Below are 72,089 nucleotides of genomic sequence, written 5' to 3'. Positions count from 1 at the left end.
ATTGACCTTCCAGGTCAATGTTCCAAAAGTCGGAATATCGGGACCTGATAGAACTACGTAAAGTGAAGCTGTTATCGGGTTTTTCGGGGTGCTGATCACGAATATCATGTTAATTTTGATCACAGATGATTTCTTCATGCATTTAGGCCAGATCGGGTCAGGTCAGGTCAGGTCAACCATTGGGCGTCCTACCGGCTATCCATAGTAGGTGTCAACTACCACTGACGGCGTCGTAGCATGTTACGAAGGCACTAAAAGTACTTCGTAAACGTTCGAATGGATGCTAAATTCGAAATCAGCCCGAAAAAAACTACCTTAGAAACATGTAATACTCGAAAAAGTGAACCGAGGTCATCAAAGGTCAATGACCTGACCTGACCTTCAGGTGACCTTCACACACACCGTGATGCATGCGACGAACATCATTTCACGTGTTTGGACGCCTACAATCACAAAAAGACTGGAAACGCGCGGATAATGTGAGCTGGCATACGCCAAATCGCGATTCCGGCCGAACATTGTCTCGAGAATCAGGTCACAGGTCAAAGGTCTTTTGAGTCAGGGTCATGAAATTTTCAGAGTAGGTGTAAAACTGATCAACTCGGGGGTGCTTAAAGTTTCGTCGCGATCGGCCGCTTTTTGCGCGAGTTATTTGCGAAAAACCATGGGGGGCTCATCTGAACCCCCTACACATGCGAGGGAATCAATGCCTCCAAATGCACTTATCGGTCGGTACCTTTTCGACATTACACTATGAGGTGGCAAAAGATGAAAATTTTGGGAACTAGACTCGAACCAGACCCGGCTGGACATTTCTGGAACCAGTCGGACCCGGTCTTAGTTGGAACCGGAACCAGTTGCTTTTGTGAAACGGGTTTAGGCTAACTTTTCGTTAGCCTAAACCCGATTTTCAATTTATTTTAATTTACCCTAACTTTTTGGATAGCATAAATTAAAACTAGTGTATTTTGATAGGAACAGCCCAGATCCGAGTTTATACTAACTTTGGAGCATGTTAGCCTAAACCAGATTTACCCTAACCTGGCCAATTAAACGATTCTGCTAGTTCATATTTTATCCACCAGAGTTTGCTTCGTACTCAAAGGCCTTCCTCGTCCAGTAAAAGATCTGGCAGCGATGTGCTACGTCGATTTGGAAGCACGACTGAGATACAATTTCGGCGCAGCTGTTTGCACGCCGGAATATCTTTGAGCGTTATTGTTGTTGCACGTGCAGTTTCAAGGATGGTGGTCGTTGTGTGCCAGTCTGCAAAACGTGGCAGGGTTCGACGAGATCTCGTCGGGGCAGACACAGTTGGGCGGGGGCAGATATCGGGGCAGCTTTTGAGAAATCGGGGCAGAGTTCGGCAATTCCGGGGCAGACCGTTTGCAGTCGGGGCGGACCGGGGCGGGGTGCACGCTACCGGTGGAAAATAATAAAGAAGCAGAGCATTGTTGAAACGCGCTAGAAAAAGTGAGCTGCGCCACAAACGTCGCTGAAGCGCAGAAATTGTCATTTGTAACTGTTACCATATTCGAGTTTTCCCTTCATCGGGGCTATGAATGTTTTACGCGCCGTGTTTCGTATTAGCAACCAAGGAAAGGCGCTACCCGGAGATACTCCTTTCTAGCCTCACCAAACCAAATCAAACCAAACCGAACCAGACCAAACCTGACCTAATCGAACACTAAATGTGCTGTATAGCCCTCACGATGATTGCCGTCCCCGTCCGGCCAAATGATATCCTCATTTCCACTTAGAAACGAACGCGTGCTAAAACGCGTAACTGACCGGCTGCGAACCCGCGACCTACAGATGAGACGAGCGTACTCTGCACACTTAAAATTAAGCCACCAATTAGCTGATCATCACCGAGACGAGGTGTAATATCAGTTTTTCAATGATGCATTGGGGTATTGTCCGAGAAGCGCCTCTCTTTGGTTGCAAAAACGAAATGCGCCCCTCGCTGCCGATTGATTCGACGTTGCCATGGCAACATGAGGCAGTTTTGCACCCCAACTGCGTCATCACCACGTTTTAACCGGAACACTAGCCGCTCTATATAATATAACCTTGACCAATGATCAGATCCTTTCGTTTAAAAATTGTTCGAGTCTCATTACCGCGACAGACTAAAATTTGCGCGGGTGATGTATTGATATGAAGTTTTTATGCTATATATAGTACATTTAGGGCATAATCTAACCTGCCCCAATTAGATGCCCCATGTGGGGCAGAAATTCGACTGCCCGGGAGGCTAACTGCCCCATTTGGGGCAGGATTCCGGCTGCCCCAAACACCTCGTCGAGCTGGCTGCCACGTTTTGCAGACTGGGTTGTGTGCCTACAACAGGTAAGCTAAATATTGTTCTCCCTAATATATGATAGATCAGGTTAAGTAAACAGCCAGAAGAACTCCACCCACCCATATTGTTGTCACTTGTCTCCTTGTTTTGTTTTGTTTTAACACCTACCTTCTTGCAAAAATTGCCTGTAGGTAGCTTGTGCCTGCCATGACATGACTAGAGTCCATACCGGTATCCCTTTTTGCTTTATCTTGGCGGCTGTATAGTTGTGTGAAGATGGTGGATACTAGGCTCATGTGCTGTTAATGGTTACATCACATTTCATTTTGAATTGATGGAGCAGGGCATCCTTACAATTGTAAAACTAACCATACTTTGTTGGAAGCCGTTCTGTTAGGTTGTGCATCAGTTGGGTAAAGGACGAGGCTCAAATCCAAATATTGATTGACCAATGAAAGGTTGGAGTGGGCAGGGCCATGACCATGTAACGAAAAAATGGACGTGATTTTGTGCATCCTAGCTTTCAAGTGAAAAATAAGACATTAGCAAGTTGTGATTCACACAAGGCCTGTACTCACTCAGCGCACAATTAACTGGCGGTCCTATTGAAGTAAGTTGTGACTCAAGGCCAACCGACGTTTGACTGCAATTGCTGATCGAAAGAAGCGTGCCAGAAAAAGTGAGTAATTAAGAGATGGTAAATAGTTATTTGTATTAATTTGTTTACAATATTGTCAATTATAGCAAAATTAATTATTATTCAATAGTTACTATTTTGTATTTATTGTTTTAAAAATAAATTTCTAAAGTTTTTCATAGTGCCGATCCATTTATGGAATGGCCAGCTGATTGTCTGGCAAAGTGGACGCCCAGAACCTGCAAAAAATATCGTCATTTTCGGGTGAATGTGCGTACTTTCGTCAAGTATTACTCGTTAACTATCATTCCTTTGGTAAATGGAAGCTTTTTCTCTTCAGTGGGTGTACTCAATACCGCAAGTATTGTCCCGTTACACTGAATGCACCCCGTCATAGGGCATAAATGCAGCCCCCGTCATAGCGGGGGCTGCATTTATGCCCATATATGGTCATAGGTACAAGATCCATTTATTGATCGATCAATGTTTTTATTTCTGCTTCATAGTTTCCCCAATTGGCATGCTTCTTGTAAAACACTGATTGGCAGTGCTGCTAGCAGGTGGCAAAGAAAAATGATGAAGCTAACCACACACACAAAAAATACAGCCAAAATAATGACTGTTTTTTATGCAAAGCATGCTAAAAGGCAATCAGGAAATTGATTTTTTATGGAGGCAATCTGGTGTCAAAATCAAACTATTGATTCCACACACATTAGTTTGTGTTTTGTTTTTGATAGTTTGGCTATTAACAAAATTGCATAGGCATAGGAACAAGAGGGGCCAGGTGGGCAAGTGCCCACCTACTTTTTGAGGTGGGGGGGGCCGGGGGCTACAGGGCCTCCTGTAAGGGATTTTCACGGGGGGGGGGGGGGGGCAGAGGCTCAAGGAGCCAAACCTAGGGTTCCCTCAAAGCCTGTTTTCTCATCGGATTTAGGCCACTTATTTTTAGTCATAGCCCTGACACAATGATCTTTTCTTAACTAAGAAAAATAAAAATAGTAGCCTATCTTATCCATGCTTTGATATTTATTTGTAACCCTTTCACATTGCCCGACCAGGTGGTTACAAAAATGAAATACAAAGGAAATACAAACCTCCCAATTTTAACCCTCGCCCGCACATGGGGGGGGGGGTGGTTGCCACCCCCCCCAGGTAGTCTTTCTGCTCTGCACTCAACCTTTTTAGAGCTAGAAGGCTGATTTTTCGTATAGCTGCTCCTCTATCCGTTCTTGATGTCCACTGAAAATTTCAAGGATCTGTGATTTTTGGTTTCGGAGATATGACCTTGTTTTTCAGGTCATGTCATGACCCAAATGGACAATTCTCAACATCTTGCGTTGGCTATGGGCCTTGTGAGCTTTTGACACCTTGATTTCGGCTTTTTTGCCAGTCTTACCTCCCACCTATCATGGAACATGTTGTTCGACGATGTACAGGTGTCAAGGTCAGGGTCAAGGTCAACCTAGGTCATCTAAGATAATTGCGTTTTAGGCAAGCTGAATTTACTTTTTGTGAAGTTTTTTTGACTGCATTTTTGGTAAAAGTTTCTCAGATCATGATTTCATGTAATATGGACACAAAAAAAAATCGGTGCACACATCAGAATACACACAGACACACAAACACATATAATTGACCTTGACCTAACTTGACCTGAAATGACTTCAGCAGCAAAAATCTGGTCGGGTAGTGTGACAAGGAGGTTCTAGCTGGCTTGGCACCAGAAAACAGCATCGTCATCGGTATATGATAAGCAGCGCACTTGATATCCAACGGTGACCCAAAACAGCAACATTTTTTAGTTTGACCTGACCTGGAAGGTCAATGACTGACCTGAGAAGTTAAAACTGGGTATCATTGGATTCGTCTCTTCCCAAAGAATCTTTTTGGTCTTTACCGCTAAGCTCTATCTCCAACAGGAACGAAATGGCGCGGGGGGGGGGGGGTGGCAACCCCCCCCCCCATGTGCGTTCTAGGATGGGAAAATGGCATGTGCGGGCGAGGGTGCTATCTTGCTCAAAATTTTGCGCTGAACCTGAATCCCCTTTCAGCATTTGGGGCCTGGGGGTAGGTCTGGTCAGGTAAGCTCAGGTCAACCAGTGTCCAGTAGCCAGCCTAGGTGTCATGCCAGGTAGCCAAAGTAGGTGTCAATCACCACTGAAAGGGAGCTTCGTAACATGGGAAGCTTCGTAACATATTTTTTTGGCACCAAACCCTCTCCTGAAAATGGATCCTAAATTCGACATCTGCAAAAAGGACACTAATATATGTTGAAACTTGAAAAGGTGAAGCAAGGTCATCTAAGCTCAGTAACCTTGACCACCTGACCCTAATGCGACCCTTACACCTACCATAAGGCATGGTATTACAATCATCCCACAAGTTGGCGCGTTTTTTTTTAAGACACAAATAGTCTGAAAACGCGTCGATAATGTGCGGTAACACGCAGAATCGCGATTCTGCCATGCCATGGTCTCTAGAAACACGCCATAGGTCAAGGGTCATGGGGTTCGGGGTCATATAATTGTCATGATGTGTGTAATTTTGATTAGCTCGTGAATGCGAAAAGTTTCGCCGCGATCGGCCACCTTTTACGAGTTTTTTCTTAACTGAGTGTCATGGGTGGGTCTATCCGACCTCCCAATAAGCGCGACGTTCAATTTCTCTCAAACACTCAGGGTATATTTTAACAAACTGACTGCGTCCCATTTGGGGACGCAGCCCCCTGCCTTTGGGACGTAGCCCTCGCGAAATTTGAACCACTGCGTCCCACACTGGAATGACAGGGTGTCAGCGGAAAAGTGCTAGCAAAAATAAGTAACATGCCTCGGTCTTTTACTGTGTAACAGATGTTGCTTTTCGATTGCTTTGTGCCCTGATTTACTATGTACCTAAGCACAAACATGCCCTCTCCATTCCTTGTGCCTTGCCCTATCCTGAAGACGTACACCTTGTTATATCCTCCCCTACTATACCCCTAGGGTATGTGCCCTGCCCAGTGTCCTGTCCTTACGTCTTGTACCTTGCCCTGCCCTTCCTTCAGGCCCTGTGCCCCGCCCTGTCCTGCCCTCAAATCCGATACCTTACGAGTATGTACTCTGCCTTGAAGTTGTATGCGCTGTCTTCCCATCTTTACGCCCGTGCCCTACCCTAGTTTGAGGCCCTGTGCCCTTCTCTGCCCTCAAGCCTTGTACACTTGTCCTGCCATCAGACCCCGTGCCCTGCCTTGCCCTCAGGTGCTGTGCCCTGTCCTGCCATCAGGTCTTGTGCCTTCCCATGCCCTCATGCCCCGGCCCAGCGTCCTTCCTCAAGCCTGATGCCTTGCCCTGCCTCAGGCCCTGTCCTGTCATGTTTTGCTACCAGGCCCCATGTGCATGCCCTGCCCTCAGACCCTGTCCTATTCTGCCATTAACCCGCGCCCAGATGGGGTCTGCCGAGCAACGCGGTCTGATGGGGGGGGGCCATTTTGGCCCCCCCCTCAGATCTCGAGAACCACGCAACATAGCGACAAGCGGTAAACGGTGTTGGATAGCCCCAACGGGGAACTACCTTGTGACCCAATTTCATTGACCTCGGTCAAACCGATGACGTCACAGGTCAGGTCAAAGGTCGAATTTTCACCGTTAACAGGCATTTCAAGAAATGCGTTGTAAAATCGAGTAAAATGCATTTCATTGAAAATCATCGATGGGGAAATGTTCTTCAAACACATAGTTTGCTATTTGAGGTCACTGATACCAGGTCAGGTCACAGAGGTCAGGTCACTGGGGGGTCACAATATGAAAGTGTCGTGTGATACATGTTTTATGGTCCATTTTACATGACAAATGCGATTATGTGGGTCAGACAGACTTTAGGGCCAGCTTAGGTCACGTTTTGGTCAAGGTCAGGTCAAGGTCAGGTCAAATTAGGTCAAATTTCAAAGTTGATATTTTTGCATAAAATGGGTATCGATTCGATGCAGCTCGTCACGGGGAGTTCAATGGTGGTCTCCGTTTTGCGCTACGAGGTCTAGAATTGCTAAAAATTGAGTTCAAAAATTTGACGTCATCAATTTTTAACAGTTTTTTCACTATAACTTGGCCAAAAAAAGAGGCATCGATCTAAAATTTGGTATGTATATCGAAGAGCGCACGGACTATCACATATATTCCGGTTTTTTCGAAATTCGAAAATTTTTTGGAAATTTTTTGAGTTTTTTTTTTTTTAAATCAATTTTTTTTGATTTTTGGGGGTCAAAATCCCAAAATTTCGAAAATCCGAGATAGCAGTTTTGTAGCGCCGTCTTTTCTCTACACAACCACATAAAGAACTTTAAAATTGCTTGTTAACTGTAGAATTTGTGAGCGTTTAAAGATGTCATGTTTTTTGCTCATTTTTACTCGAACATGACCTCAGTTTGACCTCAATAACTCCTGACCTGAGGTGACCTGTGACTTGAAATTTTGTGTGAAGGTGTCAAATTGATGCCCGGTAAGGTACCCAAAATTTGGCGGCGCTGCGCGCCGCCGTTTTCCTCGCTATTTAAGAAAAACCACAGGGGGGGGGCCAAAATGGCCCCCCCCATCAGGGCGCGGGTTAAGCCTTGTGCATTGTCTTGCCCTCAGACCCCGCCCTCGCACTAAGCTGCTGTGCTCTGCCCTGTCATCAGGCCTTGTGCTGTCCCATGCCATCAGCCCTGTGTCCTACTCTGCCCTCAAGCCTTGCACACTGCATTTCCCTAAGGTCTCGTGTCCCACTGCTCTTAGGCGCTGTGCCCTGCCCTGCTATCAGGCCTTGTGGTGTCCCCCGTCCTCAGGTCCCGTGCCGTTTCCCGTCCTCATGCCCTTACCTGTCCTCACAACCTGTGCTTTGTTCTGCCCTCATGCCCTGAGCCTTGTCTTGCCCTCAGGCCCTATACCCTGTCTTGTCATACATTCAGGCCTTGTGCCCTACCTGTGTCCTTATATCTTGCTCTGCCCTTAGGTACTGTTTCTCGCCCTGCTCTAAGATCCTGTGTGTGTGTGTGTGTGTGTTGCCCTGCCATCAGGTGTGGTGTTCATCAGGTGTTCTAAGGCCCTGAATCTTGCACTGCTCTCCAGCCTTGTGTAATGAGCCTTGCCTTGCCCTCGGACCCTGCAACCTACCCAGTCCTCACGTGCCTAATGTGTCTTATCTTAGCCTCATGGCCAGTGTCTGCCCTGTCCTTAAGGCTCAGACTCTGTGTCCTGCCCTTCCCCGAGGTCCTGTTTAGAGATGTCAAGGTCGAGCCCGCAGGCCCGGCGGCCAACCAGGGGGCCCTGGGGGCAATCATATGTTTTGCCGCCCCCCGCCCCCATACACTTTTTACTCGGGACCCTCTCGTCTCGAGTTGAGAGGACGTTGTAACCTTCCAGAATAAACAAACTCAGTAAAAATAAGTTCCACGTATCTCCACGCACGGACTCCAAGGGACCCTTGTCGATCCAAGGAGGCCCTCTATCCATACTCGTCAGCGGAGGCTCCTGAGACTGATGGCCTGAGAGGCGCTAGTGGATCTGAGGAGGCCGGAGGCCCCAATATCCAAACTGGTCTGGAAAGGCCCCTGACACTGGCGGTCTGAGAGGCCCGTCTATCCACACTAGTCAGAGGATGTCCCTGAGACTGGTGGTCTGGGAGGCCTCTCAATTTACATTAGTCAGAATAGGCCCCTGACACTGGCGGTCTGGGAGGCCATTTACCCTCACTGGTCAGAGAAGGTCCCTCTATCCTCAATAGTCAGAAGAGGCCTCTGAGACTGATGGTCAGAGAGGTCCTAGTGAATCTGGGGAGGCCCCTCTCCACATTGTTCTAGGGAGGCCCCCGAGACTGATGGTCTGAGGGGCCCTTTTATTTATACTGACCACAGGAGCCCCCTGAGATTATTGGTCTCAGAGGCTCTCCTGTTTATACTCACCAGAGGAGGCCCCTGGGATTGATAGTCTAACAGGCCCTTCTATTTATACTAGCCAGAGGAGGCACCTGAGACTGGTGGTTGGAGAGGTCCTACTGTTCGTAATAGGTAGAGGAGGCCCCTGAAATTCAGGATATCAGAGCCATTCCTATGCATACTAGCCAAGAGAAGACCCTGAAATTAATTATCTGAGAGGCTGATCTATTCATACTAGCCAGAGAAAGCCCCTGGGATTAACCCTCGCCCGCACATGCCATCTTCCCATCCTAGAACGCACATGGGGGGTTGCCACCCCCCGCGCCATTTCGTTCTTGTTGCAGATAGAGCTTTGCGGTAAAGACTAAAAAGATTCTTTGGGAAAAGACGAATCCAATGATGCCCAGTTTTACCTTCTCAGGTCAGTCATTGACCTTCCAGGTCAGGTCAAACTAAAAAAAATGTTACTGTTTTGGGTCACCGTTGGATATCGAGTGCGCTGCTGATCATATACCGATGACGATGCCGTATTGTGGTGCCAAGCCAGCTAGAACCTCTATGTCACACTATCCGACCAGGTTTTTGCTGGTGAGGTCATCTCAGGTCAAGTTAGGTCAATGTCAATGATATGTGTTTGTATGTCTGTGTGTGTCTGTCTGTATACTGATGTGTGCACCGATTGTTTATGTGTCCATATTACATGAGATCATGAAATGAGAAACTTTTACTAAAAATGCAGTCAAAGAAACTTCACAAAAAGTAAATTCCGCTTGCCTAAAACGCAATGTTTCCAGATGACCTAGGTTGACCTTGACCCTAACCTTGGCATCTGTATATCGTCGAACAACATGTTCACTGATAGTGGAGGTAAGACTGGAAAAAAGGCCGAAATCAAGGTGTCAAAAGCTCACAAGACCCATGGCCAACGCAAGATATTGGGTATTTGTCATTTGGGTCATGACATGACCTGATGAACAAGGTCATATCTCCGAAACCCAAAATCACAGAGACTTGACATTTTCAGTGGACATCGAGAAAGGATAGAGGAGCAGCTATACGAAAAATCAGGCATCTAGCTTCAAAAATGTTGAGTGCAGAACAGAAAAAAAAACTACCTGGGGTGACAACTATCCCCCCCCCCCATGTGCGGGCGAGGGTTAATGATCTGAGAGGCCCTTCTATCTGAACCTACTTGCCAAAGGAGGCCCCTGAGACTGATGGTGGCCAGAAGAGGCCTTCGAGACTGATGGTCTGAGAGGACCTTCTATTCAAACTATGCAGAGGAGGTCCCTGAGAATAAAAGTCCTAAGAGCCCTGCGGCGGCAACTGGCCGTTAAAAAAAAAATCTGGCCATATTTCGGCTCGGTAGGGCCCCACAGAGCTCGTGAGAGCACCTCGAGGGCTGCTAAGTAGACACGCTTATCTCCATAAGGGTGCCACACCAGCTTCTGAAGGCTCCTTGTAGGCACCTAAGGGCCCCTTCAGGCCTCTAACGGCTCCACCCGCCTGTAATGGCTCCACACCAGTGTTTATGAGCGCCACACACCGGCGCCTTTGAAGGTCATACCTACCAGTGTCTCTTAAAGGAAATAGTCCACTTTTCACATGTTTTTTTATAACTGGAATAGCAGTTTTGTACTTTGTAGCTTGAGCTGAGACTAGCACAAAGATGATTGGCTCTTTGTGGCTTTTACGGCTCAACAATCACCCTAGACGAAGATATTCCATTTCTCATTCCAAAAAGAGTGCCTTTCAGAGGAATGCGCGCCTTGCAGAGGAATGCAGTCACCTCATCGTCAGCCAATCAGCATAGGTATGTTTGAACTACACAATATGATTAGTCAACGCGTTGTAAGGTTCCGCGATAAACATAATTTTATATAGAATATAGTTCTTCCTAGATTAAAATATGGAAAATAATCCTTCATACAAAAAGGTTTTATTTTATTTTCTGATAATTATGATCATGAATCATTAATCTGTAGTAAAATACAAATTTCAGGAAAATGAACCATTTCCTTCAAGGCCCTATACCTATCTGTGGCTCTGAGGGCCCCACACCGGCGCCTCTGGGGCCCACACACGTGTGCATCTCAACTCTCAAGGCTCTATAGGTGCATCTGAAGGACCCACACCGACACCTCTGAGGGCCCCACACCAGTATCTCTGAGCTCTAAATGCCCCACACCGGTGACTGAGGAGTGAGGACACACCGGCGCCAGAGAACACTAACGGCTCCACAAGGCCACTGAAGGCACCACACAAGCTCTCACTGAGCTCTAATATCCCATACCGGCCTCTGAGGGATACCGGCCTCTGAGGGTCTGAGAGGCCCGTCTATCCACAGTCCACACTAGTCAGAGGAGGTATCTGAGACTTCGGACTATTATTCTCAGGGGCCTCCCATGCCTAGTTTGAATAGAAGGGCCTCTCAGACCATCAGTCTCAAAGGCCATTTCTGGCTACCGTCAGTCTCAGGGGCCTCCTTTGGCAACTATAGATAGAAGGGCCTCTTAGATCATCAATCCCAGGGGTTTTCTCTGGCTGGTATGAATAGAAGAGCCTCGCAGATAATTAATTTCAGGGTCGTCTCTTGGTTAGTATGAATATGAGGGGCTCTCATACCCTTAAGTTCATGGGCCTCCTCTGCCTTTTATGAATAGTAGGTCCTCACAAACCACCAGTCTCAATTGCCTAGTCCTCTGGCCAGTGTGAATAGAAGGGTCTCTCAGACCATCAGTCTCATTGGCCTTCTTCCGGCCAGTATAAACATAAGGGCCTGTTAGACCATCAATCCCAGGGGCGCCTTAGGTTAGTATAAATAGAAGAGTCTCTCAGACCATTTATCTCAGGGGGCTCCTGTGCAGCTGTGGCTAGTATAAATAAAAGGGTCTCTCAGACCATCAGTCTCGGGGCCTCCCTAGGACAGTGTGGATAGAGGGGCCTCCTCAGATTCACTAGGACCTCTCTGACTATCAGTCTCAGAGGCCTCTTCTGACTATTGAGGATAGAGGGGCCTCTTCTGACTAGTGAGGGTAGGGGGATCCCAGACCACCAATGTCAGGGGCCAATTCTGACTAGTGTGGATGGAGGGGCCTCCCAGACCACCAGTCTCAGGGACCTCCTCTAACTAGTGTGGATAGACGCCAGACGGGCCTCTCAGACCGCCAGTGTCAGGGGCCTCCCCAGACCAGTGTGGATATTGGGGCCTCCTCAGATCCACTAGCGCATCTCAGGGCATCAGTTCCAGGGGCCTCCGCTGACGAGTATGGATAGAGGGCCTCCTTGGATCAACAAGGGTCCCTTGTACTCTGTGCGTGGGGATTCGTGGAACTTATTTTTACCGAGTTTGTTTATTCTGGAAGGTGACCACGTCCTAGACGAGAGGGCCTCGAGTAAAAAGTGTGTGTGTGTGTGTGAGGGGGGGGGGCAAAACACATGGTTGGCCCCCAGGACTTCCTCTGAGATGCTAGGGGGGGGGGCATAGCCCCCCGCAGTGATGCCGCTGGCCCCCCAGTGAAGCTGAAAAGAAAAATAGGTCCTCTCGGCATCACTTATCATTCTGCTAGGGACTTCATGGTGGTGCGCCGCCCCGCATGAAAACTGCGCGGCTTGAATCAGGCATCAGTACACGTTCAGAAACTGAGCCCACCTGTGCAGCCTGGTTGAGTGGCTCTAACCAATCGCTAGCCAGGATGTTGCGCCGGTAATACTTATCACTGATAGTGGTTTTCTGTGGCGTCATGAACGGCTTGAATATTACACAGCAGCTGAACATGCTTCAGGTCTAGATTTTGGCCGGATGTTTGACGCCGGGCGACGCCGTTCGAGCTGCTGGCAGCCCACACATGGTCAATTTGACGGCTCAACGGATATCGCAGCTCGAACGGCTTCCCATCCGACCAGGCCACCTCATTCATCTCTTCCTTCGACCAGTGGAAACGCCCTGGCCTGAGTCCAAAGGTGGTGGACTGGTTGTTGTCCCGTCAATTTCATTGTCTTTTTCAGTTTGAAGGGCAGCAAAACCAAGCTAAAGGGCGGGTAATGGTGAATCATGATGTGGGACCTCTTATTATCTGCCTTGGTAAGAATTCGAGTCTGTTTGCGTTTCCCAGTCGCTATCTTGACAACTCTTCTCACCACTTGGCAAAGGGCGCCTTTTGCGATCGACGCCGGACTGAGTCTGCCACCAAGTCCCAGTCTGTTACGCCTCAGGCAGATGTGCTACTGGCTGCTGCTGATGTCCAGCTGCTGACAGACCAGCTCCTGGCTCATGCCACCATGCCACTAACACTTAGCCTTACTACGAAACGAGAGACTGTACTCCCTTCTCTCCACTTCCTTGAACGAAAACTCTCAAATGAAACCGTTGGCGACTCGACTCTTACTAAGAGCAAGAGTCATTTCGCAAGGTCAGGTCACTGCTGAGTTGAGAGCAGATACCAGAGATATGTCTCATGGAGCTGAGCTGGCGGCCGCCGCGCCGGTGCACGCGTACTTGCGCTCGTGACATCCGTGCTGGGGGCACTCGTATGTGAACCGTGGTGGCGTTGCCTCTGTGACCCGGGGGCTACCTGGCCGGCTCGAATACGCGGCGATGGCGGGCAGGGCGCCCGAGTTCGATGCGGACGTTGAGTGCTTCGGTGCTTATACGCGGCGGTTAAATCAGTACTTTGTGGCGCAAGATATCGGGAGTGATCAAGAAGCAAAGAAGCGGGCCGTGCTGCTTTGTGCGATCGGCGCAAAAACGTTCGGTCTGCTGGAAGATCTTATTGCTCCAGCCACTGTAAGGCAGAAAACATACGATCAGCTGGTCAGCGTTTTGCAAAGTCACTTCGAGCCGGATAAATCTGAAATAGTGGCCAGATTCCGGTTTCATTCGTGCTCCAGGAATGACGGTGAGACAGTTGCTAATTTTCTAGCGCGGCTTCGTAAGCTGGCTAAAGACTGTTCGTTCGCACCTAATGTCCTTAATGAAATGCTGCGTGACCGTTTGGTCTGTGGCATACGGAACGAGTTGCTGCAACCTTGCTTCTCAGTGAGCCGGGGCTGACGCTCCAGTCGGCGGAGCAGCTGGCTCAGGCACACGAGTCGGCGGCAGCGAGTGCGGCTGAGCTCAGCGGCGGTGCTGAGCAGCGAGCAGATGGAGCCTCCGTTCATCGGCTGACTGGTGCCCGGGGTCCGCTGCGGCTGCGTAGCAGTTCTAGGGGTGCCGGTGCTGCCCGCGCTCCTGCCGGCTACAGGGACGGCGGTGGCGGCGCAGCGGACTCCAGAGCTGGTGGTCGGCTGCGCTCTCAGCGTGACAGGACGACGCCCGGGCCAGGTGACAGCACGGCGGCGAGCTGTTTTAGGTGCCTGAGGTATCATCAGCCGGCCAAGTGCCCGTTCATCGATAAGGTGTGCTACAGCTGTGGCCTCAGGGGTCACGTCCGAGTACCTCCGCCATGTCTCGGCTGATGGCGACGCGTTACAAGGGTCGGACGCGCAGGAGGGTAGCAGAGAGGACGGCACTATTAGAGTTGCAAAGTTTCCCCCAAAGGCTGCTACCGGCACCGCCCCGCCCCACATTTTTTTTTGGGGGGGGGGGGGATACCGGCATGCTACCACGCCCAAAGCAAAAACACCACCAAATTACCGGCATACTAAAAAACCTGCATTGTTGATTCCAGTTTACCCCTACAAGAGATGCCACATTTTCCTCTTAGTGTCCAAAGTTTGAATCATATGCTAATATTTTTTTTTTTGTGCAAAACCAAAAATACCGGCATGCTACCGGCAAGACATGCCAGATACCACAAAAAAACCTGCGGTAATGAAAAATTACCGGCATGCCGGTAATGCGGTAGGGAAACTTTGCAACTCTAGGCACTATGCAACCGAGGAGTTCTAGTCCCGGGACCGGTGAGGAGGTGTACATACAGCATTTTCACCGTCCGGACCGGCCTCGGTGTCAGGCGACCGCCGCTGATGGTGCCGGTAGCGCTCGACGGTCAGAAGGTCGAGATGGAGCTGGACACCGGGGCGACTCTGTCGGTCTGCTCTGACGCCGGGTTTCGGCAGCTCTGGCCCTGTGGCGGGCCGAAGCTGGAACCGTGTTCGGTGAAGCTGAAGACCTACAGCGGTGAGCAGCTGCCAGTCATGGGCTGCAGTGAACGTTCAGTACGGCGGACAGGCTCCGCGACTACCTCTCATCGTAGTCGAAGGTGGCGGGCCCTGGCTGTTCGGCAGGAACTGGCTGGGACACATCAGGCTCGACTGGCCCTCCATCTGTTGAGTGACTGCGGAGACCCGTTTGCAGCCCATCCTGGACGAGTTCGCTGACGTTTCAAGGAGGAGCTGGGCTGCTATCGAGGCGGGGAAGTCGGCATCGACGTAGACCCGGACGTCCAGCCTCGTTTCTTCAAGCCTCGCACCGTACCGCTGGCCTTCAGGGAAGCTGTGGACACCGAGCTGGAGGACCAGATCCGTGGCGGACTCTGGGAACAGGTATGGCACAGCAAATGGGTGGCTCCCTTGGTGGTTGTCCCAAGGCTGGGGGTCAGTCAATACGGGTGTGTGGGGACTACCGCTTGACCGTCAACAGGGCTGCTAAGGCAGAGCAGTATCCCTTGCCGCGTGTGGAGGAACTGTACTCAAAACTGTCGGGATGTACCATATTTTCAAAGATCGACTTGAAAAACGCGTATAATCAGCTTCCGCTAGATGAAAAGGCCCGCGAGTATTTCACGGTAAACACCCCGAGGGGTCTTCTTCGACCCCTTCGGTTGACCTTCGCCTATTCGAGTGCAGTGTCGCTGTTCCAGCGGACGCTGGAAACTGTCCTGGCTGGTATCTCTGGCGTTGGGGTCTTCTTGGACGACATTGTAGTCGCGGGTGTCGATGCCGCTGCGCATGACGAGGCCCTCCGGCAGGTTCTTAGACGGCTGGAGGAAGCGGGTTTTAGGCTCAACAAGGCCAAGTGTAGCTTCAGCGTCAGCAGCGTGACCTATCTGGGGCTTAAGATAAGCAGCCGTGGTGTGGAGACCACCGACGAGAAAACGGCCACGATTGTCCGTGCCCCGGAACCGCGGGATGGTAAGGAACTGCGTAAGTGGCTAGTAATCAACTACTATGGGAAATTCCTTGAGAACCTGGCCCTGGCGAGTGTCTTGGCTCCGCTCTATCGTCTTCTAAAGGCAGATCAGCCCTGGCAGTGGGCTGAGGCAGAGAAGTCTGCTTTTCGGAAAGCCAAAGAGATGCTAGTTAGCCCTCCTGTACTAGCCCATTTTGATCCCGCCCTTCCGGTGGTTCTCGCCTGTGACGCGGGACCGGTCGGCATTGGCTGTGTGTTGAGTCAGCGGACATCACAGGGCGAGCGACCTGTGGCCTACTATTCGCGCACGTTGAATGACACCGAAACTAGATACTCACAGACTGATAAAGAGGCATTAGCTGTAGTGACCGGCGTTAAGAAATTTCACTATTACCTAGCGGGGCGAACTTTCACTATACAGTCAGATCATAAGCCTCTCATAGGCCTCATAGGAGAGCAGAAACCTTTGCCCGTGATGGCGTCACCTAGGATGGTCCGCTGGGCTCTGATGCTTGGGGCCTACGATTACCACCTTGAGTACCGGCAAGGATCTAAGCAAGGCCACTGTGACGCGCTTAGCAGGCTGCCTTCGTGCGAGAAGGCTTGTTCGAGCGTTCCAATTCCGGCTGAGACTGTCCATTTACTTGAGTTCATCGACTCATCCCCAGTGAATGTGTCCCAGATACAGCGGTGGACCGCTCTGGATCCCGTGTTGTCAGCGGTACATCGATATGTCAGAGATGGCTGGTCGGATGTCAATAGTGTTTCCCTCAGCCCTGATTTTCAGCCGTACAGGTCCCGTATAGGTGAACTGAGTGTGCAGGATGGCTGTGTTTTGTGGGGGTCACGAGTCCCGCCGCAGGGACGGGGTGCCATGTTAAAGTTATTACATGAAGGTCATGCTGGCGAGTGTAGAACCAAAATGTTGGCTAAAATGTATGTTTGGTGGCCAAAAATCGATGACGACATTCGTGATATCGTGAAGTGTTGTGTGAAGTGTCAGGAACTGAAGGGCAGGGCCCCTGACGCTCCACTGCATCCTTGGCAGTGGCCGACTCGACCCGGCAGCGAGTCCATGTAGACTATTGCTCGGCTAACGGATAGATGTTTCTGGTAGTCGACGCCCACTCCAAATGGATGGACGTCTACCCAACTCGTTCCTCCGACTCACTGATCACGATTGAAAAATTACGAGCGTCGTTTGCGTGCTGGGGAGTGCCAACAGTGCTAGTGACAGACTACGCCCAGTGTTTTGTATCACAGCAATTCAAAACGTTTTGCAGTGTAAATGGGATCAGGCACTTAACGACACCCAGCCTATCACCCAAATCAAACGGCTTAGCCGAAAGAAGCGTGCAAAGCTTCAAAAACGGGCTGTACAAACAGATCTCGGGGTCCATTGAGACCAAGGTCTCTCGATTTCTGTTTAGGTACCGCACAACACCGCATACTACGACCTCATGTACGCCCGCCGAATTATTTCTGGGTCGTGTGCCACGCACTCATTTAGATGGTGTGCTACCAGATAGGCAGGAGCGTATACGGAGACAGCAGGAGGCTCAAAAGACGTACCGTGATCGAAATGCCCGTGAACGATGTCTGAACCCGGGTGACCCTGTGTATGTGCCTGCTGTCGATAGATTGCAGGGATTGGAGCGTTGTCGGTGGGCGCCCGGTCGTGTAGTGTTCGTAGAGGGTTAAGGTCACTGTGGAGCTAAATGACGGAAGGGTGATTGTGCGGCACGCCGACCAGGTTCGTGAGCGATATTCAGCTGTTCCGCATGTCGCTAACGATCCTCTCCGTTCCAGAGTGACACCGATACCTGCTCCTGATCCGGTCACGGAGAGCGCCGCTGCATCTGCACGGCATGCTCCCGTTCCCGGACAACTGGCCTCCACTCCCGACCGGCTGCCGGCTCCTGATCGAGCGCCTGCTCCTGGCCGGCCGCCTGTTCCGGCGCCGCCCGGGCTGACCGGAGCGGTGCCCGCGCCGGGTGTGACCACCGTCCCGCCGTCCGCACCCTCTCCCAGCGCGCCGCGGTACCGGCTGAGAGACCGGTCCACCCTGCAGCCCCCAGACCGATACGTGGCGAGCTATGAGTAGGCGTTTTGTTTCAGTTGTTATTTGTTCTGTGAGGTACATATTTATTTGTTTGTCCATGCTGTGCAAGTATTCGGGGTGGAGGAGTGTCATGGAGCTGAGCTGGCGGCCGCCGCGCCGGTGCACGCGTACTTGCGCTCGTGACATGCGCTCATGACACTCGTATGTGAACCGTGGTGGCGTTGCCTCTGTGACCCGGGGGCTACCTGGCCGGCTCGAATACAGTTTGGACCGAGACACCGTCTGTGATAATATGCATTCATCCAATTTTCCAGCTTCCACATTAAACAAGAAACTGTGCGAGCAGATATGGCGAAAAAAATAGATGTCCGGATAATTTCGTTACACCCTGTATGTTCTAGTGCAAACGAATGCTATGATGCTAGGGGAGCGGCTGCAGGCTGGCGTAGCGCGTGCGGCCTTACGGTGGTTGGGTGAACGTGCCGCCTTCTGCTGTGGGGTGGGTGGGTTGGGGGAGGTCCTCCTTGACCCCGTGCCGGCCCCGCCACCTGTGCTGCGCCATCTTTGGGCTGGCGACGGTGTGGAAGCGCGTACCTTCCGTCAGTTTTCCAGGCATCTGAAGTCTGAACTCGGCGCTGGCCCTGTCGTCGATGTCTGCGCGTGAGCCGTGGCGGGTGCCACAGCCTGCTGGCACCGGCGGGTACGTGCCGTGCACATGTGGTGCGGACTGCGGCACCGACTTGAACCACTCGAAGCCAACGGAGACCAGCCACCCTCATTCGCTCAGATTTATGTGAACGACCCACGAGCCGAAATACTGATGCCGAGGACCACGCACGCATTGTGGCATCACATAGAGAACACCTATTACATCCGGGAACGACTCCGAACGGCATTTTCGGGAAATTTACCGTCCGCGGTGAATATTCCTGCAGGAATATGCTCTGAACGTATCAACCGAATTTGATGTTAGTGCCGGACCCGTGGACTCAGAACTGCGTCACTAATGCCTGTTCATAAATGTAGCGCGGCGTGAGCCATCCATGGACTGCGTGTTTCTTTTTTCCAACCAAAGGTAGGCACTATACCTGAAGATGCTTCTTTGTAACCAAACCAAACAAAAACTAACAACCTAACCTAACCTAACTTGATCTAACCTACAGCCTACAAACCTACAACGCGCTAAAAAATTCAGCCGCCGGCGGGATTCGAACGGAACGGGATTCGGTCCTCTGAACACGGGGCGAGTGCACTAACCAACCACTACACCTCGCAGACAGCTAACCGGATAAAGGTGTTGTAAGTCACTTGACAATGACGCACTGGGATATACTCCGTATAGCGCCTTCCTTTGATTGGAAAAAAGAATTACGCCCGTGGACTAGCATCTTCAACTCCGTAGCAGTGTCTCCCAATCTGCGGAAAGCTCAGCTGGTCGCATGATAACCGTGGCGAAGTTTTCTGGCTCTGCTTCAACGGCTCCTTCATATTCCCTTCATATCAGCATAAGCCAGATTTAGGCTAACTTGCAATTAAACGATCAAAAATGTTAGCTTAAGTTTCGTTAGGGTAAATTAAACGGTGTTTTATTTGGTTAGGCTAAGCCCGAAAAACGCGTATATATGGTGTGCTTTTATTATGAATCCAGTGAAGTTTCGGCTCGTGTTATATGTGCAGAAACGAAAGGCGGTTCGTCCCTCCCAGATGGCTTTAAAAGATACTCGTTCTGGCTGCGTATGTGTGTGGGGTAGGATAGCAAAGATCATACGGCCAGTTTTTTTTTTTTTTTTACCGGATACCGCTTCAGAGCATATCGGCTGCACAAAGTCAATCTCTATCGGCTGCATAAAGTCAATCTCTAACACATATTTCCTATGCTTTACACTTAGTTTTAAGTTTATGGCTATAGTGAATCCGAGACAATTTCAATATAAAGCCCTTTTTACGACGGGCTCGGGGCTACTTGGGCTATTTGGTGCTATTTGGTCCTATCAAATTAATCCTCGCCGGACCTATTGGTTTTCTATTGGACCTATTGGCCGAGGGGGGCGGGTACGACCCCCCTCGCCGTTTCGCCCCTGGTGGAGCTAGCGCGTCGCGGAAAACGAGCGTGTGCGCCGTTACGAGACGCAAAGATTGATACCCGATTTTGAGGTCCTTGGTCAACCGGTGACCTCTGAGGTCAGGTCAAGTGCCCCAAGGTACGATTCCGTTTTTGGTGAATAACTTCGCAGAAAACGGTCGCAGAGCCGAGATTTTGGCAGCATCTTGTTCGCCTGGCCCAGGCGCGTCGAATGATATACTTTTTATTTGGGTGAGGTCAACATCGGGTGTTGACCTCAGGTCACGGTCAGGTCAGCACCCCCAGGTCACGAAATCGGTCGAAGTAGGTCATGTCGCATATCATTCGATTCGGCAGGTCTTCCTGAGTCCATTGGTGGCTTTCCCGACTCGCTAGCTCAATTTGATCAAGAGTTATTGACGAAAAACTAATATGACCTTGATGACGTCACAAATGACGTCACGCAAGGTCAACATTGCAAAAGTGACGCATCTAACCTTGCAAGAAGTGCACCAAATCACGATTCTGTGTGATTGAGATAGTTGGAGATCGTTCCCGGCGCCAGAATAGCAGTTTTCATTTTCCCCATCGACTTATAATGGTGAGATCACGAAAATGACCTGACCTCATATGACCTTTAGGAAAAATCCGAGATATACAAGTTGTGAGACTAGTAATGGATATTAGATCTTGCAAGTTTCATTTCCCTGTGAAAGCTTCTCTGGCAGTGAGGGCGTTGCGAAGTTGCGCCATCTGAAGACCGTGCAGAGATTCACTTATGACGTCATAGGTCAGTGACCTGACCTGACCCGAAAATGCGGTTGGTGTCAAAAGATCCGGCTTGAATCATAGGTCAGGTATGCCAAGTTTCAGCTCTCTATCGCTGGCGTGTTCGGAGCTATCGCGAAAAAAACAATGGGGGGCGACACCCGCCCCCCCCCCCCGCTCGGCCGGCGAGGGTTAACCCGCGCGGGGCTGGGGTCTCCAGCCGAACTGGGCTCGGGGGGTAAATTTTACCCCCCCCCCCCCTGTTATCTCCCGAACTAATGGTCCGATTTAGAAAATTCAAACGCCAATCGAAAGATCTCATCACGAACAACTAAAAACATGTACTTAATTTAAAGTTTGAGGTCAAGGTCAAGGTCAGGTCAAGGGTAGGTACAAATTGCAAGTTTCTATATAGTATCGGCCTTGCACCGTAGTTGCCGAAAAATGGAGTCATGGACTGAGACTGATTGCCCAAAACGTGTTCTTAGGCTACCAAGACAATATTCCTTGCATACAATATCATTCAGAGGTCAAGGTCAAGGTCAGGTCAGGTCAGGTCACCAAAAACAAAATATAGAAAAGGGCATGTGCGACACATGTTTTATGGGTCATTTTATTCATAGAATTCAATAGGCACACTCAATAGGTGATATGGTCCACATCTGGATAAATTTCAGGTCGAGGTCAGGTCAAGGTCAGGTCAAGTGAGGTCAAATTTTGAAGTTGGTTGTTAAGGCCTAAAAAGGTGTCTATCTGATGCAGTTTTTCACGGCGAATCGAATGGTGCTATTTTTGTTTCCGTACAAGGTCTAGAACTTCCAAAAAATTCATTTTCAAAAAAAAATTGTTTGTCGTGAGGTCATAAAATTTTGAATAACTCCCACATTTTTGAACCGATTCTTCTAAAAAATTATATGTAGGTGCACATGGACCACTTCTCTGACATATATTCCGTTTTTTCGATACACGCAAAATTTTGGATTTTGTTATTATTTTCCCCAAAAAAGTCATTTTTTACAAAAAAAAAAATTGGGCCAAAATCAAAAATTTCAAAAACCGAGATAGCCATTTGATAGACAAAGTAGAATCACGTATAACCTTTTTTGTTACGTCTTGATTCCCTTAGAAATGAAAATGTTAGCGGCGTTTGAAATTTTGCCGTTTTTTAGGCGAAAATGGCGAACATGACCTCACTAAAACGTCATTTTCTAAAAAAAAAAAATCCGAAGGATTTCGCTCAAATTTTCAGGGAACGTGTCAATCGATGTAAGAAAAGGTACTGGAAGTTTGGCGGCGCTGCGCTTCGCCGTTTTTTGAGATATTGCAAAAATTCGCGAGGGGGGGAATAAAATTTACCACCCCAGCCCCGCGAGGGTTAACCCGCGCCGGGCCGGTGCTCTGAAATTCCGCGCCGGGCCGCGGGGGGGGGGGGGTGTTTGAACACCCCCCTTCTAACTCGGCTCCTGGGCCACGTAGCGACACGCGGTAAGCGGCAATCGAAAGAACGTCAAAAATAAGGACGAAAACACTTCGGTCATTTTTTGGGTCAGGTCAAAGGTCAGGTCACCAGAGGTCACCAAAGGTAAAATGTTGACTATTTCAACATTTTGGAAACTGCCAACGGCTATCTCGGGAACCAATAGAGCTACAGCGCCGCAAAAAAGCGCATTCGATAGCCCTTTTACAGATCTTTCTGAGTAATGTTCTCAGATTTGACCTCAGGTCAACGGTTCAGCCTCCAGAGGGCAAAAACTCCAAAAATAGCCGTTTTTACGAAAAACGTTTTTTCGGCAATAACTTTTGACTCAAAAGAGCTATGACATTACTTTTGCCAGCATCGTGTTCCTCTCGTCGAGACGCGTCGAATGAACTATAATTTGACCTTGAAAGGTTAACTTGAAAATTTGACCTCAGGTCAAGGTCATGACCCGACCGGAAAAGGTCATGTTGCATATCAGTCGATCCGCAACGTCGCGCCAAACACATCTAAGGCGTTTTCAGCGCTCTAGCACGCCTCTATCAGAAGTTATCATCGAAAAACTGTTAGATTCTGTTCGTGACCTGAGATGACCTCGGGGACATAACGAGGGGTCAAAGTTGCCATTTTCTGGTTCAGTGTGTCTATTTTACCTACATCTCGGTGTTTGAGAGTGTCTAGAATAGCGTTCGTGCAAAACAGGCGTTTTTCAACTTTCTCCCATTGACTTATAATGGAGAGGCCGCAAAATTGACCTGACCTTAGGTCACCGATATCAAAATTCCGAGATATACATTTTATAGATAGTGTTGCTCTAATCAATCGCTGAAAGTTTCAAGGCAATCGTTCAGTCGGTGTAGCTATGACGAGCATTCCTATTTTTTCTGAGGTGAGGTCACTTGGCGTGACCTGGTGACCTGACCTAAGGTGACCTGGGTCTGAAATTTTCACAACGTGTGCGGAAAAGATGCACGAACAGGTGTGCCAAAAACGGCGGCGCTCCGCGCCGCCGTTTTTGAGATATCTGCGAAAAACCGCAAGGGGGGGGGTGTTCAAACACCCCCGGCCCGGCGCGGGTTAAAGGTAGTGTGTCAGCTTTCCTGGACCGTATGGAGTTAATGGCCCAGATAAGGAGAACCGGATTTTTAGAACTTATCCATACCTTCAAAACTCATGGAAACGTCTTAAATTCTTCAAATTTTGAGTACCCCAGTGCGAAATTCGCCCCGACGGGTTGTCGGTCGTACCCCAACCACATTTCACATCACTATGAACAATAAATGCACACACTGAAATCGCTATTACCGATAGGCTCATCCAATCAAGTTTCGATAAACCCGTTCATCATCATCTCCTGCGGTTTCGAACACGCCTGTTAGGTGGTGCGGTAGACCGCGCCCAAAGCCAGGGCCCCGGTAACGTGAGGTAGCCGAGTCGGGGCGGCGTGCGCTGACCCAAGCCGGGGCCGCGCGTCCTCCCGGTGTCATGTGATAGCCCGGGGCTGCCCGCGGGGATGCGGTAGACCGCGCCCAAAGCCGCGGCCCCGGCTTGGGTCAGCGCACGCTGCCCCGACTCGGCTACCTCACGTTACCGGGGCCCTGGCTTTGGGCGCGGTGGTGGTGCGTCGGGCCGCGCGCTCTGACTTCGGCCAAGAAAAATGCGTCAGCTGATCATTGTCATTTCTGCCACTTTCATGTGGTGAGATGGGGTCATAACTTTAGAGACGGCTGTTTCATATCAATTATTTTACATAAACTAATATTTCAAACCATAAATTAGGGGAAGCGGGGGTAACACCGCCCCCCTAAGCTTTTCGCCAAAATGAGAGAATATGTGTGAAGTCTCTTGGTAGTTATTGTTTTGGTTACAATATTTAAACATTTTCTCGCGTGTTTTAGGTACTTATTTTGCATGCTCCTAAAAGGTTTTCATGAATCACGACTTTTAACCCTCGCCCATGTAGGGGGGGGGTGGTGCAACCCCCCCCCCCTGAGGTTTTTCGGAAATAGTGCAAAAACGCGCCGCCAAATTTTGGGTACCTTATGGGGCAAACCTTGCGCATCTTTTGATAAAAAAAATTTGACCGGGTCATGTCAGGTCACGGAGTTATGACGTCACAAAGGGAACAGCCTCCGGCCGGATTTTCACAAACTGAGTGCCAACGCCCGAGGTTTCCTGCCGGTGGTACGGACATCGGTTGATGGATCGTGATGAAACTTCCCATGCATGTTGGGGCAAGTATTGGCTATCATATGGTATAAGAAACTTGACCGGGTCAGGTCAGGTCACGGAGCTATGACGTCACAAGAGGAACAGCGTCCGGTACTATTTTTGAAAAGCGCCCGAACCACTATTTTGCTAATTCTTGTCACCTCAATGGGAATATGCAGCAATATTAGCTTCTATAGGGAGCAAATGGACCTTCCAAATCCAAAAATTCAATCAGATTTCAAAAATTTAAATTTTGATTTTTCGAATTTCTGCCGCCGACTGTGACCTTGCCGAGTTCCGGCGCTCCCAACGCGCCATTTTTAGAGCTAGGGAAACGAAATACATACCAAACGATAGAGAATTGATCAAGGAACACGATAGTGAAGGTTTCAAGTCGATATCTTCCACCGTTTTGCCGCAATCGCCGCGGAAAGTTGAAAAAAGTCTATTTTTCCGAAAATTTGACCTTTGACCGGTCAAAAGTAGGTCAAATGTTGACCTAGGACCATAAAATATACCACCAATCGCGAGATCTCGGCGAGAGCAATCCGTTGGTCTTTTCCGCTAAGCTCTACGACGCTCCGTTTTCAAACGCCAAGGGGGGGGGGGGTCGCACCAACCCCCCCCCCCTGCATGGGCGAAGGTGGCAGATCGCCGTTTACGGGCGAGGGTTAAAAATACCTTGCATATTTGCTGCCTACAAATTGTGTGGGTAACCCCGCCACCGGTGTTGATGTTAACCCAACCCATTCCTACGAAAACTTTTAAGTGTTCAGAGATCGTGTGCGATGAGTTTCCTGTTGGTAAGTGGTAATTTTCGCAAATGATCGGTAATGGACACCTAAATAGGTATAGGTTCATCAGCTGTTTGCCAGTTTTATATCAGCTGGCAAGTGCTTGGTCGGGATGCATGAAAAATATAAAGTAAAAAATCAAATAAGCTGCTTATTCCCGACTTAGGAACATCTACGAACATAAATAAAGCGTGTCTTTGGAGTTTCATCACTTTCACGCTACAAACAGGAAACACCGCAACCTCAATTGGGGTAACACCGCCACGGGGTGGTGGTGTTCCCCAATAAGTGATCACAAGCAAAAATCGCCAGCGGTAAGAATGTACTACACGGTTCAAGCAAACTTATCTTACTGGACAAAGCCGATCAGTTATTTTTCGATGTAATCAAGTAAATCAAAATGAGTCTCTACTTAAAGACATTCAAAAGTGCTCCCAACTCATCGAATTTTTATAAGAGAATGTGCATTTTTCTTTAAATGCCCACATTGAGCTTCGATTACACTGAAACACCGGAACACAAATCAGAAGACGCTTACCTTCGTGCGGTCAATAGGAAATAAAGGATTTTTACACTTCACATTTCATACTTTCGCCGCCAGACGGGGTGGCGGTGTTTCCCACAGTGGCGGTGTTACCCCCGCTTCCCCTAATGTTCGACAGCCAAATTAAAGAAACAATACCAATACAGGCTTACAGTTTAAATTCGACATTGTGTTGTCCGTGTTGTCTACGATTAGACAGCTGATAACTCATTCCCGTACGTCGTAACTCTATAATGACCTTTGCTTATTGTCACATGTGCGCCGCATTCGTGATTGTTGCCGACGCCTGTTTGCAGGTCAGCCCACTACAGTTGTTATACATATCGAAAAACCGATAAGCTGTTAGGCGAAAAAAGCACTATTTTAGGCCCATTTTTTATTTTTTTTTGCGATATTAGGTAAAAACAGAAGCTTCTTATCCTAGGAAAAATAAAATGGGAAATCATTCAAAGGTGGCACACTACCTTTAAGTCACATCAGGTGCAAAGAAGATGCTGATCGTTTCTTTCATGGGTAGTAGTTTTCCGGTTGTCAAGAGCTGTCGATTGTTTTGTGTACTGAAGTTTTTACAGAATGCGATTATTTAGAAAAATTCCAATGTTTGTTCAGTATCCTACATAAATTTACGTCGGTCCTAAGAATGGCAGCTATGCTCTCTTACACAAATTGTAGAGATAATGACGCATTGGTTCAAGCATTTCAAATTTAAAGAGAATCAGATTCAGAACTTGCTCTTCTTCCCTGGGCATTGCATTTAGTGCTTGTAACAATAAAAGCAAGACTTTCTTGCGCAATTAGTTATTCCATGCAGAATGCAGATTGTGTTAGGTATGTTAATCTATGTCACCCAAATTGATAGGTATAATAGGTAATTGATGCCGCTTACTCATGTGGAAGCCTATTAACCCGCGCCCTGCTGGGGGGGGGGGGGGTGTTTGAACACCCCCCCCCCCTTGTGGTTTTTCGCGAATATCTCAAAAACGCGCCGCCGTTTTTGGTACACCTTATCATACATCAATTCTACACATGTTGTGAAAATTTCAGACCAAGGTCATTCAAGGTCAGGTCACCAGGTCACTTGAAGTGATCTCACCTCATAAAAACTTTCAATGTCTGTCATAGCTACACCGAGTGACCGATCGCTTTGAAACTCTCAGCGATTGCTAAGGGCAATAGCATGTACAAAATGTATATCTCAGAATTTTGATATCGATGACCTAAGGTCAGGTCAATTTTGCGACCTCCCCATTATAAGTCAATGGGAGAAAATTGAAATGAGCCTCTTTTGGATGAAAGACATTATAAACACTTCCAAACACCGAATTACAAGTGTTTTAAACACACTGAACTTGAAAATGGTGTCCGTGACCCTTGTTTATGCCCTGAGGTCATCTCAGGTCACGAATGGTATCTAACAGTTTTTCGCAAATAACTTTTGATAGAGGCATTCTAGAGCGATGAAAACGCCTTAGATGTGTTCAGCTCGACAATACGGATCGACTGATATGCAACATGACCCTTTCCGGTCAGGTCATGACCTTGACCTGAGGTCAAATTTTCAAGTTGACCCTTCAAGGTCAAGTTATAGTTCATTCGATGCGTCTTGACGAGAGGAACACGATGGCGGTAAAAGTAAGCTCGTACAAGGCTTGGGCCAAAAGTTATTGCAGAAAAACTGTTTTCGAAAAAATCGGCTATTTTTGCAGTTTTTGCCCCCTGCAGGCAAAACCGTTGACGTTAGGTCAAATCTGAGAGAATTACTCAGAAAGGGCGTTAATAGGGCTGTCGAATGCGCTTTTCCGCGGCGCTGTAGCTCTATTGGTTCCCGAGTTATGCGTTGGCTTCTTGGAAATTTTCGACATTCGACCTGGAAATCGGCGAAATTTTGCCTTCAATGACCTCTGGTGACCTGACCTTTGCCCTGACCAAAAAATTGACCGAAGTGATTTCGTCATTATTTTTGACGCTCTTTCGAACGCCGCCTTCCGCGTATCGCTACGTGGCCCAGGAGCCGAGTTAGAAGGGGGGGTGTTCAAACACCCCCCCCCCCCCCAGCAGGGCGTGGAAATCCAGGACCCCCAGCAGGGCGCGGGTTAAATGAGCGTGCATTTCCAGTCAGGTCTAATAAAATATGATAACCAGTAAAACGCCTTATAGGGCGACAAAAGGAGCGAGCGAGAGGGTGAACCTTGCACGTGCAGAATTGTGAGGGCAGAGGGGGTACCTCCAACTGACTTGTGTACGGCACCCTTCTAACCGGTCTCGAGCAATGTGCCAAATTTGAGCGCAATCGGCCTAGCCGTTCTCAAGATCTGAAAGCGGCACCTTGCACGTGCGCACATGCAAAATGGGTCCTAACTGGCTTTTGCACGGCACACTACTAACCGGTCCCTAACCATGTACCAAATTTCAGCGCAATCGGTTCAGCCGTTCTCGAGATCTGGAATCGACCCCTGCACGTGCGCACGTGCATCAGCACCCCAACTGTTGCATCTGGATATGCACTGGCTAGTGGGTGCCTACCTACATGCCAACTTTCAGCGCAATCGGCCCAGTAGTTACCGAGATATTGCAATTGTTACAGAATTGAACTCTTCGTTTTGCACGTGGCACGTGCATAAGGCGTCACCCACATGCATCAGGAGTAGTCCAATACTTGGTAGAATGAATGAAGCTGCCCTGTAAAAATTACCGCATGTAAATCGGTCAAGTGGTTGCTAAGATAGGTGTACGGCACCCTTCTAAGTTGCTAAGATTAAGCCTCGCAAAAGTGTTACAGGCCGGGCCGGGCCGGGCCGCTCACACTGATATTTTTCCGTTATATGGGAAAGACTACGCTCGCTTCGCTCGCTCCGTAATAATCTCCAACACGTATGTAAGTACCCAGCGGCCTGCGACCCTTTCCGTTCCGCTCTGATGGGAGTAGTGTGTCACCGTGTGGTGTGTAGCCGCCCAGTTAATCGTCCTCCCGCCCCGCTCCCCGGGGGCCGCCGTGGGGAGCGCGCCCCTCTCCCTGGTACCGGCGATTACCGGTCTGGACACAGCGCGATGACACCCCCGACAGACGGCGCAAAACCAATAACCCGACTGACAAAACGGCCCGGCGACAACAGCCCGCCCCGCAGAGGCCACTCACAAAACAGCAGCGCCCCGGCCACCATATGGTAACCGGCTATTGGCCGCGCTAAATGGTCTGCTCAGAGCGCGAAGAAAAAACATCGTGTTGTTATTAGGAATTGATTGAGCAATAGCTGCCCTTCACCTAGCTGTGAGGTGTCAGCGGTTCTAAAAGTGAAGGCGATGAGGCATGAGTGATAAATGAATACCTTTGTAATCTGGTTGTCATGAGAGGATATTAGGGTGGGATAGGTATTGCATTTTTTAAGCTGCATAGAATATAGCAGTATTCTCTAGAAAGTAACATGTTTAGGTATATGGTAACGAATTGGACCAGCAATACTTGTTAATATAATGATATAAACTCCAGAGAATCTTATCATTGTAAACATTGTCAAAGAATCTAATCCAACACATCGACGCCAATAGTTTCCAATAGATTTCTATAAGATCCAATAGATTTCCAGTGACCTTTTCAGTTTTCCGCGATAATTGTTGAAAGTGCGATGAAAGGTAAATACTATCCATTTTCACGGCGGTTATCTGGCACATGTTTGGTTTAGATTTGGCACTATTCGGTCAAATTAGGCTTTTATAGTTGATTCTTTGTAGTTTTTCAACTCAGGCTGCACTAGTTGCGTAGTTGCCTCGCTTGATTTTTCAAATAACCAGTATAACGCTTTTTTGGGCAACTAACTGAGCGAGCGAGAGGGTGAGCCTTGCGCGTGCGAAATTTCGAGGGGGTACCTCCAGCTGACTTGTGCACGGCACCCTACTAACCGGTCTCTAGCGATGTACCAAATTTGAGCGCCATCGGTCCAGCCGTTTTCGAGATCTGGAATCGACCCCTGCACGTGCGCACGTGCAGCAACACCCCAACTCTGGCATATGGAATATGGATATGCAGTGCCTAGTGGATGCCTACCTACATGCCAACTTTCAGCGCAATCGGCCAAGTAGTTACCGAGATACTGCAACAATTACAAAAGTGACACCTCTTCGTTTTGCACGTGGCACGTGCATAAGGGGTCACCCACATGCATCGAGAATAGTCCAATACTTGGTAGAAGGAATGAAGCTGCCCAACAAAAATTACCGCGTGTAAATCGGTCAAGTGGTTGCTGAGATATAAGCGTCGCAGAATCGTGACCACGGCCGGCCGGCCGTCCGGCCGCTCATACTCAGAAATTCCCGTTAATCTGAGGAAAGACTACGCTCGCTTCGCTCGCTCCGTAATCAAACATTTCTTTCGGTTATAACAATGAAATAAATTTGGGCACCCGAATTGATTTTGCGCATTATCGTTATGGTTACACTTCACATCCAGAAGTGTAACCATCTGAGAGACAGACAGACAGACAGACAGACGTTTATTCGGAGTCTCCATACAATGGGTTTTGTGACTTCCACGTCATATATAATGCGAAATAAAAATATAGAATATCTAGTTAAAACCACATAGCAAAAGTACAAGCACACTAAAAACCACTAAACACCATTCCTTTCCTTACTAGCACGAAAAAGAAAGCCACGGCGGGCGAGCTCGGTTTTAACACGAGGCAGATTCAATAGTCCATTCTCGGTCGCACGAGTACATCTGGTAGACTCGTCAGATCTTAAGACCAGCTTATTACGCAAGATCTCAGGGGCGTTAGCTGAGGTCAGCAGATGTCGTACAATGGTGAGATCATGATCGCAAATCAGGTCGTCAACACATTTCCAGGCTAGCTCCTGCAGTGCTGGGGTTACATGTTCGCGCCGGCCCAGGCCACACGCTATGCGAGCACCGAAGTTGATTATTTTCTGAATGCGCTTTTTCTGGGTAACGTTGCAGCTTCCCCAAACACTGATACAGTATTGTATATGCGGGAATACAAGCGCTTCTATGAGCATGCGCTTCGTGGATTTAGGGACTCTGTTGCGCAGCCGAGCGAGACTGATCAATATCAGGTTGCAGCGTTGGACGATGGCGGTGACATGTTTCTCCCAGGTCAGGTGGGAGTCGACGGTGACGCCCAGGACCTTGACGCTTGAAGACGGTGAAATTTCGTCATTACCAAAGTAGGCCGAAAAACTGGTATCCATACCCTGGCGGATGGATTTGAGAATGATCATTTCAGTTTTTGATGGGTTTATTCAGGGGCGTCGCCGACGGGGGGGTCGGGGGGGTCGTGACCCCCCCACTCTTGAAAACTGGGGGTGTCGACCCCCCCCACTTTTTGCGATGCTGAGTATGCTTTTTTAGCTTTTATGTCAGTGAACCAGGCGTCAGCAACACCAACAAATAGGTACATCAGATTCAGAATCGCTTCAAGAGCTCCCTAAAGCCAATTAGCCAATTACCTAAAGTTCAATTAGCTGTGGGGGGGGGACACCAGCAAACAATAATTTTAAGTAGCCACCATTCCAGTACCTTTTTATCCCTCAAAGGATTGGACGGGCCAAAACTGCCCCGAGCCGTTCGTCTGATCGTTAAAAAAAAAATGGTCGCAGTCGATTCGTCGGATCAGTGCCTAACTACAAAACTACAAACTAGCCTCAGCCCCATGGCTACCGTCACAACTAGCTGTACAGTGCACATGTAGGGGAAAGGGAGTTAGATGAAACCGTCTCGGACTTTCGCAAAGAAGTCTCGCAAAAAGGAGCCGATTGCAACGAAACTTCCGGTGCGCTCGAGTTAATCACCTACTTAAAAATAAATCGATATCCCTGATTCAAATAAAGATGACCTTGGTTCACTTTTTCATAACATGCTTTTAATTTAGGTATAGGATAGTTTTTGGAGCTGACTTTGAACTTAGCGCCCATCTGAACATTTAAGAAGTAGTTGTGTTGCTTATGCATATAACATGTTAGGAAGCAATCGGTGGTGGTCATCCACTATTAGGTACTGGTCGATCTGACCTGACCTGATGTACCCCAAATGCATGGAGTCATCATCTTCGTTCAAAACTAAGATAACATTCGTAATCAGAACCTCGAAAAACCATCACAACTTACATTCGCAAAGTTATAGCAGGTCCCGAGTTTCCCTACTTATTGGCGATGACGTGAGTCCTGAGATGACCCGAAACATTGTAAATGGGTATCATCGGCTTTCTCTCGTCACGGGCAGCATGCTCTTTTTCCGCAAACCTCTAGATCGATCAGGGGTCGAAAGCATACCTCAGCGTTACTTTAGTATACGTTATACGTTAGCGACTGGGAACCCACCAATAGAAGAGCTACAGTGAAGCAGAAAACATATTCGATAGCTCTTTCAACGCTCTTTCGCTAGCTTCGCGTCAGATTTCATCTCAGGTCTATGTTTTGCCCATAGAAGGCAAACAGCTAATTGGACAGATTCTGCCGAAACATTTGCTTTGCAATAACTTTAGATTCCGTGAATTTGTATGGTATTTACATATGTTGTCTTGTCACCACCGTGTTTATCTCTTTGAGACGCGTCACATGAGTTAAAATTTGACCATTCAGAATTAACGTTAAAACGACCTCAGGTCAACGTTATGTCCTGATCGAAAAAGGACCTCCTGCTGCATATGAATGGATCCGTGTTGTTGAGCTGAACAGTGAACACCTTCCAGGTGCTGTCATCGCTCTACCGCGTCTTCGTCAAAAGTTGTAGAAAAAAATGCTGGTGGCCATCGATGGACATTTCCACTAATGACCTTTCGAGTAATCACTCGCCATAAGTTGCACCCTGTCCCTGGAAATGATAAGCTGATTTGTCATGGCTCCAAAGATATTTTGCATTTCTGACGAACCAAAGCAGGAGGCATTCGTGCTTTTTTCTAATTTCTCATTATTTTCTCAATGATGAGGTCACGTATTTGACCTGCCTCCAGATAATAGATGTAAATCCTCAGAATCATGAATTGCTGACACGTATAACCCCATACATTAGGTATACAGTATACCAAATTTCGAAGTTATGGGAGAAAAGCTACAAGAATGGCGAGAGGGGAAAGTTTGATAGAGGTGTACCGTATAACTGAACTTGACATGGCGACCTGACCTTAACCCGCGCCCTGCTGGGCCTTGTGGTTTTTCGCGAATATCTCAAAAAAACGGCGGCGCGGAGCGCCGCCGTTTTTGGTACACCTTATCATACATCAATTCTACACATGTTGTGAAAATTTCAGACCAAGGTCATTCAAGGTCAGGTCACCAGGTCACTTGAAGTGACCTCACCTCATAATAAGTTTCAATGTCTGTCATAGCTACACCGAGTGACCGATCGCTTTGAAACTTTCAGCGATTGCTAAGAGCAACAGCATGTACAAAACGTATATCTCAGAATTTTGATATCGATGACCTAAGGTCAGGTCAATTTTGCGACCTCCCATTATAAGTCAATGGGAGAAAATTGAAATGCGCCTCTTTTGGACAAAAGACATTATAAACACTCCCAAACACCGAATTACAAGTGGTTTAGACACACTGAACATGAAAATGGTGTCCGTGACCCTTGTTTATGCCCTGAGGTCATCTTAGGTCACGAATGGTATCTAACAGTTTTTTGCAAATAACTTTTGATAGAGGCATGCTAGAGCGATAAAAACGCCTTGGATGTGTTCAGCTCGACGATACGGATCGACTGATATGCAACATGACCCTTTCCGGTCAGGTCATGACCTTGACCTGAGGTCAAATTTTCAGTTGATTCGATGCGTCTTGACGAGAGGAACACAATGCCGGTAAAAGTAAGCTCGTACAAGGCTTGGGTCAAAAGTTATTGTAGAAAAACTGTTTCCGAAAAAATCGGCTATTTTTGCAGTTTTTGCCCCCTGCAGGCAAAACCGTTGACGTTAGGTCAAATCTGAGAGAATTACTCAGAAAGGGCTTTAATAGGGCTATCGAATGCGCTTTTCCGCGGCGCTGTAGCTCTATTGGTTCTCGAGTTATGCGTTGGCTTCTTGGAAATTTTCGACATTCAACCTGGAAATCGGCGAAATTTTGCCTTCAATGACCTCTGGTGACCTGACCTTTGACCTGACCAAAAAATTGACCGAAGTGATTTCGTCATTATTTGTGACGCTCATTCGAACGCCGCCTTCCGCGTATCGCTACGTGGCCCAGGAGCCGAGTTACAAGGGGGGGGGGTGTTCAAACACCCCCCCCCCCCCAGCAGGGCGTGAAAATCCAGGACCCCCAGCCGGGCGCGGGTTAAGTGACCAGTGATAATTTTTACGCAAGTGATGTAGGTAGGTATACCTACCTAATAGGTTATACCAAATTTCGCGGCGCTGCGCGCCGATTTGTTACAAGCGCACACACACACATACGCACGCACAAAACTGGGAAGTGCGGCAAAAAAAAAAACACCCCTACCCATCGGGTGAAGACTAGAAACCCGACCCCCCCACTCAAAAATCCGTGGCGACGCCCCTGGGTTTATTTTTAGCCTGTTTTGAGTAAACCATTTCATTGCCAGAGAGAGATTGCATTCGACTCGGGATTTAAGGGCCTGAACGTTGATAGGAGAGTCAGCGTCAAGGAACTGAACGTCATCAGCGTACATAACCACCTTGCCGTGGGTCATATGCTGTACAAAGTCGTTAGTGAAGAGGAGGAACAAGACAGGACCCAAGACGGATCCCTGAATGACGCCGTACGTCACCTTCACCGCGCTTGAGGACCCTATAGTTTGTGCGCGGCCCCGTAACCACTCAGCGAACCAATCCGGTCGGATACCATACCAACCCAGCTTGTCGAGGAGACGGCCATGCTCGACGCTGTCGAAGGCTTTGGATGTGTCAGCTGTCAACAGTGACGTCACGAAGCCTCTGTCGATGTTGTGAGTGGCGAATGTGACCGCGTCGAGCATAGCCGCCTCCGTCGACATGCCGGGTCGGGACGGAAACCGTACTGCTGTGGGCATAATGCATGGTGACTCACAAGATATTCCATCAGCTGGGAGCAAACTACTCGTTCACACAGTTTTGCTACAACCGGAATGATGGAGATTGGTCTGTAATTACTAGGGTCCAATTTGTCACCTTTCTTATGCAGGGGCACAACAGCAGCACACTTCCATTCGCTAGGCATGTCACACTTTGTGATGCACGTGTTTATCAAATGTAAGATATGGGGACCAGTTACAGCAAACGTCAGCCTCAGCATCTCGATGGTGATGCCGTCTGGACCGCAGGCTCGGGAAGATCCCATCCTCTGCAGGGCTGCCGACAGTTCCGGCAGCGTGGCAGGTCGCGGCGAGAACGCACCGCTGCATACGCGTGGAGGGCGTGGCGGGAGCGGCTGGCCGCTGTCGACAGCCGCCAGAGAGGACGCCACCTCACCTCCCACCGACGCGAAGAACGCATTCAGCCGGTCCGTCCACTCGGGGTCGTGCTCCGGTGAGATGTTGGGTCTGGGAGTCGCTTTGCTGGACGAAACCAGAAACTGACGGATGTCTCTCCACGTCTTGGACCTCGAGTTCCTGTATGACGTCTCGAAGTGGGATGCACAAGCCCGATTTAGCGCCATCTTGACTGCGTTCCGTCGTAATCGGAACACCGCTCTCGTGGCGTCACAAGGGGTGAGCTCACGATCGATTCGCGCCTTGTCCCGTGCCTCCATCTGCCCGACTGGGATGGAACGCATATTATGAGATAGATATTTGTTTCAGATTTGGTCAAATTTGGTGCATTTGACAGATATGCGGTCGCTAAAACAGCCATTACAAACAAATATACCTAATATTTACCTTTTACCGCAACTTCAACAATTACCGAGGGAAATCATTCGAAATCATCAAACTATTGACACAAGCAGCTCCTCCAGTGTATGAGAATCGAATCCATATAGATTATACGATTTATTCATATTTTATTGAGACTTATTGAACGCCTTCTTGATGCTACAGATCAGGAGCCTTTTTATGCTCTTGCAGCACATCACTTTATAATTAAAATTTAAAACAGTCCACCCATACAATATAAACTAATCAAATAACTTTGTAAGCTTTAATTTACCAACGATGTTCATGTCAAACGCCTTCTATCGTGCATTTGTTACAATCCAAGCACGTAAATATGGCAGTAATGCCCTGTTTGATTGCTTGCTCAGCCGAACAACCCCATTTACCGGCGCTCATCGGATATGCAGCGTGAAGCGCCGAAACTTCTCCTGCCTGTTAGGGTAATTTAGTTCGTTAGGCGCGCCTCCCGCGGGAGGATGGTCGCCGGCGCGGGCCGTCCCCGCCGCACCGGCCCGCCCGCAGATAATATTTGCATGCTCGCGCTCCGACGCCTGCGGCCGCTTGCAGATTTCCGGCCGAATAACGCGCCGCCAATCGGATTCGGCCGCTCGTGAATACGCTCTCGCGTAGATATGTGGCCGCGGCCGGCGGGCACAATTCTGCAGCAGAGAACTGTTTGATGTGGTTGTCGGTGTGGGAGTTGCCGGGCTCTCTGGTAGAACCGGAGAAATACATTTTTCACATCGTTTTTGATGTTTTCTTACGCAAAGTTATATTGCACTGTGCAAGAAAAATGTCATACCTACATCACCCCAATTTCCCCTTCAAAACACAAATTAAGAAATAATCAGGATGTTTATATGTTTATTTTATACATTTAGGTATAGTCATAAAGATTGTCCTTCCTTCGAATGTTTCCAGAGGTAATCGGCCGTTACATATGCTTTCCCGGATGCATAGGTGTATTGCGGCGCAGTCTATCAGTAACACCATGCGTATATCACCAGACATGCAGTCTCCTCTTCTCGCAAGGCGTTCATTTTGCACAGGACTCAGCCTGCCTGCTATGACCGAGGCGAGTGGCGACACTGACCTGTGATATTCTTGTGTTAGCGCACTTAGTCACTACATTGTGAGCTACTATGTGTGAATATGAAGAACTACGCACGTGAATCACATGATAACTCAGCCACTGCGATGCGAGGAAGAATAAGTCGGGTTTACAAGCGGCACACAACACCAATGAAGTGTGCTGTGCTTGTTGATAAATGACTTTTTTTGTTATTTTCAATTTTATGGCCCCTCTCAAAGAACCAGACCACGAAATTCCACCCTGGCAATTCACATTGATTTCATCACTTGTGCGCTAAATGTAGAAAACATTTAATGTTCTGCCCGGAACGCGAAGGATATCCAATGAAAGCGTCAGTGCGTTCTTACAAGACAATCGCGTGCCCCTATTAGGAATCGAGCATCGGTAGCTCGTCTTCGGAACCACGCCAGCGGTGATTCCGACAGTCGGTCCCGGGCGATCGAAGCCCAATCACGCGGCGTCCGGCGGCGGCCGTCACCGTAATCCGTTCCGGTCGTCACGATCGGCCCGTGCCGTGTCACGGCGGCACGCGCCGAGCGGCGCTCTCCAGTGGCTCCGGCGGCCCAATCTCCGGGGCACGCCGCCCGGACATATCGGCCGCCCCCGCCCCCGCCCCCGCTTGGCCCGTCGAGACGCCGCCACGACCACGGCCAATTGGTCACGGAAGCGGGCCGAGCACAAAAGCGGCGTTCTCGGGCAAATACGGCGCGCGGCGGCGGAATGTGGCGCGGCCGCGCCGTCTCACGCCGCGCCTGTTTGTTTTTCGACATTGTTGGGCGCGCCGGTCCGAAGCGCGCGGGGCGCGAATATTTGAGCGGGCGGCGCGCAGCGGCCGGGCGCGCGCAATTGGCCGTCATCGACAGCTCTCTTCTGAGAGGCCGCGCCGCCATCGTAGAGCAGGCCGCCGGCGCGCCGCGCCTTTTACCCGACCAACGAAAGCCAATTACATCGCACATTTCACAAAAGCGCTCTGAAAATATTTTCGAAACTGTTGAGCGCCGATGAAAGGCTGCCGTGTGGAAGCGGGGCGCGGTGTCGCCGCCGCCGGCCGCCTCGCTAATGGTGCGCGCGGGGGCGGTGTCGCCGCGGTGCCGCCGGCGCCGGGGTCCGCCGCCGCTGATCATAGAGCGGCGCGGCGCGGCGTCTGGGGAGCCGGGCGCGGCGAGTCGCGCCACTGCTCTCCAGAGGTGCCGCCGACCGATCATTAGCCGTCGCCAGATCTGATCAGCGCAGATCACAGATGGCGGCGGCCGGCCCGTTCTAAAAGCGCGCCGACGCCAACCGAATAACATTAGATTACATGCTCGGGCATCGTATTAATTTGATGCCATCGGCTTGCAAAGAAGGCGAACATGGAGCTGATTGATCTCAGCTGATATTGAATCATTGCCTTTGGAACACGGTAACATCAGTCGAGACCATAGATCAACGGGTCGGAGCATGTGCCAAGAAATGAGCTTTCGTGTTATGCAACTCTCAAAGTGACATGGAACTTGAAATAAATCTGCATAGCTGTCAAAAGTAGGTACATTTTCAAGTTACAAAACATAAGCGTTTTTACGAATGTGAAGCATCTAAACCAGAAGACGCCTTTTTGGGGCCAAAGGCAGCGCGCGTGTGAGGCTCACACTCGCATGCATTCGCGTATCGCATCTAGGATGTCTTACTATGTACCAAGTATGTACCAAATCAACTATTTAGTTTCTCGACGTCCCGGACTGAGAACACCTGAGAACGGAGAACGAACTGGTCCATTCAGTCACCGCTTCACCGATGTGCCGTTTTAAGTGTTCGAGAGACATTTAGATAAGAGTCAGGTGAACATATGTGACGAAATGAACTGTCAACAGATGTCATCGGCAATATGTCGGGCGCATCTTCCAAGCGTTAGACTTGGATAATTATATACCAATGCGGGTTTTCCCACTGCCGTTGGACTCGAAACACACGTATGGTGCTGAACACCCATTCTCGAAATTCGTATATGCATGGACGGAAGTAAAGTCCGTGTTTACAGGGACGTCCACGTTTTTCGGTGTCACGCCGTTGCCGTTGAATTTTCGACGATGCCCTCTTGACATGACAACCAGCGAAGTTGCCCGCTTGTTACTAGCCCGATTCTGTGCCGAAATTGACGTGTTTAAGGGTAGAGAATTCGACCGACATACATGGACCAAAAAAAAGACGTGATAAGGGTGTTTGCATGGACAGTGGGCGGAGCCTAATTTCTCTATGAGTTATTTTCATATATCCATGGACTTGTGGGCGGAGCTTAACACAGTCCATGTAAGCACGGTTTTATTCGCTTACTCGATTCGAAAGCATGAACCCGTCCTAGTATCACCTTTAATCGTGTTTTATCGCCATTAGATTGTATGTCATGCGCGTAATTTAACCCTCGCCAGACCTATTGTTTTTCTACATACCGTTGGTACGACCCCCTCACCTTTTCGGCCCGAATAAATAACCTGAACTCATGTGACCTTTAGGAAAAATCCGAGATGTACAAGGTGTGAGGCCTCTAGATGATATTAGCCATTAGGCACTGTAAGTTTCATCTCCCTTTGAAAGCTCCTCTGGCACTGAGAGCGTTGCGAAGTTGCGACATTTTAGGACCGTGCAGATGCTCACTTATGTCGTAGGTCATTGACTTGACCTGACCTGAAAATGCGGATGATGTCACAAGATTCGGGTTGAATCAAATGTCAGGTATGCTAAGGTCCAGCTCTCTATCTTCAGCGTGTCCCGAGCTATCGTAAAAAAAAAACAAATATAAAAGGCGCGGCGCTCCCCCCCCCTCCCTACCATTCGGCCGGCGAGCGTTAGTTAAACCGCGCCTGACAGGGAGGAGGGCTATTTAGAGCCCCTCCCCCTCCCTACACACTATACACAAACATATAAACACTAAAATGTGTGTGCAAATTTTATATAAAAAATGTGTGGAGATCTGATGATTGTTCGGAATGATGAACTCGAGTGAAGCGTGAATTGTCGGCACAGATCACCCCGTCAAAGAGCAAGAAAGTAGCTGCTAAAGAGTTAAATGAGGTCATATCACATGGGCATGAATACACTTACTATCGACTGTTCGAATTATTCAAACGTATTGCTTAAGTCTCGCTCAGCTTCCAAATTCTGCAGAACAGAAAAGACTCGGTTGATTATTGTTGCGAGATACACAGATGAGTTTTGAAATAAGAAAAAAATGGAACGCTTCACACTATATATTATCAAATACCAGCCACGCAAGTCAGCATGAATGATCAAAGAATGATATTACCTGGCGAACTGAGGGCAAACAATTGTATAATTTTAAGCCAGCTGATAATGATTTTCTTCGTGGTGAAAAGTAATCCGCCTATGTGATTGCGTCATACCGCCGCTCGTCAGGTCCGCATGAACAGGGCCAGGTCATTCGTTCGCGCGCCACCAGCGCGAGCGGACGGCGAATGCCGAGCGCATCAGTTTACATAACAACTTTGCACATGTTGAGGCGGAACAAGCAAATCCGCTGCCACAGACGAGGCATCTTTGTCACCACGCACCTTCATGAACGTAGACAATTAACATGAGTATATGCCTAAACCTTGAACATGAATCTCGAGCCGCAGTCAACGGCGGCAGAACGCATATTCTGGGCGGGCACGCAGACGCGGCGGCTGCCGACCGTGCGCGCGCGTGGGGCGGTGGCACCAGTGGACGGGCGTCTAGCGTGCGCGTGGCGGCATCGGCGCCGGTAGACGGCCGTCTTGGCGCGCGCGCGCGGCGGCGGCGGCGGCTGTCTTGGCACGCACTCGTCGGCCAGCTGGACGGAGTCAGAGCAGCCAGATTCCCAACCAGAACTGACGGTCTTCCGACGCAGCGTCTTCAGTACGGCCAGAGACAGACTCGTTGTCCAGCGCCTCAGTCTCCTCCGTCTGGCATCACACAGGGGTGGGGCTGGGTTAATAAAGGCTGACACGGGGAGTAGTTAGGTTTAATACCGATCTGGCAAGAGAGAGGGTAATGGGTCAAACACTGAGCTGACACAGGAGGAACGGCTGGGTCGAACACCGAGCTGACAAGGGGTGGGGGCTGGGTCAAATACCGATCTGACACGGGGAGGGGTCTGGGTAAGACATCAGGCTGACACAGAAGAGAGGTTAGATCGAACACCGAGCTAGCACGTGGGAGTAGTTAGGTCTAATACCGACCTGACACGATGGAGGGGGCCTGGTCAAACACCGAACAAACACGGGGAGAGGGCTGGGCGAACACCGAGCTTTCAACGCATAGGCGGTTACTCGACAGGCCGAAAAGGGAATGTCAGAGTGTAAGTCACCACAGGAGCTAATGCAAAAGGTAGCTGATATTAGGAAAGATAATTACTGACAGCACGGACACGGAAAAAGGCCAAGCTAGTAGTACGAGACACTATAAAGTATCACAAATTACCAAGAACACGTCGCTGGCGGTTCATGGTACGGCACATAGTTGCCGCACAACTGCTATACGAGGCTCGGGAGACCAATGCCCCGCTGACCCTGCAGATGCACTATCAGCCAAGCCATTTCAACAGCCATATCAGAGCGACCATGACGTACATAGCTTCCATCGGTACCCCCCCCCCCCCCCCCACCTAGTATTCACCTGTTCAGTATAATCAGCTGAGATGTAGATCAGCGGCCGCCCTGCCCGCAGGTGCGCATCTCTGGGGCCGCGGCCGCCGTCAGCTGTTGTGGTGTCCCCAAACTAGCTGCCGCCGTAGCCAAAACAAGGCTCTTGTGGGCCTCGTAGCCGGCGACCAAGATCGCCACCATGTCGTCGCGTTCGACATCGTGGGCCGCGCCGACGATGTTTCACCGCGCACGGAGCCGGAGGCCGTAAAAGCACGGATACTCCAGCAACACGTGCGCCTAATTGTCTGCTGCTTCGCCGCAGACCAGGCAGCGGCCTGTTGGACATTCGATGTCACTGCTGACTGCACTGGGCGCACTCGGACGTTGGCCTTCTTTCAATCCGGTGGAGATGCTGCCCCGATCATCCCCAGTGGCCCGACCAGCGCTGATAAGTGTAACAGCCTTCTCCCTGGTAGCAGCTCGGACCGGGGCGGGGGGCGCCGTGAGCTCCGCGCGCGCACTGGAGCAGAAGCGGCCCGCCGGGACCCATATGTCCCAGTCGTCTCCATCTGGTAGCGGCTTGGACCGGGGCGGGGGCGCGGTGAGCTCCGCGCGCGCACTGGAGCAGAAGCGGCCCACCGGAACCCGTATAACCCAGTCGTCTCCATCTGGTAAGCGGAGCAGGGAGCCACCGCCGCCAAACCATCCTCCGCCGGCCCGTCCGAACAGATCCAGACGGCCTCATCCGGCAGCTCCCGGATGCATTCCTCCGCGCAGCACGGCCACTACAGATGCTGCGAGGCTGGCCCGCGGGCCGACTGCCGTCTGGACGCGCGCGCGCAACGGCAGCGCCAGCGAGCTGCTGTGTAGGCACTCGCCCGTCGGCCAGCTGGACGGAGTCAGAGCAGCCAGATTCACCAACCGGAACTGACGGTCTTCCGACGCAGCGTCTTCGGCACGGCAAGAGACAGGCTCGTCCAGCGCCTCACTCTCCTCCGTCTGGCATCACACAGGGGTGGAGCTGGGTTAATACAGGCTGACACGGGGAGTAGTTAGGTTTAATACCGATCTGACAAGAGACAGGGTACTGGGTCAAACACTGAGCTGACACAGGAGGAACGGCTGGGTCGAACACCGAGCTGACAAGGGGTGGGGGCTGGGTCAAATACCGATCTGACACGGGGAGGGGTCTGGGTAAGACATCAGGCTGACACAGAAGAGAGGTTAGATCGAACACCGAGCTGGCACGTGGGAGTAGTTAGGTCAAATACCGACCTGACACGGGGATTGGACTGGGTCAAAGTTTAGACGTTTCTGTCACTGGCGGTGGACCTGCGCGTCGCCCTCCCCGTCGGCGCCCACCTTCGGGACCACGGCCGTAGCCAGCTTGGCCAGCTCCAGGTCACCCTTGACATTCTATAGCTTAATCTGAACACCAGAACACACAGGTCAGGTCAATTATCAGTATTTTGAGTAAATTAATAACATTTTACCAGTTTCCCACGCATTTACTTTGATGCACCATAAGAAGCGGCGGTTGCTGTGCACTAACGTTTTCCCTGTAACTACCCCCCCCCCCCCACACACACAGGCCTGTACCTTCCTGCTGTCCTCTCTTTAGTTCTTGTGTGCGGGTTCCCTCGTCCGCAGCAAGCCCCCCCCCCCCCCAGACCCGACACACCTGTATCCGATGGGCGTCCGAGCGCGAGACTGTTGGTGATGGCGACGGCGTCGCCTGTATGAGCGCGCGCGAACAGTTTTTCTCTGGAATCCCTTGTGCACTGAAGGTTCATTTTTCTGGAGGTCGCATCCTGCAACGAGGAAAAAAATGTTAAAGAATAGCAGAATCCCAAGGGATGATGCATTACTTACCTATATGGCGGGCATCACCATACAGTTATGAAAATGCCATCAACATTTAACTGTCAAAAATGGAAATATGGCTTATGTGGCCTGCATCACTATGTTGTCATGAAAATGCCATCAAAATTCAAACATGACCATTGACCTTGAGTCTGAGTAGGTATCTTTGTACCGGGCATGAGCTGAGATTCTGCTTAGCCTGAATACTCTGAAACTGGGCTTCAGCCTCTTGGGCTCGGCTGGGCTCTTTGACAAAAGCTTATCACATGAGCAAGTCTCTGACTGAACCGGTCAGCGGTCTCTTCAACTCAATGTGCTATAAATTGAAAATTTTGATGGAAAACAACATGCAGTTCCATTGATATTTCACTTTTTTGGATCATTTACCTTTCTGTTCTCACAAACCGGAGCTGAGTTTTACATAGGCGTGGGGACAGGGGGAAAGGGGGCGACCGGAGGGCCATGCCCCCCCCCCCCCCACTTTCGGAGGTGGGGGGGGGGGGGCAGCAATGTTAGCTCCCCCCATTTTTTGATGAACTTTTGCGCCTGTTTATACCACTCGGCACCCTGAACAGTGAACACCAAAACTTGACGATTCTTCAGGTTCGGCTTCCCCTCGAAATTCGATGAATATTTCCTTTTTGTATCTACAGCGTTAAAGTTAATGAGCGCAAATTTCCTTCACTCAATGTAGGAAACCATATCAGAAGCAACAAAAGAGAGGTCTGTTGGCAGTATTACGTTGAATACGAGGCGAGGCGTATGATAGCAGTGAAAGAAAAGATTAGACAACAGTGGCCAGAAGACCGAAAAAAGCCATGCTTTGCTGCAAATAAAATAAAAATAAAATCTGCTTTGCTGAGCCGAACGCATTGAAAATTGCAGATGCTTTCATCACACTGTCATCATCATGTCTCCATCAAAAGTTACTGTCAAAAACTTATGGTGAGCATTGGTGAGATTTCTGGTGACCTCTAGGATCTACAGTCTACAGGCTTCTGCACACACTGCTAGGGGCCATGCTGGTCACTGAGGAGCCACGCTTGTCAGTGCCCTTACGCCGGTCTCTAAGAGCTCCAAGTGGTCGATCTCTGAGGATCCCACGCAGTCTTTGGAGGCTTCACGTTGGCCCCCTGGTTCTTAGGTCATTAAGGACTAAGCTGGTCCATTTTAAGCCTCAGCAGTCAGCATAGGTCTAAGAGCCTCAGGTCGCCCTAACGGAGCCAATATCGATCTCTTAGGGGCCCTTTGCTGGTTGAGAGCTGATGCCCTAAGCTTTAAGAGGTCCCAACTCGAGTTATGACACCTGCTCTGGCCCCTGATGGCTCCATGTCGTCCTCAGAGGCCTGACTCCGACCTCTGAGGTCTCATGCTGGCCTTTGAAGGCCCCATACGAACAAATGAACCCACGCTGGACTCAGGGCCCTACGAACGATGGCCTTAAGGGGCCCCTGCTGACCTCATGGAACCCAGGGAACATCTAGAAGCCTATACCGGCCTTTGAAGGCCTCGTGCCGGCCTCTAAGGGTCTTCTCCGAGGGCCCAGTTCTGCATAAGGACTTAAAACGGCTGGCGAGGTCCTCGAGATGGCCTCTGATGGTTTCTGAGGGCTTAGCCGTCGGAGGACCGAGGAGAGCAATTAGATGCATCGAGAGTATTCCGATAGGGTTTTGGTAGAAGGGATGCAACTACCTGACATAATGACATAAATGACCGTGAATTGATCGACCTAGCGGCTGCGGAGATCTCTAAAAATAAGCCTCCAGGCTCTAAACAAGCCTAAAAATACATCACTTGAGCGGATCAACATTGACACCCATGACTTTCCACGTGGCACGGCAAGGGCCGGGCCGGAAGTTGCGGGGTTACCAAAATAGGTGGAGCGGTGTGTTCGAGACTGGCGGGTGCCAGCGAGGGCCGGGCAGCGGAGCAGCACGTGCTCCAGGACATAAAACTCTTCTCGGCACACGGCGCAGAGCGCCGCGGGGCACCGCTTGTCCAGGCACTGTTGGCCTGCCGCGGAGGGGAGACGGCCGATTTGGTGTACGTACTGGAGCGAGCGGCCCCAGTGGCCTGCCCTCATGTGGTGCACCGAAACGGCGTCCCCCCCGATCCTCTCAGAGGATGGGGACTGCTGCGTGCTCCCGAAGAGTGGCTTGAATAGTGACTCGGACCAGTTGCTGCACCATTGACACGAGGCCTCCCGGCGTCCCAGAAGACCCTGCTAGGAGCCGCCATCTGGACCGAACTAGCGGCCCTGGCCGGTCCGTCCCGCCGGATCCACCTGCAGTGGGTGCCGTCCCATTGCGGCGTCGACGGTAACGAGCGCGCCGACCAGATCGCCAAGGAGGCGGCCGCGCTCCCCCAGGCGGCGGTCCCGGTGGACGTCGCTACCGCCCACCGTGCGGCCGTCAGAATGGCCCGCGACCGCACCACCGCCGTCTGGCCGGAGGGCTGGTACCGGACCCTGATGGGGAACCGGCTGCCGCTACTGGTCGCGACGGGGGACAGATCGTCGGCCGTCGACGTCCATCAACTCCGCGCGGGCCACTGGTCACGATCCCGCCAATACCTTCACCGGATTGGACGGAACTCTTCCGAAGATTGCCGCCAGTGCCCTGACTGTGCCCTGACTGTGCGGCGGGCCGGTGCACCGTGTGCCGGGAGGAGGCCGACACGCCCCGGCACCTCTTCTTCCGGTGCCCGGCCCTCATGGGCTGGCGTCTCCGGAGGTACGGGACGATTTTCCCGAGCCCGGAAGACGTCCGCGACGACGGAGAGGTGGCGGCCCTGGCGGCCGCCGTGAGGGACCTCCAGAGCCGCACGGCTACACCGCGGTAACGCGGCTGGAGGGAACAACAACAACAACAACAACAAGGCCGCACAATGAACCGCCCGGGTAGCGAGCGGGCGTCCGAGGGCGGGGCGACCGCTTGTTTCGCCACGTCGTTCGTGCTCTCATTCCCCTCGATCCTGCAGTGGGCAGGAGCCTGGAACCCACTGCAGGATTACTTCACGACGCTCGGCCATGTTTAACAAGGTCTTCCATGCCTATCTCCGCGCCGAGGGTGGAGGCCTCACCTGGGCGGAAGCTCCTCCCCTGAATAGACTCAGGGCGGCTCGCAAGTCGAAGCACACGACGACGGGGGACGTCCCATCCCAAACCCTCTCCAGAGCCGCCCGCAGGTGAATCTGCTGCTAGACTGACAAGCGTGGCGAAAAATTCGGTGACCGCCATTCGCCGAAAAAATTCTGCGGCCGCCCTGCTCCGAAAACTTAGCGGCCGCCATGCGCTGAATTCGACGCATGCGAAGTTACGCCGGAGCTGAAATTTTCGGCGCAATCCCCGCCACCACGCCGGACATATTCGGCATCACGTGTATTGTTTTCCAGTCTGGCAACAGGAACGGAAAAATTATAGTCATTTGATGTTTCAACTGGATGAATTGCTTTGAAATGTCCAAGGAAGTGGCCCTTGAAAGCCGCTCTTCTGTAAAACTAACTGGCGCAGTTAAGAAGCTACTTGACAGTTGCCACAGCCAAGTTGATTTCAATTTTCAAACTCAAGGAAGACTTTAAAAATCCCAAATTTCATTCCACAGGTTCCACTTCATTTTAATTTTCAAATTTGCGGAATTTTAGCTCAAAATTAGGTAGGTAGATGTGGTAGGTATAGATTAATATTTGTGGTTCTCATTGCAATGTCAACCTGCAGATTTTACAGCATTAAGTGTTTCTGCTTTTTATGACACAGATGCTGGGTGAAGATGAGTAAATTCACAAAAGAGAGGAAACACTTTGACCAGAGCATGGCCATGGACATTCACCTAAGTTGCAAGCTTGTATTTCATACAAGGTTATTGTGCCTTTTCAGTAACAGCAGCAGGTCGGCAAACTCATCCACCAACTGTGCCCCTGCAACTGGGGCAAGCAGGGAAATGAAGTGTGACTAATGGTTGTTGACAAAGCCTATCTATTCATCTGAGTCTGTCTCAGCTGAGTCTTCATGGGTGGAAGCACTAATAGTTATGCAATGTCTGTAATTGTTATGAGGTAAAACAGTAGCTGCAATGTTGGATTATATACATAATACATACCTATGAGGCAGAATAAAAGAAATCTGCCAAGTTAAATGCAAATAATTTTATAAAAATGTAAATATTATCAACCATGGTGATCAACCATGTCTATGAATATAGAAAATTGACAGAAGTCAAAGCAAGGTTGTCAAACAGCACAGCTGCCACATACCACAAATATTCTATTAATTCAGATTTAAAAATGGATACACCCATAAATGATCACATTGATACATGCTTATGCAATCTCCAAATTAACATTTCCATACAATGTCCAGCAAAAATCCACAGCATAGGTACCTATCAAAATTAGGTGCCGGGGACCCCAAAAGCCTTAAAACTATCAATTGACACCACAGGCAAAATTTTAGGATTTTATAATTTATAAAACAATGCATGATTTTTCCCCTTTATCATAAAGACCACAGGCCAGCCAATGACCATGCACAACAACACAATTGGACAGTGATGAAATTTAACTATATATACCTCTGGGAAAAAAATCACATTTTCATTGCTCTAATCTACTCTGGATATTACCTTTAAAAAAATTGAGCCAAGATGGTCTAGAACCCTACCAACCAGGACTTCGGAAATGGCATTCGGAATTATGTAGGAATTATGTCGGAATTATGTGTAGGTACTACACATGGCTACAGTTTATTATTTCTTGACAATAAAATGGCTAATAACATTTTCTTTTGTAATCAGATAATCAGCACCACTGATAGGCAATATAACATCTATATATAAAAGTAAAGGAACACTCAGTAGCTGGCAACGCTGCAGACCTGTGCCGTCTACAGTGTTTAACTTTGTGACTCTGCGTAAGAGGTTGGTAAATTGATTGATTTTCCCCAAATATTCCAAACTGACTTTGGAGCATAAGCAAGATAATGCTGTTCTTGCAACGAAACTAGATTTTAAGGATTCATAACTGTGACTGTGACTGTCTTGAGCAGGCTCAGCTCAACAGCCCTTATTTGTGTACAAATATAGAACAGCATGTCAATATATTGACAGTGGTAGTCTATTTATTATTAGGAAAAGGTCATCTCATTCATTCAAGCACAGGAAAATCAAGCTTGACAAACATGGCATGCCTAAATCTAATGCTGTGGCCATGCTCTTGGGCTTAGAAAAGTGGGGCAACAATACAAAATACAAAAATACATAGTAGTATGCCATACAGCCGAATGCTTACCTTTCTATTTCCACCCATCGTTATCCACTCTCCTAGGCCCAATCTTATAAAGGTTGTGCTACCAAATGGCGTACTATCATTCCACCCCACTCTATTTACGGCACCCTATTCACGCAATCTTATAAAGAGAATAGTATGGTAATTCTATTCACGCCATTTTGCCCACAGTACAAATCAACGCCAGCAGGAAACACGCAACGTGATTGGTCAATGTCTTGTCGCCGTCGCTATTGGAAATTATGCGTACAGTTTGCGAACAGCAAAAGTTATGTGTTTTAATTTTTATGGGGCATTTATTTCTTTTAGAGACACACATATGTATAATGAATAAGTTATTTATGGAAAACGTGATAGCAAACTATGGAAAACACAAACATGCTTGAAGAATTCTCCTGAAAAGTGGATTGCCAACCAAATAAATTTCAGCGAGGGCATTCTCGCGCTCAGAAATTCGAGTGAATAAAGTGTTTCTTCTACTTATCATTTGCATTTATTTGCTGTTAAGGCATTGCAATAAATTTGTTAAAGAATTATTTAAATAGTCATTTAATTATAGCTCGGCTACTGTTTCAGTAATTTAAGTAATGCCGTTGACAATGAAGCTCCTACAATTTGAGCATCAGGATACGTACATTAACTGGATCAATTCAACTTATTTTCCTTCTTGTCATAAGCTCTTGACATTTTCCTTCTTGAAGATAAACTACTAAAATTCGAAGACTACGTACATGAACTGAATTAGGTCAAGTTACAGCTTATTTTCCTTCTTATTCAAGCATAGGTACCTGTTACCTAACCTAAAGCTAAAAAGCAATTCCTCAAAAGATTGAAGAACCCAGTCTACATATCAAAACATATCAAGAAAAATACTCGGTTCAGAAGTCAGATCGAGATGCAGGAAGAGAAGAAACAACACATTGATCCGTAACTGTGCCAGACAGAAAGTGAGGAGATACGAATAGTGAGTAGGAATTAACAATTCTTTGACAAACTAAGGTATATCATCATTAATTTAAATATCTAATCAGAAGCCATGAAGTGCCCGTTATTTGTGTCATACGTGAGACGTGAGAATAGGCTAAAGACCCATACCGATTCTATAATGCAGTGGCTGCCGAAAATCTATGATGGTTACTGGTGCTAAAATCCTCTTAAAAATCCCCTTTTAATTTGAAAAATAAATCCATATGACGATGAACACTCGTTTTTATGTGTTTAGTGTGCATTTAGTTCCTGAAAATACGTATTTTGAAATTGATCGTTGTCTGTATAACCAGTATAACGCCTTTTGGGGCGACTAACGGAGCGAGCGAGAGGGTGGGCCTTGCACGTGCGAAATTTCGAGACGGTACCTCCAACTGGCTTGTGCACTGCGCCCTACTCACCGGTCTTTAGCGATGTGCCAAATTTGAGCACAATCGGCCCAGCCGTTCTCGAGATCTGGGAGCGCCCCCTGCACGTGCACACGTGCTGTAGCACCCCAACCTTAACACATGCAGATGAATTATCTGATGGAGACCTAACTGTGTACCGAGTTTCAATTCAATCGGCCCAACCGTTGTGCCGTTATTGAGGTTGCAATTTTGGGGGTTCTTAAAAAATGTCCAACTTTACCACGCGCCACGTGCGGTGGTTGGCAAGAACGCATGGTGGCCATCACACCACAGAACTTTTACGTCCAAGTGACATTCAGTAAAGAAGACCGCTTGTCAATCGGATGCCCCGTTCCTAAGATATTAGCTTTTGAAGAGCGTCCCCACGGCCGGCCGGCCGGCCGGCCGCTCATACTCAGGATTTTCCCTTAATTCAGTATGAGACTCCGCTCGCTTCGCTCGCTCCGTAATAAGCATCATTATAATGAACCTCACTCCTCAGTTAATATGTGGAGGATGTTTTAATCTTAAAAATATCATAAACGTAAAATATTGCATACTTATATCATAAAAACATTGAATTTATCTTAAATGAATTAAACTGTCTGAGAAGCTCGTCAAAGTACGCCACAAATTCTGGCGTGAAATAGGTGCCGACGATGCCGCAATCAGCTGATTATTGTTTGTGTTTTGAGATGTGCACAGCTGCTCACGGCTGAAATCATTCTACGGCACATCCAAAACTGGCGGTTACCAAAACCGTAAAGAGCGTGCCGTGTTTTCGATTTCACAGAGCTTTATAAGATTGCGTACTATATATCCAGCCTTAGAGTGCTGCCATATCCATTTCACGGCGTTTATAAGATTGGGCCCTAGAGCACAATCCAAACGCCAACCAAACGCGACACGACTCTTCCAACACAGAAAAACGCACATGGAAATTGCCGCGAGAACTTTCTCGGCGCCGCCGATGTTGCTTACCAACGGCTTCAAGCCTTGCAACAGCTGACGATTAGTGAGAACTGACTTCTTTTCATGGACGACCAATCAGAACCGGTCTTACAAAAATGCCAACCAATCAAAATGTCGCTCTAAAAGGGCGATGCTATCGCCACGTGGTGGTGAAAAAACACACTAATCTAGGATAGCATTTTACATAGGAGTATTCTCAAGGACGAACGGGCGCGTCCATGCATTTCGGATGATTGGTATATCGCTTCATCGTCCATGATAGGGGAGAGTGGGGTGGGTTGTATCAGTTTTTACTCCGAGACCCACAACCTCGTAACTATCCGTGATAAACTCATTATTTCCATACTATCCCCTTCCCTGATTCTTCTGCTTTTTTGTGCAAAGTAACTTTTCCGCTACCTCTACCTGTTTTTCTTCTACGGTCTCCCGAATAGAACAATGTTTTTGATACAACTTGCCCTATGGCTTGGGTGAGTTGTATCACATGGTGGGGTAATTTGTATCACTATTTCACGTTTCAGGGAGTGTGCTTGCTACTGGTTTTGAACATAACAACAACATTGAATGGGGTTAATACAATGTATAGGTACGCTCAAAGGCTTCACTTTATTAGACCAAACTTAGGTCAATGCAATCCGAACGAAACATCATGAGACTAGACGCAAAAGTGGCCCGTTAAGGCAAAAAAGCCAACACATTGTGCCGAAATGTAACGAGCATTGACTAGCTACCTACAAACGCGAGCCAGGGCTTAGCTTTCGCGATCAAAAGCAACATACCCATACATACATACATACATACATGTTACAACATACCCCACCCGGCTCTGATACAACATGTACCTAGCCGCCATCTTGGAAAAAAACATCCTTGTGCTCAAAAAACAGCGGACAGCTGGAGAAATCCGTTTTCATTCACGCAGCCTTAGAACCTACCCTCACCACCGCTACGGAGATCTTTCAAATTCGTGCACATCTAAATGCCCAGAACACACATTTTCTTGCAACTTATTTTTTTAGAATGACATTAAAAAAACATAAAATCGGCTCTCACCTCGAGACGCGTCCACTCAGCCACAAGACAGAACAGGGAAAGATAGCGCCCGGAAAACCTCGTGGGCTGGTCGTGTCGCGAGCGCCATCCATTGGATAAGTTTGGCACAATTCGCCCTGATACAACTTGGACATGATACAACTCACCCCGCTCTCCCCTAATGCCCGAAACTGCTATTAGGAATTCATGGACAGCGAGACGTCCATGCAATCCCAGCCGTCCACGTTAATACCCTAAAAACCGCAAATTGTCCATGGGTTTACAACATTTCAAGCACTGGACCTTGGCTAAACTGTGCGAGACACTGCCACTTGTCAAAATGGCCATAATCAGACAGCTGTTGGCACCTTTGTAAAAGAACGGATATGAACGGCTACGGCGCTAAACAGCTATAACCGAAAGTCTTTGTTTAATCGCTGAAAACGCTTTTGTGCCAGAAGTGCGCTTTTTCAATAAAACCTGACTTGAACTTTCAGACTATTTAACACCAGTATAACGCCTTTTGGGGCGACTAACGGAGCGAGCGAGAGGGTGAGCCTTGCACGTGCGGAATTTCGAGGGGGTACCTCCAACTGACTTGTGCACTGCACCCTACTAACCGGTCTCTAGCGATGTGCCAAATTTGGGCACAATCGGCCCAGCCGTTCTCGAGATCTGGAAGCGGCACCCTGCACGTGCGCACGTGCAAAATGGGTCCCAACTGACTTGTGCACGGCACCCTACTAACCGATCCCTAACTGTGTACCAAATTTGAGCGCAATCGGTCGAGCCGTTCTCGAGATCTGAAAACGACCCCTGCACGTGCGCACGTGCAGCAGCACCCCAACTCTGGCACATGGATGTGCAGTGCCTAGTGGGTGCCTACCTACATGCCAACTTTGAGCGCAATCGGCCAAGTAGTTACCGAGATATTGCAACAATTGCAAAACTGACACCTCTTCGTTTTGCACGTGGCACGTGCATAAGGGGTCACCCACATGCATCGGGAATAGTCCAATACTTGGTAGAAGGAATGAAGCTACCCTACAAAAATTACCGCATGTAAATCGGTCAAGTGGTTGCTGAGATATAAGCCTCGCAAAAGCGTCCGCACGGCCGGCCGGCAATTTCCGTTAATCTAAGTAAAGATTCCGCTCGCTTCGCTCGCTCCGTAAAAAGTAATCGAATGCTGTTAGTGCACACTGCACACTACTTAAAGCAATTGTGAAATCAAATGTTCAGTTTGTATCATTTTACGCCAAATATTTACCTAGTTCATGCAGTGTGGATAAATAGCATGTTTTTTTGTAGTGTTTGTATCCCAATAAACTAGTTTCATTCAATTCGATGTGGGCACGGATTGACTTTCCGACGTGTCAGCATAGTACTCTGCTTGTAGGTTCATTGCCGGCGCCAGATGCGTCACTATTGACGATTTTTATATATAAATATTTTGCCTTCTTGCCGGGTACTTGCACCCCCGCGCTGTTTACTTCGAGCGCTGAAACGGAGCACAGGCTATCAGTTGACCCTGCAGACTCAGAGGCGTCGCGGCAACCAGCGTGCAACGGCAACTAAACACGGTAGGTGTGACGGGAAGCTGTAACTAAAGGATCTTGATATATGATCTATAAAGATCTTTATGCAAGGTCTTTTTTAATCGAAGCTAGAGTTTCTTTTTTGGAAATCGTTCCGTTTTCTCATTCGGTCGATGTAGTTTCGGGACCTGTATCAACCGACAAACGCTACCCAACCCGTAATGCTGTTTTTCGTCAATAATATTCCTCGTGCCAGTTGAGCGACACATCACTGGTAATTGAGTCATCCATCGAGGGCGCTACCACCAATCTGTTCCAGCTGAGCCGTGTGCCACTCGGTGCTCAATGCGGCGCACTGACGGCAGTAACGGCCGCCACCATTGTGGTGCAGACGCGGCAGACACGCCGCAGCGCCGTAATCTGGTGCGGCGGCAGGTGGCGCGGTCGCGGCGACAATGGCGCAACGCGACACCGGCCAATTTGTGGCGCGGGAAGCCGCAATAAAACACACTGAGCGGCGCCGCGACACGCCGCAGAAGCGCCGATATTGTGTTTGCGCCGTGACAGGAGTGGCAGACGGCCTGGCGGCGGGTGGCAGACGCTCCGGCGGCAGGGCGAGAGGACTGGCAGACGGTCCGTCGGCAGGATAGGCAGACATTCCGGCGACGGGACTGGCAGACACTGGCAACGGCATGGGATTGGCAGACAGTCCGACGGCAGGTAGGAAGACATTCTGGCGGCAGCTACTCGTAGTTAGGCGGTCCGACGACAGGAGCGGCAGACATTCCGGCGGCTGATAGTCAGACAGTCCGGCGACTGGACTGGCAGAAAACCCGGCAGTTGTGTTGACAGACGGTCCGACGGTAGGATAGGGCAGATATCCCGGCGGCAGGATGAGCAGACATTCCGGCGGCAGGACTTGCGGACATTCGGACGGCGGATAGGCAGACACTCAGTCGGCAGACAGTCAGACTATGGCGAAAGAAATGACGAGCACTGTCACGTCATAATCAAAAGCTCGGGCGTTAGCTACAGTAAGACCCGATGATGGAGAGCAGGAAGATTCATGAGCCGTTGTGGATGAAGTTAAGTGAACCGGCGAACATCTCATCTGGTCGCACGAATCCACGGCAGCCAGCTGCACTGGCTCGTAGTGACGCGGATTGCCATTGCGGCACATCCTCCCTTTTGAAACCTATCTCTGTTATCAATAACCGACAGCTCGTCGTTTCACTGTTGCGCCTCTCAGCTCTGGCACGTAGCGACGAGTCGCTGCTTCGTCACCGGCCTATAAAATCAATACGGGCTGTTGTGCGCGTGTTTTGCCGGCCGGCCGCAGCCGCCTGCCGGCCGGGGCGGAGTCGCCGTGTCGCCGCCTCCCCGACAACAATGACGCACTGTAATCCTCTCTGTGCGGCTAATGTGCTGATGGAGCGACCACAATCAATAGCACGCTCAATCATATTTGTAGGAGGTCGGTATCCTTTGGCGGATTATCTGCCCACGGCGCCGGGCTGCGTGCTGTTAAAGCCAGAGCGACACAAAGGCCTCTGTGCTGGCTGTTCTCTTTTGGCTGCTTTTATTGACAGACGATCAGCGGAACAGGGCTGAAAAAAGCTGCCATTGTGCCATTGTAAATGGTGACAAAATATGATGTGCCCGGTGACAAATATTGTGACTGAGAGGCTGCATTCTTGTCGCATACTCATATTGACTGCATCTTGCATAGGGCCTGTTACACGCGAGCAAGTAGGAGCATGCATTTGTTATACCCTCTACTTGCATCTCTACATTTCTTTGTCAAAAGTTGCATCTCTTTCCGTCCCTCAACGTTTGAGCTCCATATGTGTTCTATGAGCAGAATCAGCAAAAATCTCACGTAAGCAAAGTGGTCCGGCTGAGAAACGAGCCAGTGCGGTCCCATGCTAACGCAATGCGATGGTGACACAGTCACCATTTGTCGCCATTCTGTCACCAACGCTCATTGGTCCGCCAGGCGGAAATTACTGCGCACGGGCAAACAGAACAACGTTTTGCTTTGCTCTATAGATGGCCTTGGGCAGGGTTTTGAATAGCGGTTGAAGCATGGGTTGAAGCAAGGCGGTTGACGTAACAATAAGAAGCGTTTGTTGAGGCAAGCGTGCTAGTGGATGCGTTTTGGTAAGATTGCTACGGCCTTGCCAGATTACTTGTGATTTATCCTTAGTGATTTATCTGTGACTGGACCAGAACAAGCGCCTTATTTCATCAAGGCAGCGACAGCGGCCCATCACAATCTACACTTTTTGGTGGGTTGAGGTTGAGTTCAAGTTGGGTGAGTTGCAAGTGCAACCCAGCTTTTCTTCAAGGAGCCAAATATGTGTTGGGATGGCATCCAGGAGGAAAACCAGTCAAATATAAAGAATTTGATGGCAGTGTTAATCCCTGCACTGATGACACATTAGGTAGGTACTCACTCCCTAGGCACTATGATGTCATCAGCCTCATGATATTGATACGTCAGTTAATATCCTCCAAAAACAAAAATGAATTTTGAAATCTAGTTTTCTTGATATTACATTTTCTCATATCAGTCTGAGATACGTGCTTACCTTGGTGGTTTAAAGTACCTACCTACCCAAAGGCCAATTGATTTTAGGTATAATGATGCTAGATCAAGCTTGTGCTAGCTCTTTCGCACATCATAAAAATAGGTACCCTAAATGTTTTCCTTTTAAAGGAAATAGTTCACTTTTTAACATGGGTTTTGAACTGGAATAGCAGTTCCGTAGCCTGGGCTGAGACGAGCATAAATCAGGAGCTTTTACAGGCCAACGATCACCCTAGGCAAAGATATTCTATTTCTCGTCCCGAAAAAGGTGTCGATGTGTGCCTTGCATATATTCGCATCCAGTATGAAAAGAGCATGGGTACCGAAAATTCTTCAGAAACTAGAGAAATTATCTACGAGAACTCTAGAGAAATTCTCGTACTGATCAATAAGGACATTCAGCAGCAGCAGATCGCCCAAATGCCGGTGGCCGCGATAATTTCTCTAGTTTCTGAAGAATTTTCGGGACCCATGCTCTTTTCATACTGGATCGCCTGTGCCTTACAGAAACTGAAAAGTTCTTCCTATATCAAAATATAGAAAATAATCTTTTGTTATAAATAGGTTTTATTTTCTTTGCTGATCATTTTGAACATAAAAAATCATAAATCCATTGCAAAAAAAATAATTTCGTGAAAGTGAACTATTTCCTTTAAGTTTTTTTTTTTTACAAAATTTCCAAATTTGTTGGTTTTCTGGAAATGTGGCAAATTGTGGAATGGATAAATTTACTTGCGGAATTTCTTTTGAAATTACATGTTGAGGGAGTATCAATCCTGATTCATTGAATGCATTTCATGGACTATGCATTTTTCCTTTGCATGGTGAAATTCCTTTTTGCACCCTAGCCTAGGCTCATCTTCTTCTTAGCTTTTATTTCCACCCATGGGATGCACCATTAGGTTGTCCTCACTGCTGGCTGCTCAGAATTCAATAAAAACCACACCATATTATCACAAGCCATATATCAACCTAGAAACTTGTTCGCAGAATCATTCACTCCTTAAAAACAGCTTACACCTCAAGCAAAAACAATAAAACCTAACCTAAGCTGACCTAAGCTTACCTAATGTAACCTAACCTTACCTGACTCAAAATGTGGTCAGGTCATGTGTAATGTAGAAATGTTTTGTGTAAAAAAGTATTCTTAGTATTGTGTGGTTTCTTTTTTCAAGCTAAGGAGGATGCATTCTTTCCTTTAATACCTTTATTTTATCAATTTCTCCAGTTTTTATAGGGTGCAAAAAGTAAAACTAGATAGGTATAGCCCTATGTATGGCTGGGTAGGCAGTGGGCTTGGTGTGCCACAAAGGACCTTAATCTCCCAGCCAGCATCTTTTTATATTTTCAATTCGCCACCTAGACACTGCATCAGTGATGCACTGTATAATGTATGCACCCTTTATTGATAAGTTAGGCAGAAAATGACAAATTTTCCAATAGCTCACATTTGATAAGCATGGTAGGTATTTATTCATTGATTCATTTGCCAACAAATATCATGGCCAATAATTGTGGATACCAGACTGGAAAAAGTACAAGTTCAGCCGAATATTCCGGCGTAACTTCGTATACGCTGAATTCAACGCATGGCGGCCGCTGTAAATTATTCGGCGCAGGGCGGCCGCATAATTTTTCGGTGAATGGTGTTCACCGAAATTTTCGGCGCGCTGGTCGATCTAGTAGCACATTCGCCCCACGGGCGGCTCTGGAGAAGCTCGGGACGTCTGTTCGGGACGAGACGTCCCCCCCCCCCATGCTCCGACTCACGTCGTTGCGTGCTCCGACTCACGAGCCGCCTTGAGTACTCAGTGGAGGAGCGGCCGCCCAGGTGAGGCCTCCACCCTCGGCGCTGAGATAGGTATGGGAGACCTTGTTGAACATCGCCGAGGGTCGTGAACGTGAAGTAATCCTGCAGTGGGTTCCTGCCCAAGTTTCTGCCTGCTGCGGGATCGAGGGAAACGAGAGCGCTGACGACCTGGCGAAACAAGGGGCCGCCCTGCCCTCGGACGCCCGCTCGCTGACCCGGGTGGTTCATTGTGCGGCCTCGCGTCAAATGGCGCGACAACTGGTCCGAGTTACCATTCAATCCACTCTTAGCTAGCACGCTGCCACTCCCCATCCCCGGAGAGGATCCCGGAGGACACCGACCGGGAGGATGCCGTTTCGGTGCACCTGATGAGGGCGGACCCTGATCGGCTGTCTCCCCTCCGCGGCGTGCCAGCAGTGCCCGGACAAGCGGTGCCCGTCGCGCTTTGCGCCGAGTGCCGAGAAGAGGCTGATGTGCTGGAGCACGTGCTGCTCCGCTGCCCAGCCCTCGCTGGCGCCCATGCCAGCCTCGAACACACCGCTCCGCCGATTTTTGTGGCCCTGGAACTTCTGGCCTGAACCTTGTTCCACGGCACGATACAGTGCGCTACGCGTATTGTGGTATTGGATCAACTAGTTGATTCAGACGTTCAAGCATGGGAAAGCGCTCAAGGTTCCGGGACGCTCTGTCTGGTTGATATAGCCTTAGTCGGTAGATGTGCACACGTGCTTTAAATATAAGTGGCTTAATTTTGGCACAAATAGGCACCCAACTTTCGGCGCAAATCGTGCAGAAACTTATGCGCTAAATCGCTTGCGCAGAATTTCAGCGCATGAGGGTCTCACGGGCGTCCGGCGAATTGCAAGGGTGTTTTCCAGTCTGGTGGGGACAGGCCGGAAAGATGAACAGAATCAATAGGGGCAATCCAGCTTGACAAAAAGTGACATTGTTGTCCTTTTCTGCTCTTTCGTATGATGTTCTCTTGAGGCATATTGTTTCCTAAATTGATGGGTTGTAGTGTTCCTTTGGTTATATGAAGCTCCTTTATGAAGCTTCCTTTGGCTCATATGAAGCAGGGATTTCGCATTCATTACATCATGGTGTACCTATAATAATTGCGGAAATCGCCATTATGCAATGCTGTACTTCAAGATTTGTTGACGAGATTCACTCTCCTCAAGAGTTGTGAAACTTTAAATATAAGTACGAGCGTCCTTAAAGCTGCTTTTCTCTCGTTTATTTCACTACGTCGGCTTCAAACAGTAGCCCGTAGCCGACACCCTTTCATCGCCCGGATACTTTCGGTTTCGGTGTTTCGATTGGAAACGCCCATGGGGGCGTGCACCGTAAAGATTGGTCAGTTGTATACGTTGCAGATGCTTCGATGCGCTTTTTTGGTGTGAGTAACATTAACATTCTAGCGAACATCACATCTGCAGCCGTGAGACATTACAGAGTCATTGTGTTTGAAATTTTTCTTACATATGAGATGCTGCGCATTGGTGACCTAATTGTGCAATCAATGTCAACTGAAGTTCTAGAATCGTCATAAAATCTTGAATTGTTCGTATTTTTAGCAATTGAAGGCATGGAATTGGTGACAAACCCATGGTGACAAATTGTTGGGCTCCAACTCCCAATGGTGACACACCGAGGATGTTTCCCAGCCCTGCAGCGGAACAAGGCTCGCCCTCCACGAGAAGTGGCGACGAATAAGGGCAATGGGAGGTCGGCTTGTCACTGAATAAAATGATAAGCATTTATCATTGTCCGTTAATTGCGATTGCTCACGCATTTCTAATCGTTCTCAAATTTCGTTTGTTCGCCCGACTTATATGTCTGTGTGGAATCGTGAATTATCTTATGCATACTGTTGTACGTCCGGGATGCGGAAGGTGCACGTCAGACAAAATCATTCAGTGCTTCCACATGTGTATAGCAACATACAATTGTTTAGCCCTCTTTCATCAACGATGCTTCTAACCCTTTTTCATGTAACCCTTAGTTCGTTTTTTTTCTGAAACTCTTGCATTGACATCACTGGCGGATCCAAGGAGAGGGGTCAAATGCCCTCCCCCTCCGCAGCGGCCGAGATCAATGAAAATTTGCCGTTTTCTAGAATAGATGAAAGCAAACTTTTATTAGGAACATAGATAGTTCAATAATTAGCTAGATGGCGATAGTTAAAGCGAAATATTGACATAATTTTGGTAGGCAAATTGAATCTTTCGATCATCAGTAGTGGCTGACCCATGCTCTCGTCGGTTTGAGCTTAGTTCTGCCTGTCGGTCTGTCTGTCTGTCGACCTACTCTTTGGCCTATATGTCGATATGTCTGTCAGTCTGCGGGGCCTTCCTGTCACTTTAACTATCGGTCTTTTTCTATTCATCCCGTCGATGTGCTGTCGATCAGCCTCTCGGTCTGCTTTCCTTTCGGTGTCAGCCTCTCGATTTGCCTATGCAGCCGACCGCAGCGACTCCAGCTCAGAGCGAAGGTAGCCGGTACAGAGGCCGCCGCCGCCACCGGCACCGCCCACCGGACACCCCATGAGAGGGCCGCCGCCGCTCCGCCGCCGCCGCTTATCTGCACTCTGCGCGGCGGCCAGACCGGGCCGGCACAGTTTGTAGCCGGCGTCAATCGGCGCGGCATCTGGCGGTCTGACCATCATGGCGGCGCTTTGAGGGCCGCCGCCGCCGGCCAGCACACGTGTTTATACGACCTAATATCGCGCCGCGGGCGGCGGCATCGGCGGCGTGGCCGTATCGCCGCCGCCATCGGCCGGCCGAAGCTGTCGGCTTTCTGGCGGCCACAATGGCGGCCGGGTGCGCCACTTTGTGCGCCGGCGCGGCGCCGCTCGTCACGCCGAGCGCTCACAACACTTGTTTGATGTGACCGCCATTATTGGGTGGTGTGTTTTGACGGCGTGGTGTTGATCCGACGCCTGATAGTGGAGTGACTGGTATCTCTCTTGCTCTCCTTCTCTCTCTCTCTCTCTCTCTCTCTCTCTCTCTCTCTCTCTCTCTCTCTCTCTCTCTCTCTCTCTCTATCTTTCTCGCTCTGGTTCACTCTCCTACCGTTCGCGTTATCTAATTCTCTTTTCGAAATTTAAACGATGCTGACTCCACTTGAATCACACCCATAATCTATATTCAATTATCAAAAATACCTTTGCAGGTCTACATTAAGTACCTAACTAATGACAGGCTGGCCGCTGCTACTTGCTATCGTCATTGAGCAGCGCGAAATATAGGTATTTTGTAATTTTCCAATACCAAAGCTAGATGAGACATAGCCCTGAATTCATAAATTGGAATACGGTAGGCAAGATGAAGGTTTTGAATTTTTGCAAATGGGTTCAACCAACAGCTATGCGTCTAGAGTAAATACGAAGCCATTTGTGTTCGAGTTCCGTCACTCCCGTGCCCTCCGGCCTCCACTTCCTCCCTCGTCTGTGCGTTCACAGCTCTGACACCAGCGTCCCACAGTCCATCATCCCCGCAGTTGAGAGGGGAGGGGAGGGGCGGACCCATCACACAGCCCGGCACCGCACCATCCTCCCACCACAGCTGACACATTACTGTACCACCCTCCCTCACAGCCGACACCTCACCGTGCCACCCTCCCCCACAGCTGACACATTACTGTACCACCCTCCCTCACGGCCGACACATTACCGTACCACCCTCCCCCGCCGCCGACATATTACCGTACCACCCTCCCCCGCCGCCGACATATTACCGTACCACCCTCCCCCGCCGCCGACATATTACCGTACCACCCTCCCCCGCCGCCGACACCTCGCTGTGACCACAAATTAGCGCTGCTTATCAGAGCCGCCCACTGACTGAGCCGCGCGGCCCGCGCCGCCGCGAAAACATCTCAGCGCCCCGGCAAAAACAGCCGCCGCTGCAGCCGGCCGTCAAATCACGCGGCCCACCGCCGCCCCAGTGTTTGATTTGACGACCGAGGGCCCTCTTCACCCGTGCAATGGCCGTGTCACCGCCATCTTCTGCCCGTCGGGGAGGGAGCGGGGTGGCGGGGCGGAAATGGAGGGGCCAGTGCGGTACTGGAGGAGGTTTCCAGAAGCGCTCCAGAAGCGCGAAGAGCCGTGACTTGCGTCACGACAGATGAGACACTTAGCGACCGGCTGCCGATGTAGTAGAAAATGATAGGGTCTCCAGTGTGTGATTACGAGTAGGTAGGTACACCAACAACTCTTACATCTGCTGGGAGGAAAAGGAGCAAGAAAAGTGAGCAACTATTCACTACCGTCCACCGTCCACCATCCACCGTCCACCGTCCGTCCACCGTCCAGCGTCCACCGTCCACGGTCCGCCGTCCACCGTCCACCGTCCACCGTCCACCGTCCACCACCCACCACCCACCACCCACCACCCACCGTCCACTGTCCACCATCCACCGTCCACCGTCCACCGTCCACCGTCCATTCACCACCGTTCACTGTCCATCGTCTCGCCGCCCCAGCCCGTTTCCGCGCTGCACCCAGTGTGCGGCGGGTGACCCGGGCACCCCCAGACCGCCTCGGCTGTCGACACCTGGTCACCCCGCCACTGAGCCGGGTGCGGGCTAATTGGCCGCCCCGTAATGGAGGTGTGCAGAGCCGGTGTCGACCCGCCCCGCCGGCGCCCCGTAATGGCTCTCCGGCACTCAGCGCATACTAAACGGCCGGTGCCGTGCGGCGGAGTGGCAACGGCGGGGTCTGGAGAGCGGGACGGTCCAACGGCGTGGGAGAGACACCGGGTAGAGGAAGACAGTCGTAGCTGGTTATCCATGGTGAAGGCACACGCACATTATATATGTTACAGACCGTATGAAAACCCAGTCCGTTTGCAAACGGCCTGGCCCAGTCAGGCCGTTTGAAAACGGCCTGAAAAAGCCGGCCGTTTGCAAACCGCCTGAAATATCAGGCCGTATGAAAACGGCCTAGGCAGTTTGAAACGGCCTAGACAGGTTGAAAACGGTCTAGTCAGTTTTCAAACGGTCTGGCGAAGTACAACAGCCTCTGAAGATTGAACTTAATGGATCCAGGTTGGTCGATGATCAGGTTGCATCCATGCGAATGCTTGCGCATTCCATGCCGAATGACTCGTCTACATACGTCGAACATTTTCTTATTGTGCTGATGCTCGGCCCGGCCGTTTTTCGACAATATTACTAATTATACAAGTTCACGGTCCGCCTGTGTACGGCCATCCAGTTGATGGAGCTTGGTGAAGCCACTACTGGTGAGGTCTGGTGAAACGCATCACTACAAGACTCACCGATTATTTTGCGGCATAAAACGCCGGAGCGCGCAATGGACATCAGAGTTCACATCAGTGGCGCGGGAACCGGGGGAGGGGGGCTAGCGGGGGCTGAGCCCCTCCAACTTTTCGGCTGGGGGGGGGCTCGCACTGTATTTGAGCCCCCCCCCCCCCAGCTGGAGGAATCGAAATAGGAAATCTACCAACATAATTTCATAGATTCATACATAGGCGCGGGAACCGGGGGAGGGGGCAGTGGGGGAAGCTTGCTCCCACAGCTCTGGGGCTGTGGGGGCGGTGCCCCACAACTTTTCATGAGGTTAGAAACCGTTGGGGCAGCTTGTCCCCCCAAATTAGGGGTTGTGAACTTGTGGGTCATAAAGGAAGAAAGAAAGCATGTATGTAAGTGAAAAATCCACCTCTTTCACTGGCTCGGCAACTCATTTGGCAGATTAAAACCTTTATTCCAGGTTGCCAAAACGGTAGTTTCTTCACTCAGTTGAGACGGAATATCTGACTTTTTTGCAAATATTTTCGTTTTTTTTTTTGTTTGTTTGTTCAAAAGGCCAAGGTCTGAAAAATAAGTGGCCTAAAACCGGTGAGAAAACTAGATTTGGGGGTACCCTAGGTTGATCTCTATTATAGTTCAGCCCCCCCCCCCCCCCCCAGTCTGGAAGAAGTTCCCGCGCCACTGGTTCACATTAGAGTCCTCACCGCGCCCGGTCGACCGCCGGCGGCTGGCCGGTGGCGTACGCCGGCAATACTTGACCATTGCGGTGGAAGGCGAAACTTTGAAGTCCGGGGAAGCCCGGGTCGACCGGGCGCTATACGGGCCGGGTCTCAGTTCTGCTAATCTCTTCCTGACTGGCCTGCATTCGTCATGGGGAAAATCAGGAAGAATTTTCCGGAACTAGCGAGAATCATCGGGGATCACAAACGGTATCGCGATAACGAGACATGCTGAAGATAGGCGCTCAACAATAATTTTCCGACGGAGAATATCCGAGTGACAATATTTTTCCGGATGCCGAATGCACCTCAGGATTTCATGGTGCTGCATGTAATGTCATGAAACGGTCGTGCTTCAACAAACCTAACATTGTTCAGCTGTAACTTTATGCAGACCAGATTGTTTTCAAAATGCCTAGACCGTTTGCAAACGGCCTGGACTGTCCGGAAAGTTGTCATACGGCCTAGACGGTTTGCAAACACGGCCTGAAATTTCAGGCGGTTTGCATACAGCCTGGAATTTTAGCCCGTATTCAAACGGCCTGACTTTTCAGTCCGCTGCATACTGACTGGGCTGTCCAGGCCGTTTGCAAACGGCCTGAATCGGGCCAGGCCGTTTGCAAACGGACTGAGTTTTCATACGGCCTGTAACATATACACTACCACAAAACGCCAGAGATCAAACCACCATCAAAAGAAAAGAGAAAGAAACCAGAGAAAGGAACCAGCTATGTCTCTTGTGTCGCCGAGGAGCAAATCTTTCAGACGGCGCTTGGGGTTGTGCGGTATGAGCAGTGGGTATAGGAGACGTAGGTAGCCCTCTGCAAACTGCGTGGTAGGTATTCTTTTTTTCGACAAAAACGAGAATAATGCGAATACTATGCCATCGGTCATTCGCAAATCGTAACAGGAAGACACGCGAGACTCCGCACCTTAGATTGGGATCATTACCGTATTCATTTTCCTTCTAGTTCGGCAACAAAATCCAAAAGTTTATATTTGCCCCCAAAACAAACTTTTGCATTTTGTTGCCACACAAGGCGTATACTTTGTTTCAGGGCTGCGGAGTCGGAGTCGGAGTCGGAGTCGGAGTCGGTCGGAGTCGACAGTTGTGACCGGAGTCGGAGTCGGAGTCGGAGTCACCGAAAATCTGTCGACTCCGCAGCCCTGCTAGGTCTGCGGAGTCGGAGTCGGGAGTTGGAGTCGGTCGAAGTCGACAATTCTGCCCGGAGTCGGAGTCGGAGTCGGAGTCGGAGTCGCCGAAAATCCATCGACTCCGCAGCCCTGCTTTGTTTAGTGATACACCCAATCGAAGGAGTGGAGCATGGCGCATCTATTTGCAGTGAGTTCTGACCGACTGATAGCATAGCCTCTGAATTATTATCGGTTTTGTCGAAAAAAGAATACCTACCACGCAGTCTGCTAGGGCTGTGCATACCAAGTACCGCTGGGATGCTCTGAAGCTGGATTGGCGAGCAACAGCATTGCGTACCAGCACGTGGGTGCCTCAGAAGTCTCGTGCGCCAAAATACCTACCTTTAATGGAAGATTGCAGTTTATTCAAGTTTTCTTGCACGGGACACTCGCTACAAATCTACCATGGTAATTTATCGTGTATTTCGACCGTTTGACCGATAAAATTTACCACCGTGGGCTAGTTAACTACGTAAGTACTTTACCGGTATTACCTAGCTAAGAATATTGGAGCAAGAGGCTTCTGTTGAGATTGTCGAATGTATCGATATGTTCCTTGCACTATTCCTCCCGACCGACTGGCAGTGTGGCCAGCTGGCGCGGGTCGCGGGTCGAATTCCAGGCCCGGTGTGCCCCGCTCCTGGCCGCCAGGTGGGTCGGTATTTAAAGTATCTTGTATCGCCGCTATGTCAGACAGTGTGGAGACATAACTGCCGTCCCTCAGCGGGCTAATTCCTGCCGATGTGCCCCGCACGCTCTCCCCGGGAGCCTGTGTCGGGACAACCGGTGTGGCTGCGTGCCGCCGCGCCACGGATCGCCACCGCTGCACCACAGATTGTCTCGGCCCGCTGCGGCATTGTGTCGGCCATCTTTCTGCGCACAGTTTCTGCTTCCGCGGCCAGCGCGGTGCCAGGAAATATTTTCATAATGGCAATAGACGCCACAAAAGCTGTGTGTGAATACTGGCCGTCTATTCGGCGCGCGCCGGCGCTCCTCTGAAAGGAGGAACCCCATCGGCGCGTCGGCCGGCGCCATTATGGGCATTGTCGGCGCGCCACATTAACCAATAATCACCGCTGAATGAGCACGACGCGCGCTAATTGATCAAATGGGATAATCCGGGCCTGTGATCAAAATATTTCCCCAACTGCCCAGGTGGAATAACATAATCAGCGCTCAGATAGGTCCATCCAACGCTTGAAAACACAAGCACAGTCGATGAACGGCGCACTCGGCGGCGGCGGTGGCGCGGCGCGCGCGCGCGCCAGTATTGACACAGGAGGCCGCTCGCGCCGGCCGGGCCGCCTCTCCAGAGCGGGCCGAGGGCCTTTATTGGCGCAACTGATCGTGCATTATAGGGTCGACTGGAGGGCCCTCGGCGAGCCCAATGCCGGCTTCCTGCGGCCTTTGTGGCGCGACGGTGGCGGATGGCGCGCCGGACGGCGGCGATCGCGCCGTTTCCGCCGCGGCCGCGCCAATTTGGCAGCCCCCGGGGTGTCGAGGACTGCCCTGGAGCCTCTCTGGTGACTGATCAAGTGTGGCAGCGGGAACAAAGCTATTGCTGTCGAATCAGTCGGTTCGGCTAACCTTCAATGCGATATATTACTGGATGACTTTTCATCTAACAGGCATCCAAATCGGGTTATAAATGTTGAGGTGTAGTCAGTTAAGCAAAAAGAAAAAAAAAACGACGGAACTTTCGTAAAAATAACTGAATTGTGTATCCACTAACTGAAGAACAAATGAGTACTCAAAGGCACGCCGGTAAAATGCAAGCAATGATGAGCAAAATGAGCGATTTTTTACTCTATGTTAGCCGTTTTCACGACGGACTTCTGGTACACATTTGCACTGGCGGATCCAGGGGGGGGGGGCATTTAGGGCCATGCCCCCCCAAAGGCCTAAAGTGGCCTGTTTGCCCCCCCCCAAAAAACGTCAGAAAAATTGCTAAGAAAATATACCTTGATGGAGGTTTTTAGCCACTTGGCAGGGGCGGAGCTTCCTATACAGTTAGTGGGGCGGCTGCCCCACCAACTTGGTATTTTGCCCCACCAAAAACCCCACCAACTTTAGCTGATTTCTAAGACTTTGTTGCTTTGCAAATTAACCCTCGCCGGCCGAGGGGGGGCGGGTGCCGCCCCCCCATAGGGTTTTTTCGCGATAGCTCCAAACACGCTGGCGATAGAGAGCTGAAACTTGGCATACCTGACCTTTGATCCAAGCCGGATCTTTTGACACCAACCGCATTTTTGGGTCAGGTCAGGTCACTGACCTATGACGTCATAAGTGAACCTCTGCACGGTCTTCAGATGTCGCAACTTCGCAACGCCCTCACTGCCAGAGGAGATGTCACAGGGAAATGAAACTTGCAGGATCTAGTATCCATTATGAGTCCCACAACTTGTATATCTCGGATTTTTCCTAAAGGTCATATGAGGTCAGGTCATTTTCGTGACCTCACCATTATAAGTCAATGGGGAAAAATGAAAAATGCTATTCTGGCGCCGGGAACGATCTCCAACTATCTCAAGCACACAGAATCGTGATTAGATGCACTCCTTGCAAGGTTAGATGCGTCACTTTTGCAATGTTGACCTTGCGTGACGTCATTTATGACGTCATCAAGGTCATATTAGTTTTTCGTCAATAACTCTTGATCAAATTGAGCTAGCGAGTCGGGAAAGCCACCAATGGACTCAAGAAGGCCTGCCGAATCGAATGATATGCGACATGACCTCTTTCGACCAACTTCGTGACCTGGGGGTGCTGACCTGACCTTGACCTGAGGTCAACACCCCAAGTTGACCTGACCCGGACAAAAAGTATATCATTCGACGCGCCTGAGCGAGGCGAACACGATGCTGCCAAAATCGGCGCTCTGCGGCCGTTTTTCGCGAAGTTATTCACCAAAAACTGAACCGTACCTTGGGGCACTTGACCTGACCTCAGAGGTCACCGGTTGACCTAGGACCTTAAAATCGAGTACCAATCTCTGCGTCTCGTAACGGCGCACACGCTCGTTTTTTCCGCGACGCGCTAGCTCCACCAGGGGCGAAACGGCGAGGGGGGGTCGTACCCGCCCCCCCCCCCCCCCTCGGCCGGCGCGTATGTAGAAAACCAATAGGTCCGGCGAGGGTTAATCTTTTTCGCATTGAAGAGCTTTGGAATGCCTGATGATTAATGCAAAATATTATGTCTGTAATGATATTAATTGATTCAGTGTGGCGTTTTATTCAACTTTATAATCGGACATTGTGGGTTTGACGACTTTTTGCCCCACCAACTTCCCTGGAAAAGCTCCACCTGTGCCACTTGGTGAAGTAAAGCTTTCCACAGCATAATATGGAGGCAATATGGTAGCAGTGAGGGTCAGGCAAAAGTTGCGCGAGCAGAGTCCACCTTCAAAAAAAGACTGTGGTTGGCACGTGTTTATGGCGCGGCAGCTGGTAGTTGGCGGTGTTTCGCGTGGTGTGGCATCACTGGCGGATCCAGGGGGGGGGGGGGCACGGGAGTCTGAGGTGCCCCTGACAGCAGGCCCGTGGTGCCCTTGCTAGGCCTGTGGTGCCCCTGGATCCTGGCAGGCCTGTGGTGCCTCTGGCGGGCCTAGGGTGCCCCTGCTAGGCTGCTGACGCGGGACGCCCCTGGGACCTGACAGGACTGTGGTGCCCCTGACAAGCCTAAAGTGCCCCAACAGACCCGTGATGCCCCCGACAGGCCCAAGGTGCCCCTGCGTGATGCCGTGATGCCTGCGAGGCCGGTGGCGCCCCTGCGAGGCCGATGGGGCCCCTGACAGGCCCATGGTGCCCCTGCGAGGCCGGTGGTGCCCCTGCTAGACCGGTGGTGCCCCTGGCAGGCCTGTGATGCCCCTGCTAGGCCGCTGGTGCCCCTGGGCCCTGACAGGACTATGGTGCCCCTGACAGGCCCAAGGTGCCCCTGCAAGGCCGGTGGTGCCCCTGTAAGGCCTATGGTACCCCTGCTAGGCCTCTGGTGCCCCTGACAGACCCATGGTGCCCCTGCGAGGCCGGTGGTCCCCCTGGCAGGTCTCTGGTGTCCCTGACAGACCTGGGGTGCCCCTGACAAGCCTGTGGGGCCCCTCACAGGCCCGTGGTGCCCTTGCTAGGCCTGTGGTGCCCCTGGCGGGCTGGTGGTGCCCGGTGCCCCTGCTAGGTCGGTGGTGCCCCTGACAGGCCTGTGGTGCCCCCGGGCACCAAGGGGGGTCATGACCCATGTGGCCCCCCTTGGATCTGCCACTGATACGTTATGGCTTATGCAATATGCAATTGCAGGCACTTGGTATCCCTCACTTATCCCTCATTGGGGGCTCTGGCGGGCTCCTGAGGGCCCACGTCTATCTCCGGGAGCCCTAGACGGGCTCTTTTGGGTCCTTTCAGTCCACTATAGCATAAGAGGTCTCCACGCGAGTCCTATACATCTGAGGGCGTACGCTGACGTCTGAGGTACCCAACTGCAGCTCCAATGGTCTCTTACACTGGTGGATCCAGGGAGGGGGCATTGAGGGTCATGCCCCCTTCCCAGAGGCCTAAAGTGGCCCGTTTGCCCCCTCCCCCAAACGATAATGAAACATAGTTCAATCAGTGCGTGGCCCAGGAGCCGAGTTAGACAGGGGGTGTTTTACCACCTCCCGGCCCGCAAAGGGACCCAAGCACTGACTCGAAGCGGGTTAACTGGTCGACAAAAGCAATGGTAAGTGTTTACAAAGTAATATAAAGGCATGGGTCGGGTGGGCTACCATTTATATATTTTTTCTTTTTAGTTAAAAAATATTCATAGTGTCAGGGCTGTGACGAAAAATAAGTGGCCTAAATCCGATGAGAAAACAGGATTTGGGGGTACCCTAGGTTTGGCTCCTGCATGAGTTGCCCCCCCCCCCCCCCAAAACGCAAGCCTGGATCCGCCAGTGCACATTTGGCTCACATTTGGTGCAGATTTGGTGCATATTTGGGTAAATTAGGTCCATTGTCTTTCTTAGAAGCTGTCAGCTTTGGTTGCACAGTTGCTCATCTACCCGCTTTGTTAATTTTCAAACATTATTTTCAATGAAAGCACCGAAATAAACTTGTGATATCATAGGCGTAGGAACAGGGGGGGCCAGGTGGGCAAGTGCCCACCCACTTTTCGAGGTGGGGGGGCCAACCATGTGTTTTGGCCCACCCACTTTTTACTCGAGGCCCCTCGTCTCGATTTGAGAGGACGTCGTCACGTTCCAGAATAAACAAACTCGGTAAAAATAAGTTCCACGAATCCCCACGCACGGACTCCAAGGGGCCGTGATGGATCCAAGGAGGCCCTCTGTTCATACTTGTCAGTCGAAGCCCCTGAGACTGATGGTCTGAGAGGCCCTAGTGGATCTGAGGAGGCCCCAATATCCACACTGGTCTGGGGAGGCCCCTGACACTGGCGGTCTGGGAGGCCCCTCTATCCACACTAGTCAGAGGTCTGAGACTGGTGGTCTGGGAGGCCCCTCCATCCACACTAGTCAGAATAGGCCCCTGACACTGGCGGTCTAGCCGAGGCCCCCTACCCTCACTAGTCAGAGGAGGCCCCTCTATCCTCAATAGTCAGAAGAGGCCCCTGAGACTGATGGTTTGGGAGGCCTATTCATCTACACTGTAGTCAGAGGAGGCCCCTGAGACTGATGACCTGAGAGGCCCTTATAATCACACCAGGCAGAAGAGGCCCATACGACTGATGGACTGAGAGGCCCTTCTATTCATACTGGCCACAGGAGACCCCCAAAACTTTCGGTCTGGGAGGTCCCTCAATCCGGCACCAGTCAGAAGAGTCCCCTGAGACTGATGGCCTGGGAAGCCCTTATATTCACACTAGGCAGAGGAGGCCCCTGAGACTGATGGTATGAGAGGCCCTCATATTTACACCAGTCAGAAGAGGCCCCCGAGGCTGATGACTGTGAGGCCCTTCTGTTCATATAAATGGCCACTGGAGGCCCCTGAAACCGGTGGTCTGGGAGGGCCCTCTATCCAAACTAGTCAGAAGAGGCCCCTGAGACCGATGGTCTGAGAGGCTCTTATATCCATACTGGCCACAAGAGGCCCCTGAGACTGATAGTCAGAGAGGTCCACTCCTAATGAATCTGAGGGGCCCTCTATCCACATTTACACTTTTCTAGGGAGGCCCCCGAGACTGATGGTCTGAGAGGCCCTTTTATTTATACTGTCCACAGGAGCCCCCTGAGATTAATGGTCTGAGAGGCTCTTCTATTTATACTAACCAGAAGAGGCCCCTAGGATTGATGATCTAACAGGCTCTTCTATTTATACTAGCTAGAGGAGGCCCATGATACTGATTGTCTGAGAGGCCCTTCTATTCAAACTAGGCAGATGAGGCCCCTGAGAATGATAGTCCGAAGAGCCATGCGGCGGCAACTGGCCGTGGCCATATTTCGGCTCGGTAGGGCCCCACAGAGCTCATGAGAGCACCTCAAGGGCTCCTAAGTAGACACGCTTATCCCCATAAGGGTGTCACGCCGGCTTCTGAAGGCTCCTTGTAGGCATCTAAGGGCCCTTTCCGGCCTCTAACGGCTCCACCCGCCTGTGATGGCTCCACACCAGTGTTTATGAGCGCCACACAGCGGCGCCTTTGAGGGCCATACTAGTGTCTCTTAGGGCCCTATATCGGTGGCTCTGGGGCCCACACCGGTGCCTCTGTGGGCCACCACACCTGTGCATCTCAAGCCTCAAGGCTCTATAGGTATGTACATCTGAAGGACCCACACCGACACCTCTGAGGGCCCCACACCAGTATCTCGGAGCTCTGAAGGCCCCACACCGGTGGCTCTGAGGACTCACCGGCTCCTGAGAGTACCATGTTGATGTCTAACGGCTCCACAAGGCCACTGAAGGCACCACACAAGCTCTCACTGAGCTCTAATGTCCATGTACCGGCCTCTGAGGGATTTAAGCCAGCGCATTCATAGCTCCACACCAGCAATTGTAAGGGCTTCACACTGAAGTATCTGAGGGTTCCACACCGGTGTCTCTAAGGGCCAAAATACCGGCATCTCTGAGGGCCCCATACCGGCGTCTCCGAGGGTCCACATCTGGCGGGCACCCATCAGCGACTGAAGGTCCGA

General features: G+C 50.1%; 1 long non-coding RNA gene across 3 annotated transcripts; it reads right to left on the bottom strand.

Annotated features, from left to right (window-relative positions):
* Window positions 1–40,146: 40,146 nt before the first annotated feature.
* On the bottom strand, window positions 40,147–51,029 carry LOC122394409. 3 transcript variants are annotated; one of them, XR_006258858.1, is made up of 4 exons: window positions 50,831–51,029; window positions 43,012–43,141; window positions 41,362–42,329; window positions 40,147–40,649 (listed from the first exon to the last, which is right to left on the bottom strand). It is a non-coding gene; the product is annotated as an uncharacterized LOC122394409 (long non-coding RNA). The 3 variants fall into 3 exon arrangements; XR_006258857.1 differs by lacking the exon at window positions 50,831–51,029 and adding an exon at window positions 48,477–48,569; XR_006258859.1 differs by lacking the exon at window positions 50,831–51,029 and adding an exon at window positions 43,581–43,602.
* Between the last annotated feature and the right edge of the window lie 21,060 nt (window positions 51,030–72,089).

The sequence above is a fragment of the Amphibalanus amphitrite genome, unplaced genomic scaffold, assembly GCF_019059575.1.
Source record: "Amphibalanus amphitrite isolate SeventyFive unplaced genomic scaffold, NRLGWU_Aamphi_draft 000589F_arrow, whole genome shotgun sequence".
NCBI classification, from domain to species: Eukaryota; Metazoa; Arthropoda; class Thecostraca; order Balanomorpha; family Balanidae; genus Amphibalanus; species Amphibalanus amphitrite.
Note: the sequence above shows the minus strand (reverse complement) of the source record. Positions and strands in the feature narration are given on the sequence as shown.